This window comes from Dendronephthya gigantea, unplaced genomic scaffold (assembly GCF_004324835.1).
Source record: "Dendronephthya gigantea isolate DGI-Jeju-01 unplaced genomic scaffold, DenGig_1.0 000220F, whole genome shotgun sequence".
Taxonomy (NCBI): domain Eukaryota; kingdom Metazoa; phylum Cnidaria; class Anthozoa; order Malacalcyonacea; family Nephtheidae; genus Dendronephthya; species Dendronephthya gigantea.
Window position 1 is genome coordinate 1 of NW_021163230.1, and position 61844 is coordinate 61844.

Sequence of the window (61844 nt, forward strand, 5' to 3'; positions counted from 1 at the left end):
TTTAAACAGTCCATCTGAAAATGTATGGTGATTAGAATAGTTAATTTTGGTCTAGTTTTACTTAGAATTCTTTTAAATATGTATATAGTTAATTTTATCATAAACTACGTTTTAAGTTTCACCATCAGTAATAAATATATTCGTTTCGTGAACTCCAGCTGAGCTAATAGGCGCACTAAACGGCCACACCATCGGTACCGTCAGTACCAACGGAGAGATTTTCCATCGTTTGTTTTTAATGATAATTAACTCCTTAGGGCAAGACTTCGCGTTTTTTTTAAATTTGCGATATCTTATTATTGCCACATATTCCGTTGCGTGTTTCTTACTCGTATCGTTAAAATTAATTTATCACCAAAACGCAATATATTACAATATATAAATCACATTGTATGCATACAATATATTGATTTTTCGTTCTCGAAACTATCTCATAGTGTGTTCTTACGTCATTTATAATATATAATATATAATATATATATATATATAATATATATTATATATATATAAATATAAATATATATATTATATATATATATATAAATATATATATATATATATATAATATAGCTTTCTGGAATACTATTATAAATATTCATCCAGTTCCTGTGTTTGTCGTTGACAAGAACTGTTTTGTTAGACCCTAGGTAGCCCAAAGGTATTTGTGTTTTAATCTAAAGCGTCCTTCCGGTTTAATATCGCGGTCTGTGACGTAAACACCAATTGCTATATTTGTATTATAATAAGATAAGGTTGGCAACTAAATATAAATTATTAACGACGTACAGCCTCAAAACTATCGACAAAAAACATTGAAAATATGCAACATAACTCACAAAAAAAAATCATAACAATAAAATTTGATGTTTTTAATTGCTCTCCAGTACATTTTCCTGTTGAAAACAACTCTAGAAATATGAAAAATTTAGCGATACTTTTCGTAATTATAATAACTTGTAGGTACACCACGTAAGTATTAAATACTGCAAAGCTTTCGGTCCGTTAACCCGGACCTTCATCACTGATGAAGGTCCGGGTTAACGGACCGAAAGCTTTGCAGTATTTAATACTTACGTGGTGTACCTACAAGTTATTATAATTACTAAAGTCGCCATGCAATCATACAAGAAAATTATTGATACTTTTCGTGTTGCTATGAATTTTTTCGCCGTAACGATGCGGGATGTCTTTTGCATGGCACTGGTTTTCGATTCAAATAACGAAGCAGCGACCTCATTGGCTCTTAAAATTGGCGAATACCAATTTAATTATTCGCCAATTTTAAGAGCAAATCAGGTCGCTGCTTCGCCATTTGAATCGAAAACCAGTGCCATGAAAAAGACATCCCGCATCGTTACGGCGAAAAATTATTGATTATTATATTTCAGTAAGACGTGCAAAGTTCAAACAGCTCAAAAATGTAAGCAAAACAACGTACATGTAGAAAAGCTATGTTGATACTAAAATAATTTGCATTTGAATTGCATGTTTGATTTCACCGGAAAGGTTGGCGATAAATGGCGAAAACTGCCCAGTGTGACGTACATCAGTTGTGTGACATTGTGCTGAGTAAATCATCATGTTTAGATGTAAATATTTCCGAAACTATTTAATTATATCAAAAAGGGTTATAGAACTTATAAGCTAATTTTTCAAGCTCTATTCAAATCCGTAAAGATCCCACAAGTGATATATAGGCACTTTAAGAAAGCAAGCAAGCAAGCAAGCAATCAAGCCAGCCTTTGACATAGTGGCTACCGCTTACGCGGTAGTCACAAAAATTCACTGTAATAATATTTACCTGCTATGAAGTAGAAAAATCTATTACGACCAAAAATTCTATAAGCATGTAAAATGCAAGGATATATTATTATAATATGTATAAGTGGATTTAAAAGTTAAATTGACAATCCTTTTATTGCTTCATTTTTTTGACATGATTTAAATAAAAAACGTCGGGTTTGAAAACTTGTTTATACCGCATGGCACTAAAATATTCATCCAGTTCATGTGTGTTGTCGTTAACAAGAACTGTTTTGTTTGACGTTATTGAATTTATATTAAACTTTATTAGAGACATTGATTTAAAAGGAAGGTTGTACTTATTTTCGAATAGTTTGCGACTCAACATTTTTTGCAAAACTCTTACTAATTACAACTTAAATATTATTACTATTATTATAAGTATTATATTAAATATTACAGAAGCCATCATCACCTTTGTGCCATGCAAATGATCTGTTTGGTGCTAGTTAAACCTGATGATGCAGATGAAGAAGGACAGACAATGGTAAGGATAGTAATTTAGATTCAATATATAATATGCAGTTAAAAGTTACCATGTAAATGTCCATGTAAATGTCATCACAGGAAAATTTCAAATGTCTTCACAGGAAAACCTTAATTGTGCATTTGGATAATAGGGCCTTAATTTACTGTTATTTACTATTATCTACAAATATTGAGCTATTATGTTGTATGCTTAATGTTCAAGGTGAAAGAGTTGCTTGTGGCTTAACATTCTTAACTTGTTGATAGGTTATATACTTGCTCCAGGGATTGAAATCCTTCCATCTCAGAAAGAGTTGCTATCTTTACATGGAAATGCTAAAGCATACACATATGCTTTTGATGGATATGACTTGGTCAAGGGATGTGTTGGCCACACATTCACTTACTGGAAAGGTTTCAAATGCTGACAAAACTAAGCATCCAAAGCCATCACTGGAACCTGCATAAATTAAAGGTATGTCCAATGGCTGATTTTTAAACATTTTTGCCAACAAAATTATGGACCTGCATCAGATTTAACTTAAATTTAAATGTGTTACCATATGATCAGCTTTGAACTGAATTGCTTCCTCGTGTTTTAGACCTGGTTGTAAAGAGATTTCGCTCAGGGCCATAGCTAAAAGCCTAATTGGGGGGGGGGGGTGTATATTCATATATTCGTCCTATGCCCGACTGATTTCTTTTGTACGCTATTGTTCCTACGGTATATAAACATCAATATATGAATATACACCCCCCCCCCCAATTAAGCGGTCTAGCTACGGCCCTTATTTCGCTTGCCAGATGACAAGCCTGTGAAAAGTTACATAAAAGCAAAGCTGACCAATACAGAGAGGTGCCAGAAAACAAAAAATGAGTAACTGTTTTCCTTCATTGTATATGTATATATTAGCATATTGTTGTGTGATTAGTTTGTCTGTAAATTATTAATATATTTTATAATGCATGTAGATTTATATGTAGATTTATATTAATAAATTTTATTGGAAATCTCAAAACAATTTCATATTCATTAAAGTCTCAAACATATTCTTAACTTGTAAGAATTCCAATAGGAACTTGTAGAAATTCCTATACGATCTTTTAGGAATTCCTATACGATATTTTAGGAATTCCTATAGGATCTTGTACGAAATTCTATAAGATCTTGTAAGAATTCCTATAGGATCTTATAGAAATTCCTATACGATCTTTTAGGAATTCCTATATATACGATAGTTTAGGAATTCCTACAGGATCTTGTACGAAATTCTATAAGATCTTGTAGGAATTCCTATAGGATCTTGTAGGAATTCCTATAAGAAGTTATAGGAATTCCTATAGGATCCTACAGGCTCAGGGGCCAATTTCCAATAGGATCCTATAGGAGTATTTGAAATAATTTCCTATAGGAATTCCATTTTTTGAATTTTCGTAAGGGTTGGCCAGTTAAGGACCCGCTGATCAGCCGGGCAGCAGCCAGCTTATTATGGTTTCCCTCCAGCCAAATGAAACGGACCAGTACTCTTGTCATCCAAAAAGGGGAGAACTGCACTGACTGTTACATGAAGTTCAAGCAACGCAGGCATAGGTCAGCGGGCTTGAGAGAGCTCGCTGCTCAGTGAACTCAAGCGAGAGGACTGACATGTTGACATTATTTTAACACGGGATCTTTATATTAATGTACGAGAATTATCTAAATAAAGAAAGAACATCTTAGCACACAACACTCTTGACCCACGTGTTTCCAAATTTATAAACTTAGGTTAGTGAACAATACTAGCTTCTTAATTATTAGCCGAGCGCGAGGTCTTAATTTGCCGAGAAATTCGGACCGAGGTCTTTTTGTACAGACCGAGCTCGAAGAACGAGGTTTGTACAAAAAGATCGAGGTCTGCGATATTTCTCGGTAAAGACCGAGCAATCGAGGTTAATAAAAATTATGCACTTGAAACAAACAAGAAATGCATAAATTCGTATTAGTATAATACAGCCTGGTACGCGTTGATAAAAACAAAATACGGAATTATTTAGTTTACCTAAACTGCGGCATGGAGACGTCTTATTAACTTCAAAATCAATTAAATTTTCTCTTCGGCATTTATTTGTGCCTTTTTCATTAAAGATTTCTCTGTCTTTTAATCTCGTAATGGATCGCCGAAAGTGGACCACTGAAAGTTCCTTTCAGCCAATCACTGCTCCATTTCCCAGAAGTGACGCTAGCCATATAATAAATATAGTTAAAGTAGTAGAATTTTGATGAAGCAATGATACCAATTTTTTTTTCTATTTCATTTATTGTATAGTTATTAGATGAAACATGCAAGCTAGTCTACAAATTAAAACTAAGCCAGTCTGTGATTACCGCAACTAAACATTTCAACTATTGGGAAATTTACTCTAAGGATGTTTCATGGACGTTCTACTCAGTAACAACCGTACAACTCGAGTCTCATTGTAGGATAGTTGCTCCATGACTTTGGCAACACACGAATGTATCGAGCTTTGATTTCATTTTTCAATGTGTGGGTAACAATGGAGTTTCGATCTTTGTTGCCTTGAAAAACCTGCAAAAAAACAACATGCAGGATTAGTTTTATTAAAAATTTATAAACTTTGATGAATTATAGCAACACTTTTACACGCAACTAGGGCCGCATTTGTCCACCCTGTTTGGACAACCATGCACAGAATGTTTAGCGCTTAAGTCCGTGTGGAAGTATTCGCTTTATGGTCTAAGCCAAACAGTCACGTCCTAAAAACTGCCATATATATTAAAACTTCACTGGCCCCTTTGAAATATTGTAACGTTTTTTAATACTTTTTTACACTTTAAAATTATATTATAAAATTGAGATAATTCTTTGTAAACACTATGCATATAATTATTATGGTATGTTGGATAATTATACGACCCACTTTAAATTTCGTCAAATTTTTATGGAAGAACATGTGGATAGCCAAGGCGAATGGCAAAATATATTTTTTTGTTTATTTGATCACCTTTGCAGTCCCTGACTCTTCATAAAGAGTCCAAGCACTACCACTGTCGCGGTAAGAAATCGAATAAGAGATCGCCCACTCTTCATTGTTATAACATGTTCCTCGAGTTGAAAATCCTGTGACAGCTGTGTTTTGTCCAAGATCAACTTGTAACCACGAGCCAACTTTTCCTGCATGAGTTGGTGCCCAAGAACAAGAACTGCCATTCTTATTCAATCTTGCGAAGTAAGGGTAATAAGAACTACCAAAGGTTGACGATGCTGTGATTGCCGAATTTGGTATTTTGCCGCTTTGCATTCCCAATGGCTTGGGGTCCATGCATGGAACTAGCAGAAAAAAGCTGTATTTCAAAATATGATTGCCCACATTTATAAATACCACATAATTGGCGGCCGAAAAAATGCGCAACGAAGTAACGATGCAAACAAATGCGAGAATTATAAAAAAATATGGTGATTAATAAAGATTTTTCTAAACATTTGACTATAATGTTCAGTGTATAATATTTAGTGTATAATATTTAACGTGTTATACACATTCAGTTTATACACATTCAGTGTATAATATTTAACAAATCGATAACATTGAACCGTTGACTATACATAAACCATCGTCACAGGTCACTACAGGCCTCTGAAATATTTTCCGCGAGCAACGTTGTCAGTAAATATACGTACCATAACGAAATTAATATCAAACACCAGTTTGCACATACATACCCTAGAAAGACATGCACTATATTTGCACATTACCTGTATTGTTCCCACAAAGAGCTTCATACGCAGCAATATACTCTTCAACTCCTTTGAAAATATCCTCGCAACAGCCTGGAGGGAGATTGTGTCCTGGAGCGCATAGTGTATTTTTTGCTTCAATCTTCTTGTCCATTATCGACTTGATTTCTTCACAACAAATTGCTTCGCCGTGACTGATCATACAAAAAATACTAGCGAAAAGAAGGAACAACATTTTCGAAATCTCTTCTCAGTGATCCTGTTAATAACTCGTGAAGCTGATTAAGCCCTAGCATGGTCAAACTAATTCAGCCTTATATATCAGAGCCTGTGTGTGGGTGGAACAATGAAATTTTGTCTAGCACATTCCAAGAAGAGTATTTGTAAACACGTTCACCACTGCTGCTCATGCCCATCCATAACACGACCTTCCGTAGCACGTATGACCTTGATTAGATTTATTTAGAGTATATGGAAAGCATGCAAGGTTATAATTGTAAATATAATGAAATTAAGCTTCTTGCACATGCCGCAATAGCAGAAATGGCTGCTTTTTTCTATGGGATGAACCTTGCATGCTTTTAAAAGAAAGTACGAACCGCGTAGACTAATATGGAAAAGAAACAGAGGCTGTCAAGTAATCAATCATTATCGCATTCTACATGCATGGGCAAACTAACATTTGCATTTAAAGCACATCTTCTAAGGGAACTCTTCATTTAAACATGTATATAATTATATGACTGTTTTTTTAATTAATTTCTCTTAATTGTTTTATTAACGTATAGTAACGGCTACGACTCTGAGATTAACAGTTTTGTAACCACAATGAAGAACTTGTAATATGTTTGCACATTTACATAACATCGCATACGTCCTTCGGTGCAAGTCAAATATTTGTAATGTTATTTAATATCATGCGGTTGAAAGGATTAACGCACGATAAACAGCGCTGAACGTGTCCGTCGACATGGTTAGAAAATACTAATCAGGGTATTCCTTGAACTATCATCGAGATACTTTACCCTATTGACCATGTTCAAGGGGTCAGTTGCATAGGCCGGTGGATACCGCTATATATTAAGTCTTGCCCCAGAATGTAACATTGAACGATTACTTGACCGGCCCTGTTTTTTTACTATAAAATATTTGGTCCACAATTTGGTCATTATTGAGTGCATGGTTAGTCAACGGTCCCTCATTTCGTTTTCAATTTAGTTCCTGCGTCTGAAATTTTTTTAAAGCAAGCGTATTTCAATCCTTGCATGAACTAAAGTTTTAATCAAAACTTACTAACGTAATCGAATATGGAGTGCACATTTATATGAGTTTCATATGAAAACTTCCGCACTCTGTGTGCATTAAACTTCTATAATAACAACCCTTCTGGTCGCCAGCTCTTCACGATCCATTCTTCTAAAAGAACAATTTCTCACCCACGAAATGTATACAAATTTAATATTTCTTGAATGAGAATGAGAATGTTTGATTAAATTCCACTTTGCAGTTCAAATTGGATTACAATTACGCATGGAGAAAGATCAGACATTATTGGTAAAAGGTCAGGATTTATATTACGAAAATGATAGTCATGAGTTCGGCCAAGTAGACCGGATTTAATTACTGGAGTTAATGGATTGTATGGTAAATCTTGTTCTTGCAATGTATTGATTAGTCTCTCACATCATTCGCCTCTTCTTGTATACTTACTGATTTAAGATTACTTTCGTGCAATGCTTCCTTATAAGATAGTGTTGGGTACATAATTTGCAACGCTTTTTTCTGCACCGACACGATAAATTATGGTAGGAATTTAGGAAGGGCGGACATTACAGGAGAGGCATATTCCAATTGAGATCACCCACAATCGATGAATTTTATAACGCTCCGGTCGACGAGCTTTGTTATAATATGTCATAACAGCTACGGAATACTGATCAATGTACTTTGCGCATGAGCAACAGCTAGCCGGAAACGTAGCAAACTGTCTGCATGTTGAGAGGCAAGCGTATTTGCAATAAATCGTTATTACTATCGCTAAAAGGCACTAAAATCGCATTAAGGGTGTACATGAATACAAGGTGCAGATGAAAAGTTCTAACGCCCGTCCTGGTTATTTAGTAGAAAATAGTTTAATTTAGTAGAAAATACCATGTTTCGAGTCTTTAGGATTTGGTGAAAGTTATTTCCGTGTTCCATAAAGAAATATCACAAGAACCGAAAATACACTGTTATTTTCAGGGTGTTATTTTAACACCAAAAACAGGGGTTACGAGATTTAATCGAAAATAATCCCTTTTTGGGGGTTACAAATAACACCGTTTCTGGACTTAAATTGTAATCCCCATTTTGGGGTTACATTTAACTCCTATTTTGGGGTTAAAATAACCCCGTTTTCAGGATCCCGCTATAATATCCGGAAAGAAATAAAGAATCATACAAAAATTTGAGCAAAATTTTATTACTTTATATCCAATCTACAATATTTACAACACAAATACAACTTCATATTAAAGTTCCGTAATAAATCATTAGAAATCTAGACGTTTTTCTTTTAAAGAACAAACAAAGGCATTGTAAAAACTTTACAAATTATATCCTAAGGTAGGCAACTTCAATCACAATATCGAGATGTACACATGAAAACAATCCGAAAATACGTCAAATAATACCTAAAACTAATCTAAAATAACAAGTGAAATGAAATCTACAATATTTTTACTATATACTTCCTATGTTTTAACTTTGAAAACAAGTTATAGAAGCGAGAAAAATGCGAAAATTTTTTGATATTTTACTTATTTTTGGAATAGGCCGATGCTGGACCCGCGCTGTAGACTTTTAAGAACGTTTGAAAATGACGAATTCGTAACCTCATTGGCTGTTTTTTATTCTCGCTGTTGTGACAGCCAATGAGATTACGAATTCGTCATTTTCAAACGTCAACATGCAGCGCGGGTCAAGCAACGGCCCATTTAAAAAATGAGTAAAATGTCAAAAACTTCGCATTTTTCTCGCTTCTATAACTTGTTTTCAAAGTTAAAACATAGGAAGTATATAGTAAAAATATTGTAGATTTCATTTCACTTGTTATTTTAGATTAGTTTTAGGTATTAATTGACGTATTTTCGGATTGTTTTCATGTGTACATCTCGATATGGTGATTGAAGTTGCCTACCTAAGGATATATTATACTATATATAATACCTTTTCATCCCATTATTAAATATATTTAATTCATATATAAGTCCTTATTTTCCTTTAGACTATGAGAATATGAAAAATGTTTTTCATGTCTACTGTTCCATATCAAGATATTTTTAGCGACCTACATTAATAGTTTTGTATTGAATTATTTTGTCGACACTTGCTGAAGGTTTTCTGTTGAAATATTGAAAATATATTACACACCAGCGCAATTGTGTTTGTATCCTGGATGGCTGAGCAACTGTACACTTTCTTCCAACGGAGAATTACAAACAATTTAGCTCACGAACTGCAGTTTAATTTGTATCCACAATCGGCAGGTAAACAGTCGCACTCCGAGAGGCATGGAAATGATATTCAAATACGTACATTGCCGTTTTTAACTGCATACAGCAAATCCGCCAACCTTTCTTTGACTCTTCCTCGTTCAATTCGGTTTTAGTCGTAACTTATCTTTAAAAATACTGGCAATTCTCCTGTGGAACCAGCAGTGCTTGCGAAGGTTTTGAAAAATAGCTCGTTTTGCATGATTGCATCAGCTTGATCACGTGGTATAATGTACTTATTTTAACCCCCAAAATGGTGTTACATTGCGCGTAACCCCCTTACGTGGTGTTATTTTAAATCCAACTATGGAGTTATTACGCTGGAATTTTGTAACTCCCCTATTACACCCCTAGAACCCTTAAAAGTGGTGTTAAAAAAACACCCTGAAAATAACAGTGTACTCTGAAAAATAAGTAACGAGAATTTGGAAGTAATCGTGGTTTGAATTAAGACAATTGGGAAAAAAATGCCATTGCCTTCTATATATGAATGCTCTTACATGCTTGGATAGCTTTCGGTGTATAAAGCATGCATATACAATACTGTCCAAAAAAAAACAACAAAAACCGCAGTTCGACGTAAGTTAACCTTGGTGAACCCAATGTTGAATCTCGGTCGAATTCGGTCTGCCAGTAATTTCTAAAGATGTTTTCGATTTCATTATTGTGTTCTCTATCTCAGCAGTTCATAACATTCCGTTTGGAAGCGAGCCGCATCCGCGGTCGTATTTTTTTCTTTGCGGTCGTCTGCGGTTTCTAACAGTCGACCGCAACCAAAGTGTCAGGTTATTTCTGAAGAGCACTGTTGCTTTGGCATATTAAACATTACTCACTCTCTGCTGCACAAAGCTGTTGATTTCACAAACGGAGCTGCCACGTGCACTAGGTTAATTAATTTAACAATTGGGGCGGTAGTCATGAAAACCAGATAGCACTATCCATCGGATAGTGATTTTTTTTCAATCGCTTTCAAATCCAAAGTTCTTCGCCATGCATAACTTTGATTAAATCGATTAGTATTCGTGAATCGAGGTCCTCTTGTTGGCCCCAAATATCAAAGTTTTTTCGCTTTTCGAGCATTTTTAGAGCAGTAGAAAAAATCACTATCAGGTGGATACCACCTTCAAGCCTTCGTACAATTGGGCCTTGAAATTTTTCAGAAAGTCAGGTGATATACTGTATGTGCAAAATAAATCATCTCTTCGAAGAGGTATTTTTCTTGAAAATGTTTGCCACAGATAGTGACATTGAATCAGTACTTGACCGGCACTGTTTCTTCTCCATATATAGCATATTTGTTTGCCTACGCGATTCAAACATTTTTTAAAAGCATGCAAGTTTATAACATGCGAGAAAACCTTTTTTTCTTTTCGGGATGGGCGCTAAAAGCTTAATTTCATTATGGGCGCACATTCATAGAAGCTGGTAATACGTAATGCGTATTATGGATGTATTACGGTTGTGCATGAGCATGTGAACATGTGTGACGTGTTTACAAATACTCGATCTACTCGGAAGCCACTACTATGCGCATGCATGCTTAATCTTTGCTTGGAAGTGTACTTTACTTGCAAATGTTTGGCTCACAATTGATGATCGCAAACGTAAGGTTGCCAGATTACTGAAGAAAGAAGCCAAACAATTGCTGTGTATGGTCGGCTCTTTGATTTTTTTGTTGGAAAAAAGAAAACTGCGATTATAGTAATAATAGGCTATTTGGCTGTTTTATTCAGTAATCTGGCAACCCTGAAACGTAATGCAATTAAAAGTGCATATATATATATATATATATATATATATATATATATATATATATATATATATTATATATATTATATATATATAATATATATTATATATATATATCACCCACAATTGATGAATTTTATAACGCTCCGGTTAATCGCAATAAGCCAGATGTTGAAGCTAGGTCGAATTCGATCGGGCGAAAATTTCTAAAGATGTTTACGATTTGATTATTGTGTTCTCTATCTAAGCAGTTCATAACAATCCGTTTGGACTCGTGTTTTTCCCTTCGGCAAATTAAACATTTCGAAATTCTAACTCTCTGCTGCACAAAACTGTTGATTTCAGAAACGTAGCTGCCACTAAGTTATATAATTTAACAACTTGGGCGGTTGTCATGAAACCCGGATAGCGCTATCCACCGGATAGTTTTTTTTTAATTGCTTTAAACTCCAAAGTTCTTAGCCATAACTTTGATTAAATCGATTAGCATTCGTAAATCGAAGTCCTTTTGTTGGTTCGAAAGATTTTTTTTTCGTTTTTCGAGCATTCTTAGAAAAAATCACTATCCGGTTGATGCCGCCTTCAAGCCTTCGTACAATTTGCCTTCGAATTTTTCAGAAAGCCAGGTAATATACTGTATGTGCATGTGTCTGTGTGTAAATCATCTCTTTGAAGAGGTATTTTTTTTCAAAATGTTTGCCTCGGATAGTGACATTGAATGATTACTTGACCGCCCCTGTTTCTTTTCCATATATGGCATATTTGTTTGCCTGCGCAGTTTAAACATTTTTTAAAAGCATGCAAGGTTATTAGCATACGAAAAAACATTTTTTGTTATCGAGACGGGCGCTAGAAGCTTATTTTGATCATGGGTGCACATTCATAAAAGCTGGTAATACCTAATGCGTATTATGTATGTATTACGGTTGCGCATGAGTATGTGAACATGTCTGACGCGTGTTTAAAAATAATCGATCTACTCGGAAGCCCCTACCATGCACGTGCATGCTTCATTTTAATTTGCTTGGAAGGGTACTTAATTTTACTTGCAAATGTTTGGGTATACTTTACTTGCAAATGGCTCACAATTTCATGGTGAGTAATTAGTCGACAGTCCCTGTTTCGTTTCCAATTTAGTGGCTGCGTTGTCTGAGCCTTTTTTAAAGCAAGCGTATTTCAATCATTAAAGTAATAAATAATCGAAACGTATCAACGTAATCCCTTTAGGAGTGCATATTTATTATATATGAGATTCATATGAAAACCTTCGCATCCTCTATGAATGAAATTTCTATACTAATTATTTAACGCCCATTCTGGTCGCCAGCTCTTCACTTCTCACACACGAAGTATATATATACAAATTTAATATTCCTTGAATGAGAATGAAAATGGTTTATTAAATTCCACTTTGCAGTTGAAAACTGGATTACAATTATTAAACATGGAAAAAGATCAGGCATTATTGGTAAAAGTTCATGATTGATATTACGAAAATCATAGTCGTGAGTTCGGTAAATTCGACCGGATTGCATTATTGCATGGAGTTAATGGATGGTATGGTGAATTGCAGTGACTTGATTAGTCTCGCACATCCTTCGTCTCTTCTTGTACTTAGTGATTTAATATTGCTTTCGTGCAATGCTTCATTATAAGATAGTGTTGGGTACGTAATTCTCAACGCTGTTTTCTGCACCGACTCGATAAATTATGCCGGGGATTTCAGAAGCGCGGATAATACTAAAGTGGCATATTCCAATTGAGATCACCTACAAATGATGAATTCTATAACGTTCCGGATGACGAGTTTCCATTTGTATCACAGTTATAATATGTCGTCATAACAACTACGGAAATATTGATGTACTCTACACACGAGCAACAATTAGCCGGGACACGTAGCAAAGTGTCAGCATGTTGAAAAGCAAGGCTATTTCCAATAAATCGTTATTGCTATCGCTGGAGGCCGCTAAAATCGCATCATCACATTAAGAGGCTACATGAATATGAGGTGCATATGAAAACTTGTAATGCCCGGCTTGGTCGCCATTCATTTTAATCAATAGCGTGCATGTTTATATAGAGTTTCCCTCATACTTGCATGTATGTCATCCTTGGAGAGCTTTCGGTGTATAAAGCATGCATATACATTACTGTCCAGAAATAACCTAACAAAAACCCCGGTCAGTGGACGTAGGTTAACCGCGATGAGCTCGATGTTGAGCCTAGGTCGAATTCGGTCGGGCAAAAATTTCTGAAGATGTTTCCGATTTCATTATTGTGTTCTCTATTTCATCAGTTCATAACATTCCGTTTGGAAGTGAGCCGCATCCGCGATCGTATTTTTTCCCTTCCGGTCGTCTGCGGTTTCTAACAGTCGACCGCAACCGCAGTGTCAGGTTACTTCTGAAGAGCACTGTTGCTTCGGCATATTAAACATTACTCACTCTCACTATCACTATCCGGTGGATACCACCTTCAAGCCTTCGTATACAATTGGGCCTTGAAATTTTTCAGAAAGTCAGGTAATATACCGTATGTGCAAAATAAATCATCTCTTCGAAGAGGTATTTTTCTTGAAAATGTTTGCCCCAGATAGTGACATTGAATGAATACTTGACCGGCCCTGTTTCTTCTCCATATATGGCATATTTGTTTGCCTACTCGGTTCAAACATTTTTTAAAAGCATGCAAGGTTATTAACATGCAAGAAAACCTTTTTTGGTGTCGGGATGGGCGCTAAAAGCTTATAATTTCATTATGGACGCACAATAATAAAAGCTGGTAATACTTAATGCGTATTATGGATGCATTACGGTTTCGCACAAGCATGGGAACATTTTTGACGTGTTTACAAATACTCGATCTACTCGGAAGCCCCTACCACGCGCGTGCATACTTAATCTTTGCTTGGAAGTGTACTTTACTTGCAAATACTTGGCTCACAATTTGATAATGAGTGATTAGTGGACAGTCCCTGTTTTGTTTCCAATTTAGTTGCGGCGTTGTCTAAGCATTTTTTAAAGCAAGCGTATTTCAGTCATTGAAGTATAATAATCGAAACGTAACAGGGTTGCCAGATAACTAAAAAAAGAAGCGAAACAATTGTAGTGGTCGGTCCTGTGATTTCTTATTTCGAAAAAAAGAAAACAGCGATTTTGGTAATAATATTTGGCTGATCCCCGAGCCGGTGCAGAGCACCAGGCGAGGGTACTAATTCCGCTCGGATATTTACACACAGGATGTGCAATTACGAAATCAAAGTTGTCCGCCATATTATGCAATAGACCTCACGCACTGAGCTATATTATAATTCCTGGAGGACTCGCTCGTCATCATCAAGTGAAGCCAAAAAGATGCCGGATTTTGAGCTTTGCTGACGCCACATGGTCCTAAATGGCCTGGGTAGTTACCACTGACATACCGCGATCCAAAGACAAAAATTGAGTCTTCTCCCTCCTGGTTTTTCACAATAATATTTTGAATTTATTGTATAAATCTTTTTCCCCGCCTTGCAATAAATTTTGAAAATTCTGAATTTTTGCTGCGTTTTTGGCTGTCATAATGACTTTTCCAGGAAAGATGTTACTTCTCACCTGTTAGAAATATATAATTGTTTATACGTTCGTAGTTTTACAAGTAAATTTTCATCAATTTAATTAACGCTTTTAGTTTACAAGTGATGGTGTGAGCTTTTTTGTCCAATACTGGAGTTTTTTAACTTTTCATGTACATATTATAAACGGTATAAACGAAGATTAGATAAAGAAGACTTGATTAAAAAGTGATACAATTTTTCAAAAAAAAATTTTTTTAAAAAAAAAAAAATTACCGAAAACGTGTATCAAAAACATTTCCATGTTCATAGTTATTCACCGACGTAGACGTTGGTCTATTTATTGTAAAAAGAGGGCTCACTGGGCAATCAATTCCAAAAAATGTGTTTTTTAGTTGTTTGTTATCACAGCTAGAGTATGATAGGGGATGGAGACTGACATTGCATGTATGTGTTTTTAATAGTCACAATATCATAATTTATTCATTTCAGCGCAAAACAAAAATGGATAAAGTGAGAGAAATACATGCAGTTGTACTAAATGATGCTATGAAATCTGTAATTTTTCTGGCAACTCTTTCACCTAAAAAGTCTTCTTTCACACCCAAATAGGACAATATGAAGTGAGCTGATAGTTTAACCCATTATAATAAATTAACTGCATAGTCATAAACCACTTCATAGTAATTGTTTGTTTACTTATAGCAGAGACGTTATCAATAGACGATTGTGTTTTTATTGATAATAGTCTACGTCATAGAGGTAATTACAGGTAAAATCTTGTATATATTTTATAGAAAAGAAGATTTTTTAAATATAGGAAACCTACAATCAAGGCAAAAATTATGTGGATATGGTCAGAGCCTGCCAATCCACTGCCGATGGCACTGAAATGCATCCTGAACAGCTGAAACAATTGTTCTTTTACAGTTTCTCAAGAATTTTTTTTTCATTTTCCAAGTGTGCAGGTTACAAATGTTCTCAATGGACCTTAAATTTTTGCAATAAATTTTCAGACCTATCCATATATAGCTCATGTTCAAATGGAAATTGATCGCATTTTTAACCTTCACACTTGTTCTGGTTTTAACCATTGTGATTTAACTTTGTTTGGTTTTGTTAATGTTGCATTATGGAATTTAAATAGCCAACCACCTAATATTAAAAATGTTTCAGAATGCTACTATTTACTATATAGATAGTTAAGGTACTATAACTAATGACATGCATAATTATATATTCTATGAAATCTCTACATTAAACTTAACACATGAGTTGTAAGAAGAAAATAGTAATTTTCGGAATCTCAAACTATTGGAAATTTGATTGAGTATAGTTCAATTACATCTATAATTGCTACAAATGTTCAATAAATTTTACAATGATAATCCATATGATGTAAAATACTTAATACGTTTCTTTCCAAACAATTCAGTTGCAACTCCTGTTGTCCATCCCTATAGAGAAATGGTTCTGAAAAGTACGTGAAATTGAAATCACCCTGAAAGAAAAAACACAATAAAATGAAGTGCAACAGACATTGTAGAAATTCTCAAATATGCATCCCTGTCCCTTTTTCAACATGAGCTCCACTTCTAAATTTATTATATCAATAAATTCTTAAACACATCCGAAATTACTAAAACAATAATTTCGCGACGCGTGGCCGAGCATTATGAAACGGAAAGAAACTGGGTCAAAACCAACTCAAATCTTTCACAATGGCGGAGAATTTTGAAAGGGCTGCCAATGCTCGCAAGAAGAAACTCCCTTCCATGGATTGTCTTATTAGGCAAGGTAATGATATTTTAGAAAAGCGAAAAAAGAGAAGAAAGCCTATTCATTATGAGTATAGCACGGATCCAAAAACTGGCCAACGGAGTTGCAAAAATACTTACAATCCAAAGTATTATAATCGCGATGATACCGCCTCTAGTTCAAGATCAAAAAACTTAGAGGAACACAGCGATAATATTTTCCAAGGTATGCTTCTGTTTGTAACATTTTACACAGAACCTACGCCAGATAGGTCCCATCATTCGGATGATTTATTATTTTGTCACTTTTTACGTAGAACAAGAACCACCAGAAGTAAGTTTATTGGATCGTGAATCAGATATGGATGTAACGACAAACGCTGTAGAGGGTATGGATCTAATATAAATATGTACATTACAACAGCTAAAAATGCTGTGAAGTTTTTAATCCGCTTTGTTGACATTTTGAACCGCTATTGTAAAATATGATGTGCTAAAAGTCAATATTTATTATCTAAACAACGTTCGTATAGCTTTGTGTCCTCTGTGACTACTGACTAGACATTATACACATGCTGCCACATTGCTAGATTGGCTGTGTGCAGGGAAGATTGTGACTCATCATTCACACATATTGCAAACTTTCCAATATGGATACTGTTTATGCATTTATATATTGGAATTTAAAGACCCTGCTACTTTACAAAACTTGGTTTATCGAATGTATATTAAACTTAATGGTGTAATATGGTGTACAATGATTTTGTGGCATTCTACCTAGCAGCTCATTTTTAAAGCAGTATCATCGATTTGTTTAGATGTGACAATGAATGATATCCTTGAAGAAGCAAAAGGATTATTATGTAACTGGAAATGTGGTGGTCAGCAAAAGAAACGAACCTGGCATGAAAGACAAAATTCCCTTTATGAAAGCTGGGAGGAAGTCAGAAGTAGTTTAATCGAAGTTTTGCTGCAAACTAAATTTTCCATTGGCATTTTTGATGAATTGTTATGCGAAAGCTGTAAAGATGCCATGGCAGTTATTGGATGTCAAGACTGCATTTCACATAGATATGTCTGTGGGGATTGTGATGAGGAGAACCATAAGAACCATCCATTTCATGATCGAGATGCAATTTTGAATGGTTTTCATGAACCTATTCCTCCAACAGCCTCAATTAACAGCAAACTGGAATGGATTACTGTTGGTAAATATTATAGCATGGCTAAAAAGATGTAACTTATACCTTGTGTCAAAAGGTGCATTGTGACCGTGATACTCTCAAGATGCTCTTTAAATATGAAATTTAGCATGATCTATTTAGCATTTATGTCAAACCTAAAGTTCATTTTACATGAGTAAATATTCATTGGCAAATTTTCTCATAAAAAATTTTATTAGGTCTTTTTCAAATAAAGAAACACAGAAACATATTTGTCACATGAAATTTGTAAAAAAAATTGACCAGTCAGTATTATCTTTGTATTATCTCAGCATCTTTGTGAAACTCTAGGTGTGAGATAATGTTTTCCCTTGGTAGGAAAGTTCTGCCATTTTTAGAGGGTTCTTCAAACAGTTTCTGAAAATATATGAATTGTCTATGTATTTTTTAGAACGGTCCCTTCCATTTGGTGATGTTATTTGTCCCACATGCCTATTTCCTTGCAATATTTTATATGATGAGAAGGGTATGGGTTGCATTGCTGTAACATTGAAAGGTATGCTATTTTAGTTGTCTTTTTTATTCACAAAAACATTGTCTTTCTGAAATAGATTCTATAGTTTTATACTGTAGCTATAAATGATACATTATGTAGGCTGAACCTAGCTCCTGCAAGATTCAAACCAGATGATGCTATTCAGATAGGCTTTATAGGCCAAATGTTGATCTCTATCATGGAACTCAAAACTTATATTTTTGTGCTAATTGGTTAAATATTTATTATTATATCTTCAGGTAGATTCGACATTAGTCACACAAAATATGAATGTAAACAATGTGACAATGTTATTTCATCAACAAGTCCCCATGTTTTAATACAGCTGGGGTTTTGGCCTGGAACTATTCGTGACATGACATATGTATTTCACCAAGATCTCTTTCATTTCTGGGATAATTTACAGAAGATTGTTCCTGGAATTTCTCAAAATAGTTTTGTGAAATCACTAGAAATGTTTTCGATACAAAAAGGGCGGGTACGTTTAAACCAACTTCTAAGTATCAACTTCAATGTATCGCTTCATGCAAAAAATGGAATCCTGTTCTTTTATGATTATGTTTGCTAATTGCCTCAGTAGTTAAATAGTTGTACAGATATTAGTTTGATGTATCTTTCTCTATCTTTTATATAGATGGGAACAATTAACAGCAAAACATTTGGTAGCTCTTTTCGTGAATGGAAATATTGCCAATATGAATTGAACAAACTACGGCATATTAACTGGATGGAGTGCCCTGCATGTGAACAGCAGCAACACTCCGTTCACATGGATGGTAACATGAAACTTTATCGGTACAAATCTGCTGGGATGTAAGTACATTTTGTACACTGAATCACAGACGATGCATTGCAGGAATGCACTAGCTTGGAGGGAAATCGTCAGCTCATATACAACTGAAATGCGTCTTGTATATCACCTAGAAAGAGTTTCAAAGTTATTTCATCATATGTATGTTTTAAAGAGGATAAATTGAAATTATTTAGCAGGAAAAGAGATTGCTACTATGGAGATGCTTTTATTGCTTCAAATGAAAAAGTTCAACATCATCTCTGTAAAATTTACAAAAAAGGAAAGGAAAAGGTATTGTTACAATTTGTCTTCTCAAACAATACGAATTTTCGTTTACCTCAAAACAATTATAGAACAATAGTCCCATTAAATATCAATGTGTGACATTTGGTGTGGGAAGTTTCTGACCGTAATGCTATGATTTGTAACAAATATTTAGATTATTTTTATACCAAGTGGATCTACTGTACGTATAAAAATAATCTAAAATCGAGCTGTTTCAATTCGGCTATACTTTACCCTAGGTCACAGATGATTCTAAGTGTGGCGATTCTATTTGGCATGCTGCTGGAAATACTTTGAAGAAAAAGAAAATTGTTGATGAAACTGGGCTAGAAATTGCTGGCTGTCGTCACAGTGTTGCCCAGCATGCAGTTAGCATGAAGCACGGAGAAGTGTATGGCTATGCACATTATATGCAAAAGGAATATTACCTTCGTCGTACAACACAATTCTTCTGGTATGATGTCATCTGCAAGTATTGGCCTTGGCTGTGTAAAAATGATGTAACCACATCTCAAAAGATGAAACCTGCTCTTTCCGTAATGCATGCCAAAGCACATGCTTGGTATTGCCAGGTAAATTTCCTTGTGCTTTTATATTTCGTACGTGGCAAGTGTGCAGTCAAGTGCAGTGTCCATTGTGTAATCTTTTTTGCAGGTTATTTGGGGAGGGCGATGGCAAGATGGCGCTTCTGCAACAACAGGAGAGGAAGTAGAACAGATTAACAGTCATTTCTCGCGGTTAGGGTGCACTACCAAGCATATGTTACCTGAAGGTAAGCATGTGCAATAAAATTATCAAACCAGTTAAACGTTTAATTCTGATGTATGCATACATAGGACGAGAGGAATTGCTGACTGAACATGCACTGGAGTGGAATAAAAGAAAAATAACCAAACTGTCAAGTATTCTTGCGAAAAGATATACAAAAGTTATTAATTTTTCTATTTTTTACCTAATAGTAATAGTAACTATACCATAACAAGGGAAACCATAACAAGGGAAATTTCGTTTTAGACCAATCAGTAAGTTTGTTTACATTTTCAGTAACCCAATCAGAATAATCATCATTTTACATGATGTATTAAAAATTTAGGCATTCTGATTGGCTTAGCCTAAAAAGTGTAAGCAAATATGCCGAATAGTTTAAAACGAAATCCCCCCTTGTCACATAACATAGCTACAAATACTTTGCCAAATCCGTTTCGGTAGTTTTCGTCAAAAAATAAGACAGAAACAAATTTATTAAAAAAAAAGGTGTGGGTAGAAATTTAAAGCGTGGAGGATTGAAAAATATGTAGATGCAATGCAAATTTCCCATGCACGGAAAGGGGAGTACTGAAATGTATAATCTTCTCTTGGAAAAATAATAATGTGTTCTGTACTTTTATATGCATGGTTCTAGGCTAAAGATAAAACCGCCATCATGCAGAAAGAATTAGAAAGCATGTCAGAGAAACTTGAGTGTGATCCAACAACATTACAGAAATGGAAAGAAGATATATTTGACGCTGCTAAACGTACGTATAGAATTTTGTGTAGTTTTGTTCAGTTTACATGCAGTACATGATACTGTGGCGAATCTATTATTATAAATAATAAAACTAAAAACGTTAGGTATGCTCTTCTCAGAATGCGATGTCTTGGTGTAATTTTTTCGTGCAATGACGACGTGTTTCTTTTTTCTCTTTCAAATTTATGTCAGTGGATGAAAAATCGAGAAATAAAAGATATTCCATAACTCCGGAGGAAATGAAATACATATGTCATTTGCTCACATTAGATGTGTTAACGCCAAAAGAGAAGGCCTTGTTTGACGTTGCTGAAAAGATTTATAAGGAAAAATCTAAACAGTTTCAGCCCAAGATCTGTCGCAATTATTCCTTTGGTGAAGGTGTTTTAAAAATAAATCTTTGGAATATTTGAGATACAATATGGAATTCCATCATAACGCGATCTCTCATCTGGCATTTAACATTGCAAAACTTGCAGGTGGTTCTACATTTAATAGCTACATTTTCAGTGTCTCTTCCTTTATTTCAGTAGTAACATTTAAAGCCAACGTTTCCGTGCGAGTAAAACACCCATAAAAAACGAAACCGCGGAAAATTAGCCTCCACATGCGGGATAAAGGGAAGGTAACATTTTAACCAAATATTATTTTCTTCAAGATTCTTCGAAGCAACGAAATAAGTTAAGGAGAAAGATCAGCAAAGAGAAAGAGAGTATCCATTCTTTGATTTCAAATTATAATCGAATTGCAGACGAACCGCTAAGCAACATAGAAGAAATTTTAAATGGAAAGTTTCCATGGAATTCTCGGAACGAGCCAGTTGATGAGTGTGAGTAGCTACTGTTTCTCGTATACAGACTGAGCCAGGCTTGCAAATAGAACTTGTACGTACATAATTATAAATTGCCGGACGCGTAGTACATTATATATGAATATATTGTGCCTTTCATACAATAGTGCCTTTGGTAACGAGACGATCTGTGGTGGATAAGTTGATGGAAATTCAACGGTTTCAGGAGGAAATCGAAGTTACTAAAAAGGAAATGTTCCAATACCTTGAATATTACACCAAGAAATGCCTTCCGGCACTTTATAGCGAACTTGCAAAATTGGAAAACCTGCTGCAAGGTAATTTTCCCGGTCACTTTTAGAATTGTGAAATATAGAGTATGTTTTCAGCGATCGATTGCAAAAAGCTTTTGTCCTTATTGGAAAAATGTAAATTATGTTTTTAAACTCTGTGAGCTGCGCGTCAAAGAACATAAGCAATATAACCTTGACTGAACTGCAGTCTATTCGGCTAAATGCAACAGATCCAAATTTTTATTGCAGGTGTAAAGGCTGGTTTTCATATAACGTAATTCTTTGACGATGGTTATTGTGTCGGTGGCCCTTGACATCTGAAAACCAGGCTTAAAATTATTTTTAATTTTCGAACATATAGGTAAAAGTCGCAGCCAATGTGGTGGTGAACAGCCTGTTCTTGCGGTGGAAAGTGCTGTGTGTGTGGTATGTTTTTCGGCGGTAATTACTTTGTAGGTTTAAAGGGTGATGAAGTACAATTTATGCATATTTGTGGATAGCCCATATCCTGAATCATGCAGTGAACATTTCAGCTACCATATTGTAACCATCTTCACGAAGCACGAAGTTTCTTGTATACGAGCAAAATGTTATGGTTGGAATTATACTGCATTACATGCATGGTGTATCAAAAAGCTAAAAACCTACGCCGTACATACCTTCTCATGGACGCACATTTTTTATTGTTTGGCCATTATGTAAGCTCTTGGAAGGTCTATTGGGTGTTAATTGTGTGTATCTAATGCGAAGATGCGATAATTTAAAAGTTATTTAGGTCCGCAATTTCCTTTTCGACATTTCTGTAAGCCACATCTGTAAGCTATGCGATTGCTTTTTATGTAACGTATATTGAAATCTTTTTATTTTAGGCAAAAACCTATTCTACAAGCTCAGTCAAAAGGACCATTGTCAGAGGAAAGCTTGCCTTGGTTAACGAAGGAATTAACTTTGCCATGCAACAATTAAGGCTTGGAATCCAATCTTTCTTGCCAGTTCTCGGTTTACAATTGTCTGGATTCCAGGACATAATTGAGTCGCACAATGACAATACTAAGCAATCCTATGAAGATGTGGAGGATGAGCTGGAAAGAGATACAAATTTTGATATGGATAGTGAAACCGACAGTGACACTGATAACGACAATGAGAGTATCTATTCCGAATGGGAGTTTGACACCTAAGATGGTCGATACGTCCCTAATTATTCGTGCTTGTTGTAAAATGTTATAATTCGTAAAGTTATTTTCTTCGCTTTAAATCCTAAAAAGTCGTTATATTATTTAAACACAACTTCTGAATTCTGTACAAAATCAACTTTGTTTCGTAAAGTTAAGGGCGTCCTGGAACAATACCCTTTTGAAGTCGTATTATTTTTGACTTATTAAAATATAATATCTTTGTCAAGGCAACAATTTTTTGGCCGTGGAAATTATAAACAGATATGAGGATTTACTTATGTCAAGTTCTATATATATTGCTAACTAAAGGTATATGAAAGTATACTAATTTGGCTGTTTTGTGCGTTTTTGTGTCATCTTGTGGTAACAGGGTGCTTAACTGCTGTAAAACTAGGGTGTAGTAACACCAATGTCGACAAAATCGCACATTTGTCACGTTTTTGTTCCTAATTTACTGTTTTGTGCGTATTTGTACCATTTTGTGGTAACAGGGTGCTTAACTGCTGTAAAACTATGGTGTAGTAACACCACTGTGACAAATTCGCATATTTGTCACGTTTTTGTTCTTAATTTACTGTTTTGTGCGTATTTGTACCATCTTCTGGTAACAGGGTGCCTAACTGCTGTAAAACTATGATGTAGTAACACCAATGTGACAAATTCACATATTTAACACGTTTTTGTTGTTAATTTTGTTTTGTGCGTTTTTGTCATTGTGGTAACAGGGTGCCTAACTGCTGTAAACAATGATGTAGTAACACCAATGTGACAAATTCGCATATTTAACACGTTTTTGTTGTTAATTTGATTGTTTTGTGCGTTTTGTCATTGTGGTAACAGGGTGTAACTGCTGTAAAACTATGGTGTAGTAACACCAATGTGACAAATTCGCATATTTGTCACGTTTTTGTTTAATTTACTGTTTTGTGCGTTTTGTACCATCTTGTGGTAACAGGGTGCTTAACTGCTGTAAAACTATGGTGTAGTAACACCAATGTGACAAATTCGCATATTTGTCACGTTTTTGTTAATTTACTGTTTTGTGCGTTTTGTACCATCTTGTGGTAACAGGGTGCCTAACTGCTGTAAAACTATGATGTAGTAACACCAATGTGACAAATTCGCATATTTAACACGTTTTTGTTGTTAATTTTGTTTTGTGCGTTTTGTGTCTTTGTGGTAACAGGGTGCTAACTGCTGTAAAACTATGTGTAGTAACACCAATGTTGACAAATTCGCATATTGTCACGTTTTTGTTTAATTTACTGTTTTGTGCGTTTTGTACCATTGTGGTAACAGGGTGCTAACTGCTGTAAAACTATGGTGTAGTAACACCAATGTCGACAAATTCGCATATTTGTCACGTTTTTGTTCTTAATTTACTGTTTTGTGCGTTTTGTTCATCTTGTGGTAACAGGGTGCTAACTGCTGTAAAACTATGGTGTAGTAACACCAATGTTGACAAATTCGCATATTTGTCACGTTTTTGTTCTTAATTTACTGTTTTGTGCGTTTTTGTGTTATCTTGTGGTAACAGGGTGCTTAACTGCTGTAAAACTATGGTGTAGTAACACCAATGTTGACAAATTCGCATATTTGTCACGTTTTTGTTCAATTTACTGTTTTGTGCGTTTGTGTCTTCTGGTAACAGGGTGCCTAACTGCTGTAAAACTATGGTGTAGTAACACCATGTTGACAAATTCGCATATTTGTCACGTTTTTGTTCTAATTTACTGTTTTGTGCGTTTTGTGTCATCTTGTGGTAACAGGGTGCTTAACTGCTGTAAAACTATGGTGTAGTAACACCATGTTGACAAATTCGCATATTTGTCACGTTTTTGTTCTTAATTTACTGTTTTGTGCGTATTTGTACCATCTTGTGGTAACAGGGTGCTTAACTGCTGTAAAACTATGGTGTAGTAACACCAATGTTGACAAATTCGCATATTTGTCACGTTTTTGTTCCTAATTTACTGTTTTGTGCGTATTTGTACCATCTTCTGGTAACAGGGTGCCTAAGTGCTGTAAAACTATGGTGTAGTAACACCAATGTTGACAAATTCGCATATTTGACGTTTTTGTTCCCAATTTACTGTTTTGTGCGTTTTTGTCATCTTGTGGTAACAGGGTGCTTAACTGCTGTAAAACTATGGTGTATAACACCAATGTTGACAAATTCGCATTTGTCACGTTTTTGTTCCTAATTTACTGTTTTGTGCGTATTTGTACCATCTTGTGGTAACAGGGTGCTTAACTGCTGTAAAACTATGGTGTAGTAACACCAATGTTGACAAATTCGCATATTTGTGACGTTTTTGTTCCCAATTTACTGTTTTGTGCGTTTTGTGTCATCTTGTGGTAACAGGGTGCTTAACTGCTGTAAAACTAGGGTGTAGTAACACCAATGTCGACAAATCGCATTTGTCACGTTTTTGTTCCTAATTTACTGTTTTGTGCGTATTTGTACCATTTTGTGGTAACAGGGTGCTTAACTGCTGTAAAACTATGGTGTAGTAACACCAATGTTGACAAATTCGCATATTTGTGACGTTTTTGTTCCCAATTTACTGTTTTGTGCGTTTCTGTGTCATCTTGTGGTAACAGGGTGCTTAACTGCTGTAAAACTATGGTGTAGTAACACCACTGTTGACAAATTCGCATATTTGTCACGTTTTTTTCTTAATTTACTGTTTTGTGCGTTTCTGTGTCATCTTGTGGTAACAGGGTGCCTAAGTGCTGTAAAACTATGGTGTAGTAACACCAATGTTGACAAATTCGCATATTTGTGACGTTTTTGTTCCCAATTTACTGTTTTGTGCGTATTTGTACCATCTTCTGGTAACAGGGTGCTTAACTGCTGTAAAACTATGGTGTAATAACACCAATGTTGACAAATTCGCATATTTGTCACGTTTTTGTTCCTAATTTACTGTTTTGTGCGTATTTGTACCATCATCTGGTAACAGGGTGCCTAAGTGCTGTAAAACTATGGTGTAGTAACACCAATGTTGACAAATTCGCATATTTGTGACGTTTTTGTTCCCAATTTACTGTTTTGTGCGTATTTGTACCATCTTCTGGTAACAGGGTGCCTAAGTGCTGTAAAACTATGATGTAGTAACACCAATGTCGACAAATTCACATATTTAACACGTTTTTGTTGTTAATGTGTTTGTTTTGTGCGTTTTTGTGTCTTATTGTGGCAACAGGGTGCCCTAACTGCTGTAAAACAATGATGCAGTAACACCAATGTTGACAAATTCGCATATTTGTCACGTTTTTGTTCTTAATTTACTGTTTTGTGCGTTTTTGTGTTATCTTTCGGTAACAGGGTGCTTAACTGTTGTAAAACTAGGGTGTATTAAAACCAATGTTTTTTCCCTTAGTTAACTAACCTGAATGTCAGGCCTTTATTTTTTCCGCCTTAACGTTAAAAGGGGGAAACCAATAGACCCTTTCGATAATTACATCCCAACATTACCGTTTTACCAATCCCAACATTACCGTTTTAAATTTAGAACCAACTTAAATGAGATGTATTTCAAGTTTTACTCTCACAAGCTATGTCGAAAGATGCAAAACATCCTTCTTCAAGACATGCATGAAAAACAATTCTTCTTTTTGGCAAACAAGTGTGAAAATAAACCGTAACACAAGAACGAGGCTGCTGGTCGTTGCCTGGTAGTCTCGTTTTAATGTTACGACTTATTTCCACATTTATTGGTCAAAATTAAAAATTATTTTTCATGCATGTTTTGAAGAAGGATGTTTTGCATCTTTCCACGTAGCTTGTGAGAGTAAAACTTTAAATCCATCTAAAACTTTAAATCCATTTAAAACGGTAATGTTGTGACGTAATTATCGAAAGGCTCTATTATATATTGAGTTTAAGGAAATGTAAGGAAATATAATATTTTTATCACTGAAATTGGAAGTTCTAATTTTGGTACTGCTTGGCCGGCCTAAATTAATCCAAGTGAACTTCGTCGTTTTGTAATACCTGATTTGTTTCTCTGTGAAACTTTATTTATTTTTTAGATGGTGAGTTTTTCAAATTATAAATTGATTGTTATAAAGACAGCTATAAGATAAAGATGTCGTTGTTTCTGTATTGCCGTATATCTTATTTATTAAAATATGCACAGTTCTTTGCATATATATTGAATATTGCTCTGTCCTCATTGGACAATGTCAATTTTGCTTTAATATTGAATTCACAGGGAATTAAAAGATATATCCCTAAAGGAGAGTTCTATAAATTATATATTATATTGAAGCAACATCTATGGGGACTATGGCTTCTTTGCCTTCAATTAGAAGTTGTGTGAAGTAGCTTCACACACAGATTTGAATATCTAGTTACACATCTATAATAATGACTAGGGTCTTGCAGTATTGAATCAATTGATGTGAGCAGGAATGAGCAATGTTGTCTTGCCCTGTTGCCCACATTATTCAGTAAACTGAATGAAATCCCTGAGTAATTGCATGGATAATGAAACATTTAATTAGCTTATTATTGAGCTTTCATATATCTTTTAAATTGAGCTTTAGATATAGCCTTTCGTATAATACATTCTGCAAACCTTTTAGTTCATATTTATGACCACCATTATCTAGTGTTATATTTGTAGTTTTTGCCTATAATTGCATGCAAAATGGATATAAATTTTCATCTACATTTAATTGTTCTATAATGTGTTTTGCAGGCTAAAGGAGGAATTTGCAAAGTAAAGAGTTGCCAAAAATATGGGAGTTATCTCAAACGACTAGATGTACATCTAAAAAGAATTCACCCAACTTTATCAGCAAAAATGCACAGATATTTACCTTTGCCACCTACAATGACTGGTACACCAAATCATATGAAATACCGAAAGAAGGAGACTTGTAAACTATGTCAAAAAACACTGTTATTGTTACCACATCTGAAGAGGTGTCATAAAATATATTCAATGGAGGATTACAACAAACTACCATGTGCTAAAAAATGCAAATCAGATAGCAAGGTAACTAAAAAGAAAATAATCAAAGAAAACCCCCTCACTCCAGCAATACTACCTCATGTGAATACAGAAAATTCCAATAAAATGCAAAGAAGACTGGGTAAAGCATGGCAACATTTGAAGGGTGAGACCTCACTAAGGGATAAACATGTCATAATGGGAAAACAAACCACAAGTGAGCAATATTGTTGTACTGGTGGTGGAGTTCTGCCTAAATTGAAGTCAAAGCTAAAAAGAAATGAGACATCCTATAGCAAAAAAGAAATGCACTCTTTAAAAGAAATGGTTAGATACTTTGTCCATAAAATGTACCCTTACCAAGTTATAGCATTGGGATTGGTGGCAAGAAAGAATGGTTACAAAAGTAAATCTACTATTGCTTCTTATATGCATAAGACATGCATGAATAATATAGACATAGATGACTGCAAGCTTGCAATTGACTACCTGCAATATCTTTGTCCCTATTTTCGCTTTTGTGCATTGTTCAATTATCCTAAGTTTAAATGCATTTGCAATGGTGGTAGTTCATGCAAACCTCTCCCTAAAGACTTCAGGCTTTATTGCAAAAGAACATGTGCAAATTCTATGAACTGTGGATGTAAATTATTGGACAATTCCGCACATGCATGCATTGACTTTTTCTCTTGTAAAGTATGTGACAGATACTACAAAAGTACGGCAAAAGAAAGTTTTGTGAAACTTTAAGCTAATAACTTAATAACAATAGAGATGTTATGTTCGTATATTGTACTATATTTGTCCCTGTTTGCCACGATCAAACACTGTCTTTCATGAAAATGTGTATTGCAGACATCATTTATTGTGAAGGCAAAACTTCGATAATGGTATCGTTGAAAATTGGGGGTATCTTCCAAATGGAACCAGAGGAAAGCTTTGAATCACAAATATAGTACAATGGTCCATGTTCAGTTTTAACAATATTTTTCCCAAATATTTTGGTCTCATTTGACATCAATTGGTACACATGTTTTTGTGCACCACAACTATCCAACCAAAAGCCAGTTATTTTTGTAGTAGATTTTGAAGTCATTACAATATCCAACTTTCCAGGAAAATAGAAGAGCCAATACGGGTCTTTCGTTGCATTGTAAACAGGAAGAATAATTCCAGTGGCATCTAATCTATGTTGTATATTGGAACCAACAGCACACCAGGCATCTTGATCGAAATAACTTTTACAAGAAAGATACAAAATTAACCTTTCATTTTGATTTAAGGTTAAATCGATAACCTCAACATTTTCCTCTGAAGCTACCATTCCACCATAGAGAACATTATTTGCTTCTTTTTTACCCAGAATCTTGGAGAGAACCTGGCTTTTCCATTGCAGCTTTTTGGACATCATGAGAGTAGTTTGTTCTTCCTCTGGTTGGCAGTCATGTTGTGGTGGTGGTTGTTGTTGTTGTTGTTCTTCTTCTTGTCGTCGTTGTTGTTGCTCTTGTTGTTCATGTGGAAATTGTTCATGTGGAAGTTGTTCATGTGGATGCTGTTCTTCTGACTGCTGCTGTGGTTGTTCTTGTTGCTGTTTTTCAGGCAGTTGTTGCAAGCCTTCTTTTTCTTTATACTCTAAAATACATAGAAAATATCCCCAAATTTTAGGTAAAAATAATAACATCTGTTAAAAGCACATATACTAATTATACTTAGGCTCTTAGCAACTAAAGGGAGATTTTGAATGGTTGATTGGTTGATTATAACAGCGCACTATACGTTGTGTCCGGCGCTGTCCGCCCTAAAAGTACCCCCTATCGAAGTGAAGCTTTTGTTGCAATTTGAATGCATGGTCACGCACTGGTTTGTACTTTAAATATAACATAGTATACAGGGTGTCCCCAAAAAAGTAATTCTGTAAATATAAAGTTTGTTGGCTAAAAACAAGCCGGAAATTGGTAGACAGAGTGAGCTTCTGAAAAGTTGTCGCCTATAGAAAATCTGCCCTTCTGACTTCTGTAACCTACTAGAGTAACACACATTGTTTTTTTGTTTCTTGGCGATTGACTTCCAGTTTAATTTAGCTTCGTGGTTACCGAACATAAATACCCAAGATACAACAACGTCACTTAAATCTTTATGTTGACAAATATATAACTATCTACAGCGAAGACCTGATTAATACCAAATAAACAAATGCAAATACAAATTTGTCACAATTTGGGAAGGCTACCATACGTAGTGAAATCACTTGCATGATGAACAGTTTATATATTCTAACAACCATGCAGTGATTTTGGTGGAAAACACATTAAATTAACCAGCAATTTGTCTCTTAAAGCATCATTTTCGCCTCTTAAGTTTGGCGCAGAAATTACCTTCAACCCATTTTATAGAAATGACCTTCTATCCATTTTCTTCCACGTTGAAAGAAAATTTAGAAGAAATGTTTAACATTGTTTTTGTTGAAAAAAAGAAGTCAAAAATCTTCAAAAGGAATCACACATAGATTTATTCACCCTTGCGTACTCCCGGGCGCTCTCAGGCTCTCAGCTGCTCCCGGGCACTCTCGGGCGGTATTAAGGACTTTCACAGGAAACTCGAAAGGGGTGCAAAAATTAAAAATGCACAAAATAACCTAAGAGGACCATTGTTCATCACAAGCTGTCTGACAATGTAGTTTTTGCTCCAAAGCCAAGGAATTTTTGAATTTACTTTATCTTTGGTGTGAGGTGCTAGCAAATAGAATAGGAATAATATTGTATTGCACATATGCTTGTCCGTCATAACATTTCGTATTTACCTTCAATGAATTTTCTAAATAAATTGAGTGCTACTCGACCACCTTCGGAAGTCTCTATGGTACTTTTGTTTCCGATGAAAGAAACTCCAGCTCCTTCCGTTCCATAGAAAGTTAACGTATCGCCACTTCCATGCTTGTGATGCATTAAAATGACAATATCACAGTTGTTGTGGATGTTCAGAATATCAGCCTAAATGAAAAACAGCGAAATGTGATTTTGCTTTATATAGTAACACAATAATACTCTACACTATATACTGTATAGCTATGTAAATTGTTCAAATTTGATTAGATATAACTACAGTGGAATTAGTTTTTAACAACAGGAGAAATTGCAATTATCACTCGTTCTTCGGATTCGTACCCTTTTATAGCCTTCGAGACACTAAGGGGCTGTTTACATGGTCCCACTTAGCCGGGATTTAACGAAGCATGAGACGACATTGAGGCATTGAAATGAGTATATAACATAATATCATGTGCTTGTTTGGTTTCATAAAGACTTATTTCAATACCTCATAACAATCTCACACTTCGTTGAATCTCGGGTAACCAGGCTCATGTAAACAGCCCCTAAAAAATAGAGGATCTGCACAGTCATGTGACAACTTCCTAAACTCTTGGAAGTGAAACCGATAAAACTGGCTGTTCAACTTATTTTGCATGTGCGTCATACGCAATATCCTCACTACAATCATTCTTCACAGCTTCACTTCCAGGACATGACTGTGCAAAAATTCTAAATTGCACTCAAATCATACTTTGAGATATCCCAGCTTGGACGCTGTACTGTAAACATACTCGTTTTTCCATGTGCTTCCTTTGTTGCGTAATGTTCGGATTGCTCATATTTTTTAAAGCATCCAAATTCTTCTCTTTTGTTGGAAACCTCAAAGAACAACCTTGGTTCTTGCAAACCTTTTTTGCAATCCCTTGTTCCAGTCCACACCCAGAGCATCTCTAGGTATATATAAATTCAATTATGATTCTTTTATTTTAATTAGTTGGCAAGTGTAGTAAGAGAGGGGGTTTAAATACCACATCTATTTATTTTATTTTTGGGTTAGCTAAAAACTTACAAATAAGGAACTGCATGTTACCTAAGAACTATTTGATAAAAATACACTGTTCATTTTCAGGTAATGTTGGCAAACTGAGCACAATAATCACGTGCCACTAAATGGTTTTACACAACATTTGCTGTTAGTCATTAGATAAAATCACAGCCCTTGTATATGAAACATGAGTGGTAAAGAATTACTTCATTTCAGGTAAGAATGCCAATGGCAGTTGCAGGTGACTTAACACACTAATTTGCATTGCTCAATGATATGCCTAATTGTACTTTAGTTGTTACAGCTAAATTCATCAAAACCTAAGTCTGTCTGATCATGATTTTGAAAAAAACCCCACTCTTGTTCATATCTTGTAAAATACTCTTGTGTTAGACAGAGTCAATAAGTAGCTGCATGTATTTTAAAAGCCAATAAACTTGATAATGCATACATAGGTTTTGGGGGCAATGGTACATGTTGTGCTATACTAAATTTACTTGGGTAATTTTAAATTGGGTAATACTCAATTTTACCCAATGCAAATCTGAGAAAGACTGCACACACTGTACAGTTGCATACTAGACTTGCTTGGCACTTAGCTGGATTTCATCAGTCGTAGCAAATTAACATAATAAAAACTTACTTTCATCCCTTTTTTAAGACAGGTGTTGACTGTAATTGAATCTAAAAAAACATTTATATTTAATGTGGAAAATAAGTTTGTTATGAACGATTAGTGTAGATTCACCATTTTGCTTCAAAAAAGATTATTGGGGTCTTAGGGATCATATATAAAGTTATTTATGAAATTATTTTCCATTTGCATGCAAAATATACAAAAGTTCATAGTAGCCGTAACATTTTTAAGCTTAATTGCTCGGTAGTAGCTGTAACATTTTTAAGCTTAATTGCTCTTCAGTAATTTGTCTTTTGCTTATCCCTTAAATTGCAAATAACAAGGGAATCTTAATCTAATATATTAATTGCCATTACATTCAGAAACCGTAAATTAAGAAAAATTTGATGGTCAAATAATTTATATTGTCATTGATAACTTAGGAAGGAACAGTATATACATAATAGAGGATCATATGTTTGCTAAACATCCACAAATTTGAAATTTCTGATCGCAGTCATTCACAGAGGTATTGGTATAAACGTATAAAAAATATAATCTGTGGCGTTACTACACGAAAATTGCACTTGGCACCACGGAACACAGTATATAAGTGCTGACATTCTGCGTTAAGACTGAACTTCTATCTACTAAAACGAATGCTAATAACGATATTAAATTATATAAAATCATCAGCTGTTAATAAATGGGCTTTTCTGACACTTCGCCGAGGATAGCCATCAATGATCAATCCATGCATTATTGTCTTAAAAATAACAACGTTTTATATCAGAAAGCTGAGTTAATATCACAATCTCGCTTTGTCACTCGTTAAAATACAAACAGCGGAATTAAAATGATAATGCTAAAATATTCAAATATGCAAATAAACGATAACTTACCCACGCACAGTGAACTTCCCGCGCATTCCTCGCTTTCCGCCATCTTGCTCGCGCTACATTAATTTAATCACCAGGCTGTATCGCCAATGGGCGCACTCGGCCACGCGTCGCGAAATTATTGTTTTAGTAATTTCGGATGTGTTTAAGAATTTATTGATATAATAAATTTAGAAGTGGAGCTCATGTTGCCCTTTTTCCTTGCATCCTCTTAGGGTTTGTCAGCACTGCACAATGCAATGGAAACTTACTTTGCAATTAAAACATGTGGTGTTCAGTGACATAGCCAGAACGATAATTAGGGTCTTAGGGCCATATTCATATATTCCAGATATGCAGGATTAATTTCCTTTCAAATCAATTGTCTTTACAGTCTGTTAACGTTCTAACGGATCCTAAGGCTCACATCAGTATGATAGCACACCAGCTCTTACACTATATTTTGCCCGCTGCCGATTGGTAGGGATGGAGACGGTATCCGAGCGAAACGATCGGGCTAGGGGTAAAACGGTGTTTCTTTTGAGTTTGCTGTTTTCGGCGCAGATAATAACTCTACGAACCATGCTATTTTAACGGTACCTCCTCCATCCTGTGATCAACTGTCACACGTGAGTCACTGAAGTGAAACCGTGGAATAAGCGATACGAACATCAAAGTACACACACACACACAAAAAAGAAAAATACCTGTAAATGTGGCGATCATTAATGAATTTACCTTTAGCCCAAACACCAATTCAACGACCAAAACGGGTGTGAAAAGAACTGTGCTTAATCCTGCAAAACAAACTAACAAAAAAAACCCAGAGAGATTAATAAGACGCTTCTCCCGTAGAATTCACAACATCGCGTGAAGTCGTTTGGGAAAAGGGAGGGATGGGTGACGCAAACAACTAACAACTCGATCAGGCAAACTGGGCTCATATTTATACTCACCGGAGGGGGCAAGTAACCGACCGGACCAGCGTCCTAAGACCCGAGACACTACGATACGATGACCCGTATAACATTAACTTCCTTTATTATTTAATAATAAATACATTTAACATCATAAATATATGAATATGGGCCCCCCAATTATCAATGCTGGCTACGCCACTGGTGGTGTTAGATTAATTTGTATTGATATATGAAGGTATGACTAGTATGGTATATGTGCATCCTCCTTGGTGGTATGCAATTATTGCACTTTTTATCACAATTTGTAACCGGCCTGTATCACTATATATACTGAGCCTGGCAAAAGGCTAACAATATCAATGATGCATTGTTTTTTTTTGCTTTGAAATGATTGGCCTGATTTACACAAACCCGGGTAAAGACACCTTTTTAATACCTGTTAGCCAATTATTTAAAATAGTCATCACTTCTGAAGTTTTCAGGGCTTTTTTGTCTGTAAAAATAAAAACAAATAGTTGACAAAATGCACGATTTCACATAAAAAAGTGTTTGAATGAGTTTATGTTACTTTCATTTATAACAATTGCCAGCCCTAAAGATTTCCAAAAAACAAAGGATGTGCACAAAGAAACGGTTTATAATAATATAAGAAGATATAAAATAATAATAGAAAATAGAAAATCAGTTTTCAGCTTCAAAAAGATGGCGGCGAAAAATGACGAGCCGGTCCTCCAGAAATTGCAATATAGCTCAGTGACCTCACGCCATGGCAGTGAATTCAAAAGAACTGGAAGGCTACCTCCTGATTAAAATAGCCAAAATCATATTGAAGCCAAATTTTACCTCCAGACACGCGTGTTTTACCTCCAGACACGCGTGTACATGTTGCGAGACATTCTCGCGAGGGCCTTTTCAGGAGTGAACATAAGGAAAACATGAACTGTTTAGCGGCGAAGTTACATTCGTTCGGATTGTTCGTTTATTTTAATGATTTAGGCTATAATTTTGTAATCAATGCCGATTAAAGCATACCTCGAACCGCGGCGTGGTGAAATTATAAGGGAAATGTAAACAGTTTGTTCGAAAACGATCACTACTTCAAAAAGGTTTGCAGGCAACAAAACAAAAAATATATATTTTGTTGTTATGTGCTCATAAAACATATAAAAAAGAAAATTTAGCTGTAGTTTGTTGTTAAATAAATATTGTTAGAATGTTTTCTCGTAGGTTTCAGAGGAATTAAATTGATAAACAATGAAATTAAGTGAATTCACACAAATACTTTTGAATTGTCCCGGCTTCACTCCTCGTTCAACGTTTTTCATAAGAAAGGGCAATTTAATTGCGAGTTTGATACAGATAAATTTAGTATACTTTACTCTGTAGTTTTCACGGATGCTTTTATCGTAAAAATCCTGTGCAAAACGCACTTGATGTTCTCTAAAAGATGTTTTTAGTGCTTGCATGTTGAAGTACTATTTTTGAAGTTTCTTTTTGAAGTTATTTTTGAATTTATGTAATTTGTGACAAATGCTTCTCTAATTATCATTCATACAAAATTACCTGTATTTCACCGTAGGGGGTATGGTATCTTGGTAACTATATCTTGGTTCGCTAAATATATTTTTGAAGTCAGGAGACTCTACGTAACAACATACTTTGAATTGAGTGCAACAGTGGCAATAGACAGAAAAAAATTTTGGTATTGGACCCCCTAACTGATGTGATTTATGCGCTACTTGTGTCCCACCCATCCCCACACGGGAGAAGCGTAACAAAAGAATCACGTGACCAGCCTTGACCATAGTCTTTGCCGCAGCGTGGGCCTTGGAGCGTAGGTAAAAGAGCCTGGCTTGCGAGCAATGCGAGGTTGGTAACGACCATTACAGATGAGATCTAAAAGAATTAATACGTGCATCTCGAATTGGTCAGTATTTAAAAACTTCGGTAATCGGTAAGTGCATTATAGTACGGTCGATTGATATACATTGTAGTAATAAATATCTGCTGAAATATCTGCTGAGATATTAATATTACTAGTGTTTAGAGAGGATTGTTGATAGATCGTCGTTGTTTGCTTTAATAGTACACGTTTGTTGGCAAATTTCGTACTCGAAAGCAAGTTTAAACGACTACGAGTTTTGGCTGATGGCGTAAGTAAACAACGCGCCAGAATGACGAATCTCGTAGTCGTTCTCGTTGTCACTGCTAATTGCTAAAACTCTCTAATAACAAAATGCCATCGCCGGTGTTGCAGATAGTCACAGCTATCTCAAAATATATAACCATACTAAAATGACATGATACATGGGGACAGAATATACCTGTGTAATAATATATTTTTTGGCAAATTTAGGCTTTTTGACTATAGCAATATAAACCAGCTTTAAAATTATATTGACCTACCTATTACCAAATAATTATATTATGTAGTATTGTAACAATAATAGCCTTAACATTATGGTGCAATATCATGCTAATCCTGCTGTTTATATGTGTGATGATTATGATATTGTATTAAAGTGCAGATAGAATAATGCACTATCAAACATTGAAATTGACTCTAAAAGTTGGGCTATACACATATACAATAAAATGCAACCATAATGTATGTTATCAATGACCACTGATATTTAAAGTGTCTAACCAAAGACAAAGGTGTTTAAAAAGTAAAAGAGGAAACTCTATTTTTTAGGTTTATTTCACTAGGTATGATAAATTGAAAAACATTTTATTATCAACTTACATTTGTTGTATGGTGAAGCAAAATGAGAAATGCATTTATAAGGTGTTTACATACCGCCAGGCATAAATTAACAAAATTCTGTTATTCTGTTGTTAAATGACTATTTAAGGCTAATTGAGCCTGCAAGACATTACTGCTAGTTGACAAACATTACAAAAAAGTCCAACCCCTTTAGGAGATACACCAAATAAAACTAATTAACAATTGAATTAATGAATTCATTCTACAAAATTCTTCAGGCTATTAAGCCAGTTATGTATGATATTGGACACACAATATTTAGACAACCCCTAGCCATATTAAACGAAACACACCATGAAGCAGATGAGTTGGCTGCTTGATAGTCTTTTTTATGAGTTCATTATAAATGGGTGATAAATTCAATGTTGTAGTTAATTAAGAAGGAAATCAAAGCAGTTGGCCCATTTTTTTTTTGCTATATTTGTGGTCTGTGCATGCAAGTGTTAATTGCAATTAATTTATGTAAAACATGCAAAAAGGGCGGGAAGTAATTAGTGCTTCCTGGTGGGTGGGTGTCTTATAATGTAGGCATGGTAAATGCAAACATCAACTACTTCCCCATGATAATTTCCTTTTTATTCCATTTTTATTTTACAAACTGTAATATTCTACCTGATTTAATGTTAGATTGTTTCAAAAGACAATGGATTTTAACACACACATTTCATAAAGTAAACTACAAAATACAGCCATATTGGAAGCACACGCTACTTCCACTTAACTTCCTTAAACTTCCTTAATAAACACTACACAAACAGTTGATGCTTGTTGGTTGTGTCATTAAATTATTTAATTTAATTCATTAATATAAAAAAATGGAGTTTAGTCGAAGGTTTTTTTCGATTTTCATGTGTGAGAGAAATCTGTTGGAGTCTATAAAATGCCTGCTTAAGCCCAATGCAGCCGAACGACGGTTTGATGTTTACTTGGATGTTATGACAATTTTTGTACGAAATTGTGGAAATATGGTCAGACAAAAATGAATCTATTTGAGTAATTTTATAATGTATCATTTTTTTATTATTACTACAATGGGTAGAACCTCTGACTGCTCTCTTTATTTCACCTATAAGAGCTGCTCGTTTGGATGCTACCGAACCATGTCCCAGGGTGTAATACATTTTCTATGGATAGGTTCAATAGAGCGCTGTATATAGAGAATGTTTTATCCAGTGGATTAAACGTAACTAAAGTATCTAAAAAGGGCAATTGATTGTTTCTGGGTAACTCCAGCGTAAATTTGATAAAGTCTATAAAGTCTAAATTTGATAAAAAGTATTAGCTTTTTCAAAAAGTCGATCGGCCGTGAATTATTTGGATACCAGGAAAGCAAAATAATCGTGATGTAGCGTTTAACAGGGGCGGATCTAGGGTAAGTCCAGTCAGTCGCGCGACTTACGTATTTTTGGCAGTAAAAATGATAATTAAATATTCAAATTTATCTTGAAATATGAATAATTAACCCTTTCAAGATTGTAATAAGAATTAAAATCATAGTCCAGTTACAGCGTTCAGTTTCAAAAAAGCAATATTCTTTCATCCAGAGCAGCGGTAAAATGCAAAAAACTCGCAGAATCGGGTTGGTCAGCCGGCTCATTTGATTGGTCGATAAGCCATTTGGACTTATCTCGACTGATTTGTGGGGTGGCCGGACTGATTTGCATCCTTAAAGTGCCTATATCACTTGTGGGATCTTTACGGATTTGAATAGAGCTTTAAAAATTAGTTTATAAGTTCTCCAACCCTTTTTGATATAGTTAAATAGTTTCGGAGATATTTACATCTAAACATGACGATTTGACTAAATTTCCGTCGTGCTCGGGGGCCTGGGACTCAGGAACCGAGTTCTTGTCAAACATAATATAATCAATCGTAATTTTACTTCGATCTTCCAATAACGTAAAATATTTTGAGAAAAACTCGCCCAGTTGCTCAGCCATACACAACGCATCATTCCTGCATTTTTTTCTTCAAAAGCGCAAACTATATCGCCAGTGAAACTTTTTATGTTTACATTATAAAAGACGGCGTGTTTGCAAATCATTCCTGAGTCCCAGTCCCCCCAACCGACGTATTTTCGAAACTATTTAATTATATAAAAAAAGGTTGTAGAACTTATAAACTAATTTTTCAAGCTCTATTCAAATCTGTAAAGATCCCACAAGTGATATAGGAACTTTAAGGGGGCCAAATCAGTCCATTTCTTGCATTGCGATTGGTCAGTTTGAATTTACCGGACTTATCTCGACTGATTTCCGGGGTGGCCGGACTGACTTGAACTTTAAACGGGGTTCGATTGCTCTGTCTTCAGGATGATAAAATTGCAAAATTGCAAATTGCAAACGAAGCCAGGCTCTTTACTTCCAATATTCCGTTATACGAAGGATTACAACTTTATTGTTGGAAAATTGTGTTAATTCGCGGACATTCGAAGCAGGATTTTACAAAAAATAATTGGCTCTTGATAAACTTTATCGTGGAGCAGCGATTTCATGCGAGCAATTTGTTGATATTAGACTTCAATAGACGAGGGAATTAATCACGATATCCCTGTTGAACATGAAAACTAAGACTGTGTTGGTAAGAGAAACATTTAAAATGGATATAATATAAGAAATATAGCAATATGCCTAAAAATATAATGATTTAGGAGTGTTCCATGTGACAAGTTCGTTCACAGTTATTGATTTCATGCCGCTTTGTTGTGTATAAACCTGATCAATTATCAATATAGTTTATACAGAGTGTATAAAAAAAAAACGCAACCACTTAATATTCTAAAATTCATATTGTTCATAAGCTCAATAGATTTTATGCCCCTGGGATTTTAAAATGGCTTCTAATCGTACATTTCAACTGCTAATAGTCAAATCAGCTAAACTAGTAATTGTGCAGCTAACAACCGAACAACGAGTTTTTATTGTCGTGCATGATAACTTGAATGCTAACTGTCGACCTTGTAAAATAAATTGTAAATAAAATTTTACTCGTTAAATACTTTCAATTCAGATCGTTGGTTTACGCACCCGACTTTGTTTACCGACGATTGTGCCGCTAGAATATGATCAATACAAGCTTTCTCGCATTCCAGGTGCCAAACGTCTTTTGTGTTGTAGAACAAAGAGGATATTCATGAATATTAAGTGGTTGCGTTTTTTTTATACACCCTGTATATCATAATCTTCCTAGTTCGTATGCTCATAATATTATGGTTATAAAACTTATCCCGTCGTAAAATGCACTAGAATGGATAAGCCTACTTACTCAACAGTCAACACTCGTTAGAGTGTTTGATAATTTGCATTATATTGAAGTTTGCGATGCATATTATAATAGTCGCGTCTATTTATAGCATATTATGTTTGTTATGATTACCTGGTTTTGTAAAGTTCTTGCACGCCTAATGCATCTTACGCGAAGCAATGGAAATATTTCTGTTTATTTTATTTGAGGATATTGTTTAATTTGTGTTAAATCAACTATTGCTATCATAAGGGGATAATATATGGGAGTACGAAGTTGTGTGTTTTGAAATATGACCCTCGCCAGCTCTGTTAATAAGCGGAATCTAGTATGTCTTTCCTGGGCATTGTGATGAACCCTAAAATGATCCGAAATAATCAAAATTCCGCTCTGCCGATTTGAAAAATTTTCTCAAAATTTCCCAATTTGGACTTATGTTTGAAAAATCCTAGATCCGCCCCTGGCGTTTAAGGGCTGCGCATCCATTAGTTTTCCCTAGAATTTGATTGTCTAGTACACTCCTTGTCAGTCTTTTTTTATAGAAATTTTCACTGAGGGGGGGGGGGGGGGCGGTAAAAGGCGAATGTTCGAATTACGCTTCTTTCGTATGCCTTAGTCAACGTGACAGAAGGCTCTGTCCTTTTCACAAAAATAACCGGTGCCTTGTATGGTTCTTTTTCGGAAGTTAGCCTTTACTTGTTTCAATATCCGCGGTAAGTTTGTCCAACTGTGCCTTTATATTACGCGTGTTATTTAGCGTAATTTCTACCACTGATGGTCTTTTTTTCACATCTTTCACAACACTGTGATAATCTTTGCTAATATTTACCGAATGTTTACCATTATCTTCGATAATCTTAGCTTTACTGTAAAAGACATTTTTAAAGCTTCGCTCTTTTCGAACTTTTTCACTCCTTTGCATTCAAGGACAATCGTTAATATATAATTAGAGTGCAAAATCTACTTAGGGGATCGATCCAGGGTACATTGAAAAGTCCACGTGGTACAGTGACACGTCCATTCTCATTGATTTATGGCTGTGACATCTTTCGCACATTTTTTTCTCGCTCCCCGTCACAGCTAACCCCAGCCAAATATAAATGCCTAATATGAATACATAAGAGATGCCTGCAGAGGAAGCTACTTCAGTAAAGGCTGGCTGAGGGCCTGTTTATATGATCCCGTCTAACCGGGACGGGATGTTTTCATCCCGCTTAGCCGGGAAACTCGCCTAGGCGGGATGGCGTGTTTATATGCAGTTCATTTTGTAGTGCAGGTTCCTTCGACGGCATGTTTTATTGTAGAAAACGAATATGCCAATATATACACATGTTCCTAATGTATGTTAATCGCGAATCATCCCGGCCAAGCGGGATGGAGTGTTTATATGGCAATTTCTCGTCCCGTCTAAGCGGGATCCCGGCAAGAAGTGCCGGGATCCCGCCTAGGCGGGATGGAAAAGTGATCATATAAACACTAATTAGAGTTTGTATTACAAGCGGGATCTCGGAAACTGTCCCGTCCCGGCTAGGCGGGATCATATAAACAGGCCCTGAGACTTTCTAGAGGTTTAAAGGGTCTTAATTTCGAGTGGTATTATACACACTTCATATTCAAGCCAGGAAGAGTTCATGGAAAAATGAGTCAACTATATAGGTCCTCCTGCAGGAATCGAACCTAAGCTTTTGCGATGCCGGTGCAATGCTCTTGCCACCGAGCTACAGAGGTAGCTGACAAGAGCAAGTGTGGTTAATGTGTATGTCATAGAATGCCGGGAATAGCTGAGGGCAAATCAAAAATGATTTTTGGCACTTCATTAGATGCACGAATATTCTAGAGGTTTAAAGGGTCTTAATTTCAAATGGTATGATACACACTTCAAGCCTTGAATTTGAAGTGTGTATAATACCACTCGAAGTGTGTATAATACCACTCGAAATTAAGACCCTTTAAACCTTTAGAATATTCGTGCGTCGAGTTAAGTGCCAAAAATAATTATTGATTTACCTATTACTCACCTATTCCCGGCATTCTATCATAATTATTATACACATTAACCACGCTTGCTCTTGTCAGCTACCTCTGTAGCTCAGTGGGAAGAGCATTGCACGGCATTGCAAAAGCGTAGGTTCGATTCCTGCCGGAGGACCTATAGCTGACTCATTTTTCCATCAACTGTTCATGGCTTGAATTTGAAGTGTGTATAATACCACTCGAAATTAAGATAATCGTGCATCGAGTGAAGTGCCAAAAATCATTATTGATTTACCTCACCTATCTGAGACTTTGATCACTTCAGTGCATGTGTCAAGGTATCTTACGGATACCTTACAAGCGATTGACAACTTTGTTCAACATGTAAGCAAAACAACAGTCTATTGTTCTAGATATTTCAAGTGAATATAATAAATTCAAGTAGATACTTTAGCACGTATCCAGTGTGATTGAATGTTAAGTGATGGATTGTGTTTTTTAATTAGCAGCATTTCGTAAATCAGTCGATCCATTTTCCCTTGACACTTTTTAAGTACTGAAAAGTCTTTAGTCAAGTTAATAGACCTTAGGACTACGTCATGATCTCTATGAACGTGTTAACATATTGACGATGAGCTCCGATAGTGTTCTTCTCTTCAAACAAGTGTCGAGTTGTGAGGCCGAGATATTCTGCATCGTACAGAGGACATGAATATGTGTAGACCAGACACTGTTGTTTGATCAGAGTAGGTTTTGATTCTTTCACTCCAGGAACATCATTGAGCTTGCGACTAGTATAAATGGGCTGTAGAGTTATTCCGATTCTTTTACTTGGATTGACGAGTTGTTTCCTTAAGACATCAGCCAACTTCTGGTCTTTGTATGGTAACACGACGCGCACAAACTCGTTTTCTGGTACAAAAGAGGGCAACCTCAAATCATTCGACTGTTTGGACCAGGGGTGGATCCAGCACTAGTGCACTAATTTGCATTACAAAACAAAATGGCTATTTTGAGCAGTTTTCTTGTGTCATGCAAATTAGTGCACTAGTGCTGGATCCACCCATGGTTTGGACTTATCGAAGGACAAGATTATAGAATCGATCAGTTCATTTGGATACCTCAGCTTGAAGAAAATAGACTTGAGTTTAGCACATTCAGTGTTGAAAAGCTCTTTACTTGATCATAAGCGATATGCACGATCCAACATCGTTTTTAGGAGCAAAGTTTTGTACCTTTGATCTACATGGCTGTGATAATCTAGTGAAAGACCAGTATTTGTTGGTTTTCTGTAAACGCTAGTACTCAGTTGACTGCCATTCTTTTCTATCTCCATCCCAAGAATCGGCAGCTTGTTCTTACTTGGAGACTGCAAGTCAATTAAGACGTTACGTTCAATCCGACTCGATACGTGCTAAAGTATTTACTTGACATTGTTACAATCACTTGAAATATCTAAAACAATAGACTTTTGTTTTGCTTATATGTTTATATATTTACTTATGTAAAATTCTATAAATTGTCCTGTCCTTGACGACGATGGGAAGATGTCATCGAAACGTCATTCCCAACGTTAGTTTTTTTATTAAACTTAATCTCTAAAGTTAACCTTGTAAGAAATTTAATTAATTTGTGGAAACCTAACTTGGAAAACTGTCTCTTTCTTGTTATTTTAAGAAACAATTACCCGTTTTTGGATAGCCAGATCCAAACACCTGGAAATGTTGTTTGAGTTTTTAAATCTCGAAACATTTAAGCGTGTTTTGATCTGTCCATCCAAACACCGAAATTATTAGGTATAATTGCTTAATGAGACATATATATTTAGTAAGTATTAATAACGGCGTATTGGTGAAAGTTGTCCTAGTTATCCTTTTTAAATTTTTTTCTAGGATGATTTTACTAAAATAGACATTCTCTCTGGCGTTTCAGAGTTTACTATGGCATCAAATAAAAAAGAGAAAGACAATTTCGAGTGTATCCTAGAAATTATGAACGTCCCCGTCATGGAGGGTCTTCGAGAAGTATTTAAACAGGAATGGGACAAACAGTATGGTGCCACGAAAGGTTTGTGGGATGATACTTGTATATCTGGAAACGAATTGTTTAATATGGAAGGCTCAATTCGTGCCGCAAAAACTTTTCTTCCAGTTTTCAGGTCCGGACGAAGAGCCGATTGGGATTGTTCGGCTTTATCATACGCTATTCTGTATTCAACAGCGCTTCAGCCCTATATTCCTGCTCATGTCAGAAATAACGTTGATGCGTTACGAATTCTCCGAAATAATCTGGCACACGTTATCTCAACACAGCATAAATTGTCCGACGTTGCTTTCGAAAATGTATACAGAAAGATAAAGCAAAGCTTTATTGCACTATCGCTTCCTACCGCAGACATAGAAAAAGTCCGGAAATCAAGAAATAAAAGGCATGGTTCTATTTGCACTGCCCGCTCAATACTTGTTATGACAATAGTCTTTTTAGCGACATCTTGGTTATTGGCTAAAATAATTTTTCGTAATAAATTATATTTTACGGTGCTCCCGCCAAACCCAGGTCATGCAATTGTCAATCGAAGTCAAATTGTGGACGGCATTCTTGACGAATTGAGAATTCTCTCTTCCCGTAATAATCGTGCGTTGACATATCTATATATTTCGGGCCCACAAGGGAGTGGTCGGTCTCAAATGGCTAGGTTAGTTGGTCAGCAGTATCTTGGAGATAGCACCAGTGGGTGGTTTGGCGACATTTCATTTGTGATGACTATCGACGGCAGGTCAATACTTCATGTCCTGAATTCATACGTCGAACTTGCATACCGCTTGAATTGCACTGAAAATGACGTTGATAGAATTTTTTTTTCAAATCAAAGCACTGGAGAAAAGGTAAAGAAAGTTCTCTTAGAAATTGAAAAGAAATTGGACGTCAATACTAAAATCACTTGTCTGATAATAGTACTAAATGTACTAAAGCTTGATGAAATAGTCCCATTCCTCCCTTCAATAAAAGATGAAAGTTGGCAAGGTGGTCAAGTGTTAATTACCACACAAAACATATCTGTGCCGCCAAATGATTCGTCAAGTGTCCATGTGTCGGTTAGACAAGGAATGCACCCAACAGAATCTATTACGCTTCTTACAGATCTTTCGGGGCTTTTTGAACATCGAGATTTAGTAAGTGAAGTTGCCAAAGAGTTAGATCATCAACCTCTTGCTTTGGTGTCCGCTGCGTTATACATGAAAAAACGTCGCGACAAGAAGATGCAAATAACATGGAAAGGTTATTTGCGGGAGCTGGATCAAGAGAAGCGAAACTTGGCGAAAATGAAACAGGGCGAATATACGAATGCCTTTTTTTCAACGATGTACGCGGCTGTTTCACTAGCAATCAGGTGGATTGGCGAAAATGACTCTGTTATGAAACACGCCTTCACATTCTTTTCCTTTTTGTCGCATGAACCCTTACCACTTTCTTCCGTGGGAGCTTTTACGCAGCATATCGATCGAGGCGCTTACAGCACGTACGAAAAAATTGAAGAATGCTCGCTTTTTCTCTCTTCAGAACATGGTGAATTAGTTTTAATATCTTTGAACTCAATTGTACATACAATTATCAATCTATATATTTCCAATTACGTGGAAAAAGATGAAAATCTTCCACGCATTGTGTTGCAATTTCTTGTGTTACCTGGATCGTCATTCTTGAATCTGTATTATGTCCCCCATCTGAAGTCATTTTATAAAGAAGCAAGTAGTCTTCCAACGCGTACGCGCGCTGGTCCCAAAGCTAAAGGATTTGAGATATAACATGGTTAGGCGTATGCAATACTTAGCTTTAATTTTAAAAGCAAGCAATGAAAACATTTTATTCAAGTACTATGAAGATCTATGTTTTCAGATACTTCGCACGTTTGACTAATTTTAACAATGCCATAGATCTCAGAAACTGTATGATTATATTATGCTACTAGCATAAAGCAAAATCTAAACTGTGCAACTACTGTAAAAAAAATTGTGTACAACCAATCGCAGCCAGCCGGACAATTTGTCCCGCTATGCTAATATTTTGGTGTTCTTGACATTAAAAACAATAAATTTCCAACGACATGAAGAATTATTATAAATGGAACTTTACCTAGCGGGACAAATTGTCAGGCTGGCTACGCCACTGTGTACAACACGACACCATTCTATCTCTTTGTATTTTAGTTTTACGATTATTCGCACCGGCAGACATTGAAAATAGGCCTGATTGCCAGTGGAGCTATATTATAATGAGAGTCAAGTCCAATTTTCAACAAAAACGATTTGTTTTAAAGCCCAGAACATAATTATGATGATATGTTAGCCTACAGAGCCCAGTTGTTCAAAGCTAGGTTAGCGCTAACCCTGGGTTAAATTTTACTCCTCTGTTTTGGTCTATATGTTTCTGCATTGTTTCAAGACTTTACAAAATAAGACTTTTATTGATCCCCAAATATTTATGAAAAAACATGTTCAACTTCGTAAACGAGCGTAAAAATTGATGTGAAAATTTGAGTTTACCCTGGCTTAAGCTAACCTCCTTTTGAACAACCGCCCCCAGTTTGATATCATAGCTATAGGTGTCTAAAATGCCTTGCATGCAATTAAATAAATTCAATGTAAAAATTGTATTAACTGGCGGTTAAGATTTAAATTACACAGTAAATTTGAAGGCGTAAAAATTACCACATATTGGAGTGAACATTACCCAAGTCGGTGTGGTAAAAAAAAGTGGGTAATATTTACGTCAAAACTGTGAGTTATTTAGCGCGGGGCTGTTTACCCTCTTTAATTGTGTAATCGAACGAGGCAACTTTATTACCTTTTCGTGGTATTCTGAGGGTTATACTTACTCCCAAAGTGGTGTAATTACGTTCGTTAAGTAACTATATTCTATCACCCCATGCAATGATCCAACAGTTCTGTTGTACCGGACAACAATAATTGCAATAAATGCTTATTCAGTTATATGCTTGCATTGTATAAAAAGGATGAGATGACCTATGTTTTTTCGTGAAGACTTGTTTGCCTGTCTTCCTTGTGAAATCTCTATAACGAAGACATACACCGTTTAACGAAAAAAAGTAAAAAAACTCTGGGAAACCAGGGTAAATTTAAAAAACTGGAGCCAGTTGTTCAAGCTAAGTTAATTTAACGCTAATCTTGGGTTCAATTTTAATCCACGGTTTTGGTTTAAGCATGAATTTGAACAGCTGTTAGTTTTAAAAGCTTTACAAAACACTGCGTTTTTCAGTCCAGAAAATATTCTGTCTAGAAAAAGATATTCAACTTTGTAAACAAGCGCTTGAAAAATTGATGTAAGGATTTGCTTTACCCCATGTGTTTTAATTAACTATGCATGGTTAAACCAGCTTTTGAACAACCGGCCCCTGGGGTAAAAGTACTAGGTGTAAAGTACGTTTGGGCAGAATTCACCCCATACGTTTGGGGCGTGCGAAAAAAATAATTAGTGATCTAAAATTAGTGCAAAGTTTTCATGCCCTGCATGTGATACCTAAGCAATAAGACGTTTGTTCCAACCTCAACATTTTGACTTATGCCAGTAAAAATATAATGAACTAGATTAAGCATTAATCAACAGGAAATTACTCAAAGTACTCAAGTTACGTTAGTCGCGGATATTGTCACTATTAAATCATAATTTTAGTTGCTCATGTAAACCGGGCGCGATTTTCTCACTTTAGTCTCTTTTCTTCGTCAAACAACTGTGACTACATTCACTACATCTATATGATGGCAACAATTTATCCCTCTTTTCATAAGAATAGCCAAAATAGTTGCGTTGTGAATGATGAAAATAAACCGCGGTGCAAATTATGTCTATAAGAAAACCAAAAAAATTTACCAATTTTATCGTCTATATTCTACAAAGTGGAATTACAATATCGATTATACCCGGAAGATACATATGGATTAGCCTACAATTACCTCTCCGCAAAAATGCATATAAGGTGAGTTTATTGATACTGTTCATGTTTAGTAAACAATTTGTTGTTTAGTTTTGATAGTTTAGTTTATGTCAGTTTGACAAAAGAGGAAATTAAATTATACGTTTACGTACAGATAACACACATAAATACACATAATTACACACAAAAAGTGTTACGACCAACAACAACAGGGCTAAACCCCAATATAAACATTGGCGAGTTGTTGTCGTTATTCCTTATGAACTGGACTATAGAATAACTGTATATTTCAGTAAATTTTAATATTTATAAAGTTGAGCTGGATACTGGAATTTGAAACTTTGGGGCTTAGGCAAACGAAGATTTTCACTAGTTCTTGATCAATAACTTTGATCAAATGAAGTGGCAAATGATAAATAATCTGTTGCTGTTTCACAGTTGCCAATTTCCCAGCATTGCTCACTTCATAGGCATTTAAAAGCTTATTCACAGGAAGTGTATGCAGTGCTTCTATTATGAACCAGGAGTCATTTATCTTCTTTTTCATAATCCACCAACCACACACAACCAGCTTTATAAATGGTTCCATAAATTGAAATCCATTTTGGCCTAAAAAGTTGCCCAAATTTTTAAAATTGTAGATTCATATAATTTATTGGTACTGTATCTATAATGTTGAGTACAGTAAGCAATGTACTTACATGGTTATGATTGTTGTGTCCATCAGGTTTTCTTTTAGCAGGTCATAAAATTCAAGATCATCAGCATTAAATGTTGAACCTAAGTATTTGTTCATGTCAACATTAAATCCAGTTTTTATTTATTTACATGCTTTGTCAATTATGACCAGTGATCCCTACAGAGCTTATTGCTCCATTAATAGGGTACCTAAAATTACATTATATATGCACAAACAACATTTACAAGATAATGGTTATTTCGCTGCCCTCATAGAGACAATCAGACATTGAACAATTTGTATTAGTTTCTTAATATAGTAATATGTTTCAAGAATATTACCAATTTGAACAGTGAAGGCTGAGAAGCTCATTAGAAATATTCTGAGGTCAGCGAATCAACCTCTACAGCACATTTTATCAATAAGTTTACATAACGGACGACATGAATGACATTTAACACAGATAGTTTTAAAAGATTGCGGAACATCAATGTTATATACCAGTTCAGTCATCTTATTATAATAATCCAATAAGTATGACTTAAATTGTCCAATGGTAACATCTGATCTACGTATATGTGGCGGTAGACTGTTGAAGATTCTAGGAGTTCTGTTGTAATAGCTATTTTGATATGTTAAGGTGTTTACTCTTGGTATGTTTATACTAACGCTATTCAATGCCTTGCTCCTTGTGACACGATTACTTAATTTAACTTCTATGTTTTGACTGTGTCTCATTTCTTTAAAGAAGTGAATTAAGTCCAGGTACTCATGCCAGTAGCTCAAAGGGAGTAGCCCAGTTTTTAGCAGCCGGTTTTTGTAGCTTGTTTTGGATCCAAACGGCAACGACAAGATGACTCTTGTTGCACGTCTTTGAACCTTTTCCATTTCAAGGATAAGAAAAACAGACTGTGGTGACCAGACTTGCGAGCTGTATGCAAATTGACTTCGTACAAAGGTCTTATATAGTGTGCAGCGGATACGAGGATCACTCAGGTTGTTAGAAGATCTTCTTACAAACCCCAGCATTCTGTTAGCTTTCATACATACAGCTGATACTTGGTGGTTCTATTTGAGATCTGAGGTTATAAGAACCCCGAGGTCTTTTTGCACAGTTCGATTTTTGATCATTGATGTGATTGAAGGATCGTGATTTGTCAGGTTGTAGCTTGATGGAACTAGCTTTCGATTTCTGGTCACAGTGAGAACACCGCACTTAGACTGGTTGAGGCTCATACGCCACGTCTGGCACCACTGATTGATTTCGTCGAGATCACTTTGAAGATTGTTAACGTCCTCTGTTGTTTGTATTGCACGATAACACTTGGTATCATCAGCAAATAGCGCTACCGACGATGAAGTCGCCTTTTGTGGTAGATCGTTCACATAAATAAGGAATAATAATGGACCAAGAATTTGAACCCTGAGGAACACCTGACAGCACTGGTATTGGTTGTGATGTTTTGCCTAGAACTGTAACTTGCTGATAGCGGTCAGTGAGATAGTTTTCAAACCAGGCCAGTAAGTTACCACCAACCCCAACGCTTTGTAATTTCTTGATGAGTAGTTTATGATCGACTCTGTCGAATGCTTTAGCAAAGTCTAGGTATAGAATATCCGTTTGAACTCTTTTATCTAGCGATTTGCCAATGTCATGAAGAACTTGGAGTAACTGTGATGTTGTAGACTTTCCCTTGAGAAAACCAAACTGGAGTTTATGCAGTTGGCAGGATAGATGGTTAATTAGTTGATCGTAGATACAACGCTCTAAGACTTTCGATACAATGGAGAGCAGAGAGATTGGCCGATAATTTGAGACTTCATGCTTTTGACCACTATTAGGAATAGGTGTTACATTTGATATCTTCCATTCCGCTGGTATTCTTCCTGTATGTAAGCTCTTATTAAATAGATCACTCAGCGATGACGAGATATAGGGTGCGCTGTATTTGAGTAACCTTGCAGGGATTTTATCTGGGCCTGTGGCTTTGCTGACATCAAGCGAGAGGAGAATACGTCTGACACCATCAGAGGAAATATGGATATCTGTAATTGGTTCACAGGCTGAGGTGATCAGAATTGGATGATTATTATACTCGTCCTGGGAAAGGGGAGGATTAAACATGGAATGGAAGTAGTTGTTTTTTTTTAAAGGTTTGCAATGTCCTCTGGGTTTTCAGCTGTTATAGTCTCTTCACTTCGTTTCCAGGTCATTTTGCTTGGCACAGTGGACGTTTTTGAAACGGATTTAAACAGCGACCAAAATTTCTTCGGGTTAGATCTCGTTAAGTTGGGTAAGTTCTGGAAGAATTTTTTACGTTTTTGTAAAAGTAGGAATTTACAGCAACGGCGAAGTTCACGGAAGGATTCCCAGTGTTTGGTGTTAGATGTTCTTTTCGCTCTTCGTCTAGCTGTTTCCTTTTTCTTCAGTAGATGTCGAACGTCACTGTCAAACCAAGGTGGAGATTTGCGTTTCTTGATGACTTTGGTAGGAATGTGACGATACACAGCATTCATATAACGATCACACCAACGTTGCCAATCATCGTCAATGTCGCTCGAATTATTTTCTAGGTTGTCGAAGTTGTTATAGGGAGTTTTCCGGAACTGTCACTATTATATTTACCTAAGACTATTGACGAAGAAAGGTCAATTGATGATAGCGTTTTAAATAGACCCTCCCAGTCTGCAGAACTGTAATCTAGAACCGTTCGCGTGACCCAGGACGATAACTTGGCACATACGTTATATTCAAAAAACAGAAGATTATGGCCGCTGAAATTGTCCATAGCCTTTGGCGATATACACGATATACCAGTAACGGCCTCAGGAGTGTTGGTCAGGATTAAGTCAAGGATGTTTCTTTTTCGAGTCGGAAATGGGTTAGTTTGTTCAAGGAAGAAGTCATTTACGAGATCCCGGAACTTTATAGAATTCGCTGAAACATTTTGGCTGGAGGTAGTGTTATAGTTCCAATTTAATTCAGGAAAATTGAAGTCTCCCGTTATGATAATCTTTTCGTATTTCTCAGCGTCTTGTAAGAATGATTCAAACAGGATACGCCATTCTTCATGATCACAGTTCGGTGGTCTATAGCAAACACACAGAATACACTTCTTTTGTTCTCGAGTGACAATTTCGACAGCTACAATTTCTAACTGGTCAGACCAAGTCCCCGAAGTAACTCTATTGTACTCTATTCCTTCACGTAAAGCTAATAGTACACCGCCACCACATTTGTTGGATGGTCGATCTTTTCTGATGATGTTGTATTCAGAGCAAGGTAATATTTCATGATCACTCACACTGTCATTAAGCCATGTTTCAGTTTGTTAAAGTCGTAGTAAAGAAGTAGGGAATTTTACCATTAATGTTTTATTGCATGTGTACTATGTATAAATATACAAACCCAGTTTGTTTGCAAGTGAGGAAGATATAAAGATAAGGGGGGGGGGGGTAATTTGACTAATTTGAGTCTTTGATTATTTGGAGTTCATCATTCTAACTTCTGCTATAACAAAATTTTCAATTTATTTAGCATATGATGTCATTTTATCTTACCTGATATCATTGTTTGGATAATAGAACTATTAGGATAGAGCTTGCAGAACTTATGATGATGGTCACTGATCAGTGTTTGTTTGTATGCTACTTGGTCTTTTGATATTGTAGGTGAGAAGCAAAGTGATGTTATTTCCAGCAACTGATGAAAAATATTCCACCAGGCATTTTCATGTGGAAATAAATTTCCGATCAAAAGGGGTAAATGGGTTGCTAAACACCACATTTGCCCAGCTGCAAGACAGTGAATATTCATCATTCATACCAACAGTAATCTATTGACAATAAAAGGTGAAGTGCAAACACAATAGGATGAGTCAGTGATGAAATGCTATTTCTAATTTACATACCATGTTGTTTCAGACTGTTGTCACTTTTGGATTATGGCTTATTCTTGTCGTTGTAATAACCAATATCGTACCTGGCAATTCTACAATTTATTTCTTCTAAGGTTAGGTAAAAACGCTATGTGTTAACCGTACGTCAATTGCGGCGATTGGACTCATGGCAATAAAACGATTAAATGACACCATTTTACATTGTTCCTCATTAATGAATTACTTCTGATACAAAACAGGACTCAAGTTATTTCATTTTTCCCATAGTACCTGGTGGCCAGTTACACAGGTATTGTATTGCACAATACTCCTTTAAAAGTGGCGTGGAACATCCAATCCCCAAAATGTCTTATGAGAGCTTTAAGAAAAAGCCCGACCACTTTATTCGTACTTTGTCTAGCACGAAAGATTGCTTGAAAGATGTTGCTGGGAAGATGAAACCACCTGAATTGAGCCTTGCATTATATTGTTTCCAACTTCCTTGGTGGCCTTCATTCCTGTGTTGGCGCAGGCCAAATCCCAAGAAACCGGCAACAGGTCTCCGATATTGCAAGAAATCAAAAGGATTCAAACCATAACTATCTAAAAAATATTTCAGGTGAAGGCGGAAACTACGATCCTTGGTACTTTATGTTGAATGACGGTAAATTTCAAGCAAGAGATGAAAGTAATGCCTTTATTTGTCATGCACAAGTTGGGGCAAAACCATTTTGTGTTATGGGAACTAAAATGCAGTTAAACGATACTAAGCGTTTTTGTTGCAATTCGAAGGAATACAGGCCACTAACTGTTGATCCCACTTTCGATTTTGGACCTTATAATGTCACACAAAATATCGTACCAACACCTGTTAGTTAAAGGAAAAGAAGGAATCCATCCAACGATGATTGGTCCCGTTCTTTTAAACGAAAATAGACGAAGACCTCGTATTCAATGTTCGCTGCTACAATCAAATCACTCTAACCTGGATTGCAGTGGCGTCGCCAGCATCGATAAGTGGGGTGGACATATTCATTTATTCATGTTCACAGACCTTTAAACAATCAATTTGAAAATAAATTAATAATGTAAAACACGAATATATGAATAATTTATGTCCCCTCCACTTATCATGCTGGCGACGCCACTGCTGAATTAAGTATTCTACTTTCATTTCGAACAGATAACGAGAGAGCACTTGTTGAGGGATTCAATCAACATTTTGAAAGAGCACCTGCTATGTGGGATCCACTTGAGAAAAAATATCGAGAAAAAGCTTTTATCTTTAGATATTGAACAGGATGCGAAATTTTTCTAATGTTTGATAACCTTTCAGATAAATTGTCAAGTTTACACCAAAATGGCCAGTGGCGTCGCATGATAAGTGGGGGGACTTATTCATATATTCGTGTTTCATTCCTTTTCAAATTGATTGTTTAACGGTCTGTGAACATGAATAAATGAATATGTCCACCCCACTTGACGAGAAATCGTTCTGAAAGGACCAATCGTGTCATACCAACTATGGTGGTACAGCTATTGTCGATGAGTACACCTTTGTTAAGAGTCTTTAAAAACTAGTTCGAATACAGAAACAAGAAGTAGAGATGTCTATCTTGTGGAATCAGAAATCTCTATACATGTATGATAAATAGAGAATATTATATGGTTGCCCGAAAATTATATTTTTTGGCGTGGCAAAAAAGGCGGACACTAGAGTAATAGTCGGACCTGGGCCTGTTGTATAAAACTCTTAAGTAAGTCATTTTAACTACGCTTTTAACTACCCGACGGTAGTTTAAACGTAGTTGACTTTAATCACGTAGTTAAGCCGATTGATTGTATAATAACGTAGTTAGCGTTAACTGTAGTTAAAATCTAGCTGAAGTTAGCTTTGAATGATTCGTCGATGCCCAAATTACGACCCTAGTAAAGATTAACCATCACCATTTTCATCTGCACCTGTAGTTTGCCTCAAATGGATCAAGAGCCCTTTTTCGTTGAATTATTTTGACATTTTTTGAACTTTTTTCTCTCTTTTTTGCATTTCCCCCGCCATTTTCGATCAAAATACTGTTAAATTTTGTTAATACGAGTCTCAGTCCTGTTCAAAATCTATAGCAGCGGTCGATAATATTGTGATATTTCACGCTATTTCAATGTTTTACAAACCCACGGAAGCTCCACACAAGTAAACTACATGATTAGATTAGCTAAAGTGCCTACATCACTTTTGAGATCTTTGACGGATTTAAACAGAGCTTCAAAAATTAGTTTATATGTTCTACAACCCTTTTTGATATAGTTAAATAGTTTCGAAAATACTTTACATCTAAACATGACGATTTGCCTAAATTTCCGTCGTGCTCGGGGGCCTGGGACTCAGGAACCGAGTTATTGTCAAACATAATATAATCATTTGAAATTTTACTTCGATCTTCCAATAACGTAAAATATTTTGAGAAAAACTCGCCAGTTGCTACAGCCATACACAACCCAGTGAGCACAACGACGTCGATTCAACGTTGAATCGACGTCACCCAGCGACGTCGAAACGACGTCGAAAAAGGTTCGAAAACGCAAATCGAATCGACGTCGATTATTCGACGCCGAAACGACGTCGGGTAATCGACGTCGAATCGACGTCTGCAATTTATGAAATTTCAACGTCGAAACCACATCGAAAATGATTTGAAAACGCAAGTCGAATCGACGTTAGATTATTGCCTTTAAAACAACGTCCGTGCATAGGATTTTAGCTAGATTTTGAAATGCATATAAAAAACATACTTGCACTGACTCTATAGTTCAAACAAATTTTATTCAATTTACATCAGCTTGTTTAAATCTAACAATATACTTGATTTGAAATTAAGAAATCAGATTCGAAAATTGTCTCAGGGTTTCCTTCTTCTCGGATTATGTTTTCTTAAAATCTCGCCTCAAAATAGTGCGAGAAAAGTCTCAGTATTGTAAAATAAAAAGTTTTTGGACACTATAGACCACTATGGAATTGGATGTTAAGTATGTTATCTTTCCCTTTATTCTGAACAATCTTTTCATCATCATTATACACGCAGCAACAGGAGAGGCATTTACTTGTGATGACAATTTGCGACTTGCGATTTGGCCAACCTTAAAAGTTGAGATGATATTGTTTACTACATATGTGGTCCCTATGTGTACGCTTACCCCATATATTTGTTATAGGTCTGTGCTAGGCCGTTCGCTAGTTATTTAGTAAGCTTAATGATATCGATGTAGCACGTTGACACTTCTGTGCTTCAGTTGAGAAAGGCAACTGGCAAAGGGAGCAGCATAATAAAAATCAGTTTATTCATCTAGCAAAGGGCTTATAATAGTACGCAATTTTCAAAAAATCAAAGCAAATAGCTAAATCGAATCGCGTTCAACACATAAAGAACACACGACTAACATACGGAACCATAAATTGGGTCTAAATTATCAAAACTAAGTAGCGGATTGAATTGGATTATAAATGCAATTAGTTCTGGCGTCAAATATGGCGATCTTACTATATATACAAAGTCATATTAGAATGAATAACCCACGATCACACAACGTTGAAACATAAATTAACAAAATATAATGAGCAAGTATCGTTATTCGTTTAGCTGAACCATTTTCAAAAGAGAATCAAAGAGTTTGGGCAATGTTTTAAACGTTTAAATTTCAAAATATAATCACGATGTCACGATCGCGTATTCATATCTCGCGATTCATGGCCTTTGTCATGACAATACACACAATAAAACTGACTCTCACTAACCTTTACTGCTTTCTTGGATTTATGCGGAAGATATCCAACCATTAAACTGAGAAAATCCTGTGAAAATATCCCGAAATATACAGCTACAATGTTTCATATTCCGTTCGCGACAACATGTTTCAATTTTCAAATGGACGCGCTCAATTCGACCTTCCCGAAATGCACTGCGCGCACTGTACCAACGATGCATGACCGATGTTGCTCCGGGGAGGCCCGAGGTATTAAATAATGGTTTTAAATAGTCTGTTACATAGAAATTAATTTTCAGCACTTCTTAAAATCGCAACATTTGTCCTAACTATCTATCAGGAATGATATTATTGCCATTGCGAGTCTTTGCAAGCTGGTCCTGTAAAGTTTTTATATAACGTCGAAACAACGTTGAATAAACGTCGCGAAAACGACGTCGAGAATAGGTTGATATATCGACGCTTTAACGACCTGACAAAAACACATCATTACACTGCATATATGATGTTCACAACACTTTCCCAATATTGTTGCGAATTCATATACAATTTAAATGCGGCAAACGCAGCAAACTCTAGTTTTACCTGACGTCGAAACAACGTTGAAACAACGTCAGTTTGCGACGTCGATATGATGTTGTGAAATCGACGTCGAAACGAAGTCGATATTGGGTTGATCGACGTCGCGACCAAAATTCAACCATAAATCAACGTCGAAACGACGTCGTGTGCTCACTGGGAACGCACCGTTGCCGCATTTTTTTCTTGAAAAGCGCAAACTATATCGCCAGTGAAACTCTTCATGTTTACGTTATAAAAGACGGCGTGTTTGCAAATTTATTTATTTATTTTATTTTTTATTTATTTAAAAATATTTTAGAACGGCAGCTCTTCAGGGCCCTTACGCACCTGATTTCAAGAGGCCGTTCGTTTACAGGTTAAAAACACACTATACTATACAAATATATACAGATAAGTTACCAGCCTCTTAAGTAAGCACAATAGACATCGAAAATTTTTATCATTCTAGAGAATAGTGATCGAGAATTGATGTAAACTTCTTGCTACCCAAGCCTGGGTCTTTAGCCTCTGCGGGTAAATTATTCCAGGCCGAAGCAGCTGCATAGCTTATGCTTTTTTTTCATGAAATTTGTATTAGGTTTGTCAAGGCTGAAATCTCGGTTGTTGCTACGGAGGTTATACCTTGAGTTTGTTTTAATATCAAACATATTCGTTATGGTACTATGCATTTTTTCATTCCTAATCTTGTGCGTAAAAATTAATTTCTTTCGTTTAAAGCGTTCTTTCAGGGGTTGCCAGTGAAGTTCTTTTAAAACATCTCGTGATCTCGTTTCGTATTTTACCAGTGATTACGCGTGCTGCTCTGTTTTGCAATTTTTGTAATTTATCAATTAAATCAAATGATTCCTGAGTCATGAATAAATAAATAAATAAATAAATAAATCTGGCGGAGACAGTATTGGTGTGTACGCAACTATACGACAACAGCGACTATAGAGATTTATGCACAGCAAATCATTCCTGAGTCCCAGTCTTCCCAACCGACGTATTTTCGAAAATATTTAATTATATCAATAAGGTTGTAGAAAATATAAAAAAAAATTTTCAAGCCCTGTTCAAATCCGTAAAGATCCCACAAGTGATATGGGCACTTTAACCTTCGAGCAAACTACTTTTAGTGCAACGCAGTTGAGTCGTGCTTATCATAAACTAGAAATAAATGCATGCAGCAACCCCTCGCTATTTTAAACCAAGTACACAATTTCCTGAGCTAACCTGACCTAAATTTATATTATGAAATCATACAAAACTCAAAACAAAAAGCAAAAAAAATCATAAAGCTAGTGTATACATTGTCCGTTCAATTTTGCTGGAATATACCTTGGCAGAAATTAAGTAATGGTTTAAAATTGAAATTTCAAACGATTAAAATAGTACAAAATCTTCAGAGACGAAGAAAATGCCGGTCCATTACGGAAAAGTAATGGACCACTGAAAGTTATTTTCAGCCAATCACTGAGCTCCATTGCACCAGAAGTGACGCTGGCTATATGTGACCTTCCACGGGAAAACGTACGTTAACGATATTTCGTTGAAACGGCAAAACGAACGGATAACGAACGGGTAGTGAACGATCTGTCATAACGTTTCAACGAACCCAAAAAACGTTTTGACGAATTCAGCTAAAAATGTGAACGTTTAAAGTCGAGAATACGAACGGATAAATAAACGTTCAATCTGAAGCCGTTTGAACGATTTATGTTTATGAACGGTTTTAACGAATTAGTCTTAACGCCTGTTGCGCATATGATTGACGCAAGATATTATTGACTAATAGGAAATATTTTCAAACACCTAACATGTGTTGGCGCAAGTATGCGTGTACATATAAATAGCTATACCTTCATTTGAATGTTTAACTAAATTTATTAGCTAAACTACCTAAATCACATTATTTTATACTTTATATACATATATACATTTGCATTTTGCAGATCAAAATTCGGGTTTATTCGTTAGAAAGCCTTCAGTTATTAGTACAAATTATCATCGTTATGTCAAATTAATCAATGCACCATCTGCAACTATACCCATCAAAATATTCAGCGCGTGTTTATTTGCAACAACGTTACAGATGTTGTAAATCTCTCCACGGACAAACTATATGTATGGGTGGTTAAGGACATATAAACACATAATGCATGCATCCGTTTTATTAACACGGCTCTAAACTGAGAGTAAACGAAGATTGCAATAAATGGCCTGGCTTCGATTAATATCATAGGCAATGTCATTGGTCACCGTCTCAGTTTTGTTGAGTTTCAGCTACTGGATACATATTTTATGTTAAGCTAAAACACAAGAGATTCCATTGTACACTATTGCTTATACTCTTTGACGCGCAAACGACTAAATTAATTAGCGCAAGGTCAAGTTGTTTACAGATGATAACCAGACATTAATTAATAACAGTTATACAGAATATCGCATACGCAAAGTTCGTTTGTATGCGAACCAGCGTAGTAACGTATGCTTGCATGCTGTCAAAACTTATTTGGTATAAATAGCCTACTACATTAAATATCCAAACCATTTATGCACATGAGAATCCCCATTTAAATTTCAGCAATGCATTGCGCGGTAATAGAATATTTAAAATACAAGCTTGGATATTTACCTAGTGCACACAATATGTTCCGTGCGGCAATAGTCTCTAGCTGCGGTCAAGCTTGTCGCGGAATGTCGCCTATACACAGTACTGTTAGTAGCAACTAAGGGCATCATTATACCTTAAGAATATTATGATAATAATCTATTTTATCGACTGCATGCACCAGCCTGATAAAGTGGCCCAGTCATGACTTTCCTTATATCATAGCTAATGTTTCATTTAGTGTTCATACCTGGTATTAGCCTTTATATATGCACGCGTTAAAACGCCTTGACTTCTCCATAGATGCTAATAGCCAGCAAATATTTGGGACAGTCTTCGCGAAATTATTGTTAAAGATCTTTACCCGCGCGCTCACGCACGCATAAACAGTTGATAGGCGCCATTTCAAATTTGCTCATTTTGCCGCTCTAGCTGGCAGGCTTCAAGGTGCAATGACCATGCATAATTGCAATTTAATATCCGGAATGTAATTTCTCATCAACGGAGCCCAAATCAAAATTAGTGAAAATTTTCCTGTTGCCCAACAGCTGATATGTTGTCCAAGCAAGATAAATTCCAATGCTCCTTTTCTAATGAATTATATATAGCGAAATATATGTAGGAAAATATCTGAAAGGTCAAACTTAAATGTTTGTAAACGTTAGCTTGGCAACTTGCCCTTTGGGCTTGTGTCAGCGCAGTTGTGCGCAAGGAAGGACTGCACGCACTTTAAAACATAGCGCAAAACTCAACCTCACAAAACACGGAGTTTATTTTTGTAATAAACAATGTCACACAATGAACATGCATCATTGATATAGGTTCATTACTTTCATACAGTCTGTATCATTTATACGATTTGAGCCTTTTCCGCGTTCCACGTTTCCGATTCGAGGAGCAAGTCGAGAGAAATCAAATTACAACCAAAATATACATGGGGAGTGAATTGTGCTGAAATGTGCACATATCAATATATATGAAGTATTTTTTTGTGAATTAAGAGTCTAAATAAATATTTACAATGCATGAGTTATATTTATGCCATAAGTTATATTTATGCAATTGCCACCTTTCAACATGCCAGCAACGATGTCGATCGAGCCAGATGGCTTAGATCTGGGGAGACAAAGATACCTTTTTAAGCAAATAAGACGATTTTGAAGCGGGGCACTGAGGATCTTGTTGCTCCGGCTCCAGTTTTAGACTAGATGCACGTACATATTTAAATTGCTATGATATTCATGCAGTGGCGTAACGAACAGAGCCGAGGATGGGGTTTTGAGGTACACTTGGTACTGCGGGTTCCCTTAATTCGCTGTTTGTCATAAATCACGTTTTGCTTATACTATGATGTTTCGTTATCTATCCTGGCCCCCAATAAATGGGGATCTCTTAGTTCTCGTTGTAACCCTACCGAACGCGCGTTAGGTCACTGTATTTATGTCTTCAAATATTAGCTAGGGTATCTCAATTGTTGTATAATTTGTAGCTATGTCAGACTGCATTAAAAACAACGAATTTCAAGCTGAAATGTCCATCCTAGGATGCGGTCCTTAATTTTGAATATATTTTAATCAGTAGCTGCTTCGTACGGAGGCCCAGCTAGATAAGTTTATCAGATGTAAATAAATTAGCTATATAATACACATGGTTTACAAGTACGATATTAATATGTAACACGCAAAATCCCTCAATTCATTTTAAAATCTGGTTTTGTCTGTTTACATACATTTAGAGACTTCCGACAATTATGCAACTTAATTAGCACCTTGCCAGGGCATATTTATTTTGGCTTGAGAGGTTGTTTGTGCGTGCGGTGAAATTTGGCTTATGGAAGCTACAGAAGTATAGTAAAGCACAAATTCTAACCATTTAGTGCATTACCGAAATTCAAAAAACGATAAATTTTTGAAAGAAAGCTTACGACGTAAAATTTGACGCTAATGAAATAATTGCATGCACTGAATGTTAATAGCCTTCATGTCTGCATGACGCTAAGCATCAACCATAAC

At 35.7% G+C, this 61844-nt stretch overlaps 6 protein-coding genes across 8 annotated transcripts; 4 read left to right on the forward strand and 2 right to left on the reverse strand.

Moving 5' to 3' along the window:
- Positions 1–4563: 4563 nt before the first annotated feature.
- LOC114540128 (lactadherin-like) lies at positions 4564–6283 on the reverse strand. Its single transcript, XM_028560406.1, has 3 exons — positions 6027–6283; positions 5275–5600; positions 4564–4838 (listed from the first exon to the last, which is right to left on the reverse strand). Exons 1-3 carry the CDS (start codon positions 6241–6243, stop codon positions 4698–4700), a joined length of 684 nt encoding a protein of 227 aa, XP_028416207.1. The 5' UTR covers positions 6244–6283; the 3' UTR covers positions 4564–4697.
- Positions 6284–16447: 10164 nt separating this feature from the next.
- Positions 16448–21323, forward strand: LOC114540136. The gene is made up of 12 exons (XM_028560419.1): positions 16448–16829; positions 16921–16992; positions 17422–17811; positions 18218–18322; positions 18562–18800; positions 18957–19135; positions 19313–19406; positions 19640–19972; positions 20055–20172; positions 20237–20328; positions 20803–20917; positions 21103–21323. Exons 1-12 carry the CDS (start codon positions 16568–16570, stop codon positions 21321–21323), a joined length of 2220 nt encoding a protein of 739 aa, XP_028416220.1. The 5' UTR covers positions 16448–16567.
- On the forward strand, positions 21305–23350 carry LOC114540134. Its single transcript, XM_028560416.1, has 5 exons — positions 21305–21389; positions 21569–21739; positions 21868–22038; positions 22355–22419; positions 22863–23350. The coding sequence occupies exons 1-5, from the start codon at positions 21332–21334 to the stop codon at positions 23172–23174; spliced, it is 777 nt and encodes a 258-aa protein (XP_028416217.1). The 5' UTR covers positions 21305–21331; the 3' UTR covers positions 23175–23350.
- A 3778-nt stretch (positions 23351–27128) lies between these two features.
- On the forward strand, positions 27129–28885 carry LOC114540137. The gene is made up of 2 exons (XM_028560420.1): positions 27129–27212; positions 27881–28885. The coding sequence occupies exons 1-2, from the start codon at positions 27210–27212 to the stop codon at positions 28883–28885; spliced, it is 1008 nt and encodes a 335-aa protein (XP_028416221.1). The 5' UTR covers positions 27129–27209.
- On the reverse strand, positions 28825–33697 carry LOC114540133. Its single transcript, XM_028560415.1, has 5 exons — positions 33509–33697; positions 32634–32674; positions 31737–31895; positions 30936–31125; positions 28825–29767 (listed from the first exon to the last, which is right to left on the reverse strand). The coding sequence occupies exons 1-5, from the start codon at positions 33549–33551 to the stop codon at positions 28998–29000; spliced, it is 1203 nt and encodes a 400-aa protein (XP_028416216.1). The 5' UTR covers positions 33552–33697; the 3' UTR covers positions 28825–28997.
- A 2565-nt stretch (positions 33698–36262) lies between these two features.
- Positions 36263–46726, forward strand: LOC114540131. 3 transcript variants are annotated; one of them, XM_028560414.1, is made up of 3 exons: positions 36263–36358; positions 44281–44455; positions 44540–46726. In XM_028560414.1, exons 2-3 carry the CDS (start codon positions 44329–44331, stop codon positions 46192–46194), a joined length of 1782 nt encoding a protein of 593 aa, XP_028416215.1. In that variant the 5' UTR covers positions 36263–36358; positions 44281–44328; the 3' UTR covers positions 46195–46726. The 3 variants fall into 3 exon arrangements, with proteins under 3 accessions (XP_028416215.1, XP_028416213.1, XP_028416214.1); XM_028560412.1 differs by having other exon boundaries at positions 44281–46726; XM_028560413.1 differs by having other exon boundaries at positions 44321–46726.
- Positions 46727–61844: the final 15118 nt, after the last annotated feature.

What these genes read in the sequence shown, in the direction of transcription:
- LOC114540128 (XM_028560406.1), bottom strand. Translation starts at nt 6,243, where the DNA reads ATGTTGTTCCTTCTTTTCGCTAGTATTTTTTGTATGATCAGTCACGGC. An exon ending in TCTTTGTGGGAACAATACAG is followed by an intron (nt 5,601 to 6,026) that starts GTAATGTGCAAA and finishes TTTTTCTGCTAG; the next exon opens with TTCCATGCATGGACCCCAAG. An exon ending in AAGAGTCAGGGACTGCAAAG is followed by an intron (nt 4,839 to 5,274) that starts GTGATCAAATAA and finishes GTTTTTTTGCAG; the next exon opens with GTTTTTCAAGGCAACAAAGA.
- LOC114540136 (XM_028560419.1), top strand. Translation starts at nt 16,568, where the DNA reads ATGGCGGAGAATTTTGAAAGGGCTGCCAATGCTCGCAAGAAGAAACTC. An exon ending in ACTGGAATGGATTACTGTTG is followed by an intron (nt 17,812 to 18,217) that starts GTAAATATTATA and finishes TGTATTTTTTAG; the next exon opens with AACGGTCCCTTCCATTTGGT. An exon ending in CACATGCTTGGTATTGCCAG is followed by an intron (nt 19,973 to 20,054) that starts GTAAATTTCCTT and finishes TCTTTTTTGCAG; the next exon opens with GTTATTTGGGGAGGGCGATG.
- LOC114540134 (XM_028560416.1), top strand. Translation starts at nt 21,332, where the DNA reads ATGGAATTCCATCATAACGCGATCTCTCATCTGGCATTTAACATTGCA. An exon ending in GAACGAGCCAGTTGATGAGT is followed by an intron (nt 21,740 to 21,867) that starts GTGAGTAGCTAC and finishes TTCATACAATAG; the next exon opens with TGCCTTTGGTAACGAGACGA. An exon ending in ATTGGAAAACCTGCTGCAAG is followed by an intron (nt 22,039 to 22,354) that starts GTAATTTTCCCG and finishes TCGAACATATAG; the next exon opens with GTAAAAGTCGCAGCCAATGT.
- LOC114540133 (XM_028560415.1), bottom strand. Translation starts at nt 33,551, where the DNA reads ATGGCGGAAAGCGAGGAATGCGCGGGAAGTTCACTGTGCGTGG. An exon ending in GGAAGCACATGGAAAAACGA is followed by an intron (nt 31,126 to 31,736) that starts GTATGTTTACAG and finishes TTTTTCATTTAG; the next exon opens with GCTGATATTCTGAACATCCA. An exon ending in ATTTAGAAAATTCATTGAAG is followed by an intron (nt 29,768 to 30,935) that starts GTAAATACGAAA and finishes TATGTATTTTAG; the next exon opens with AGTATAAAGAAAAAGAAGGC.
- LOC114540131 (XM_028560412.1), top strand. Translation starts at nt 44,329, where the DNA reads ATGGCATCAAATAAAAAAGAGAAAGACAATTTCGAGTGTATCCTAGAA.